Source organism: Ahaetulla prasina, chromosome 1 (genome assembly GCF_028640845.1).
Source record: "Ahaetulla prasina isolate Xishuangbanna chromosome 1, ASM2864084v1, whole genome shotgun sequence".
NCBI lineage: Eukaryota > Metazoa > Chordata > Lepidosauria > Squamata > Colubridae > Ahaetulla > Ahaetulla prasina.
In genome coordinates this window covers 377,440,548-377,505,956 of record NC_080539.1, presented here as the reverse complement: position 1 = coordinate 377,505,956, position 65,409 = coordinate 377,440,548, and the positions used below count along the sequence as shown (strand labels likewise).

The 65,409-nt window shown below is 51.0% G+C and overlaps 3 protein-coding genes across 7 annotated transcripts; 2 read left to right on the top strand and 1 right to left on the bottom strand.

Moving 5' to 3' along the window:
• The first annotated feature begins 21,552 nt into the window (after positions 1-21,552).
• Positions 21,553-31,944, top strand: TMPRSS9 (transmembrane serine protease 9). Its single transcript, XM_058163760.1, has 19 exons — positions 21,553-22,453; positions 23,237-23,364; positions 23,792-23,859; positions 23,955-24,121; positions 24,246-24,290; positions 24,658-24,771; positions 25,423-25,594; positions 26,058-26,332; positions 26,827-26,966; positions 27,049-27,367; positions 27,449-27,620; positions 27,955-28,226; positions 28,442-28,578; positions 29,518-29,836; positions 30,117-30,233; positions 30,526-30,697; positions 30,909-31,174; positions 31,345-31,481; positions 31,643-31,944. Exons 1-19 carry the CDS (start codon positions 22,309-22,311, stop codon positions 31,802-31,804), a joined length of 3,327 nt encoding a protein of 1,108 aa, XP_058019743.1. The 5' UTR covers positions 21,553-22,308; the 3' UTR covers positions 31,805-31,944.
• A 1,028-nt stretch (positions 31,945-32,972) lies between these two features.
• TIMM13 (translocase of inner mitochondrial membrane 13) lies at positions 32,973-33,699 on the bottom strand. The gene is made up of 3 exons (XM_058163759.1): positions 33,540-33,699; positions 33,244-33,312; positions 32,973-33,155 (listed from the first exon to the last, which is right to left on the bottom strand). Exons 1-3 carry the CDS (start codon positions 33,654-33,656, stop codon positions 33,057-33,059), a joined length of 285 nt encoding a protein of 94 aa, XP_058019742.1. The 5' UTR covers positions 33,657-33,699; the 3' UTR covers positions 32,973-33,056.
• A 242-nt stretch (positions 33,700-33,941) lies between these two features.
• On the top strand, positions 33,942-65,193 carry LINGO3 (leucine rich repeat and Ig domain containing 3). 5 transcript variants are annotated; one of them, XM_058163758.1, is made up of 2 exons: positions 33,942-34,157; positions 62,998-65,193. In XM_058163758.1, exon 2 carries the CDS (start codon positions 63,032-63,034, stop codon positions 64,847-64,849), a length of 1,818 nt encoding a protein of 605 aa, XP_058019741.1. In that variant the 5' UTR covers positions 33,942-34,157; positions 62,998-63,031; the 3' UTR covers positions 64,850-65,193. The 5 variants fall into 5 exon arrangements, with proteins under 5 accessions (XP_058019741.1, XP_058019739.1, XP_058019737.1 ...); XM_058163756.1 differs by having other exon boundaries at positions 34,121-34,613; XM_058163754.1 differs by lacking the exon at positions 33,942-34,157 and adding an exon at positions 45,026-45,154.
• Positions 65,194-65,409: the final 216 nt, after the last annotated feature.

The window sequence follows — 65,409 nt, the reverse complement described above, 5'->3', positions numbered from 1 at the left end:
TATACAAATTCTCTTTATACACAGTTGACATTGTCATTTTATAATATTGCGACCACAGTTTTTGCCATACCTCTAAATCAATCCCATGTCCAAAGTTTTTCCCCCAAGCAATCATTGTTTCTTTAACTTGTTCTTCTTCCAATTTGACCTCTAATAAATATTCATATAATTTTCTAATTAAATTATCATCTGTACCTGTTAAAATTTTATCTAAATTGGTCAGATTATTATATAAATCTTCTGTCTTGGAATCTTTATCATATCTGGAGTGTTTTTGCAAATAGGAAAACCAATTCATTTTTACACCTTGTGTTTCTAATTCTTGCATATTTTTAAGTTCACCCTTTTCATTCAACAATTCGCTATAACAATTTGTTTCTTTCTAAATGTTATTGAATATGAGAATGCCTCGATAGTTGATAACCAGACTGGAATTTTTAAGTAGTGGTTTTTCTTAATCCTTTCCCAATTTAATAACAAGGCCATTCTTATAAAATGTCTTCTAAAATACCTCTATGTTTCGGCTTCCCTATACCATAAAAAGGCATGACCTCAAATAACAAGTCATGTCCTTCTAAAGTCAGTATTCTAGTATTTCTTAATGTTAACCATTCCTTAATCCACATCAAATTTGTTGCTTGATAATATAGTTCCCAATTAGGCGATCCAAACCCTCTTCGTATTCTAGCATCTTGCAATAATTTTAATTTTATCCTTGCTTTTTTACCCTGCCAATTATATTTCAACATTATTTTATTCAATTTTTCAAAATATCCTTTCTCCAGTCTAATTGGGATTGTCTAGAACAAATATAAGATTCTAGGCAGTATATTCATCTTAATTGTTGATATTCTCCCTATCAATGATAGTTGTAGATTTTCCCATTTTGCCAAATCTGTCACAATCTGTTGTTTGAGTTTACTATAATTGTTCTCTTTGAGTGTACTACATCATGCTGTCAAATATATTCCCAAATATTTAACCTTGTTTGTGACCTGCATCTCGGATCATTCCTCCAATTCTACTTTTTGTTTTATTAACATATTTTTTGTCAAAATCTTCATTTTGTCTTTATTTATTTAATAATAATAATAATAATAATAATAATAATAATAATAATAATAATAATAATAATAATAATAATAATTTAATTTTTATACCGCCCTTCTCCCGAAGGACTCAGGGCGGTGAACAGGCAGATAAAATAATACAATATATTACAATAAAAACACTATTTAAAAAACTTATTCAATATAGCCTAAATTTAAAATACAATACAAAATATAAAATAAACCCCAATAAAATCAATGTTTAAAAACCCTATTTAAGCCAGTCCTGCTCGGAAGAATAGATATGTCTTCAGCTCGCGGCGAAAGGTCCGGAGGTCAGGAAGTTGTCGAAGTCCTGGGGGAAGCTCATTCCAGAGAGTAGGTGCCCCCACCAAGAAGGTTCTCCCCCTGGGGGTCGCCAGTCTACACTGTTTGGCTGACGGCACCCTGAGAAGACCCTCTCTATGGGAGCATACCGGCCGGTGGGAGGCATGTGGTAACAGAAGGCGGTCCCAAAGATATCCCGGTCCTATGCCATGGAGCGCTTTAAAGGTGGTAACCAGCACCTTGAAGTGCACTCTGAAAACCACAGGTAGCCATTGCAGCCTGCGCAGGATCGGTGTTATATGGGAACCACGAGTGGCTCCCTCTATCACCTGCGTGGCTGCATTCTGAACCAACTAAAGTCTCCGGGTGCACCTCAAGGGGAGCCCCATGTAGAGAGCGTTGCAGTAGTCCAGGCGAGAAGTGACGAGGGCGTGAGTGACCATGCATAAGGCATCCCGGTCTAGAAAGGGGCGCAACTGGCGGACCAGGCGAACCTGGTAAAAAGCTCTCCTGGAGACGGTCGCCAAGTGATCTTCAAAAGACAACCGTCCATCCAGGAGAACATCCAGATTGCGCACCCTCTCCATTGGGGCCAATGATTCGTCCCCAACAGTCAGCCGCGGTTGCAGCTGACTGTACCGGGATGCCAGCATCCACAGCCACTCAGTCTTGGAGGGGTTGAGCTTGAGCCTGTTTCTCCCCATCCAGACCCGTACGGCCTCCAAACACCGAGACAACACTTCAACAGCTACATTGGGGTGGTCAGGGGTGGAAATGTACAGCTGGGTGTCATCCGCGTACAGTTGATAACTCACCCCAAAACCACTGATCACCCAGCGGCTTCATGTAGATGTTGAACAGGAGAGGCGAGAGAACCGACCCCTGTGGCACCAACTTCTTCCAATTCTCCATTTCCTTCTGTACCTTCTGCCACAACACCTCATAATTATTTTTATATAATTTCACATTTGAGGCTGTAATGTATACTCCTAAGTATTTAACTTTTTTAACAATTTCATATCCTGTAACTCTTTCTAATTTTTCTTTTTGATGTATATTCATATTTTTAGTTATCATCTTTGTCTTCTGTTGATTAACTTTAAAACCAGATACCTTACCATATCGATCAATTATATCCTTTAAATATATAGCTGACTGAATAGGTTGAGATAAAGTAACAACCAAGTCATCCGCAAACGCTCTTAATCTATCATCCTGCTGTCTAATTTTTATTCCTATTATTTGATTTGAACCATGTATTTTATTTAATAAAATTTCTAAAGTTAAAATAAACAATAATGGAGACAAGGACATCCTTGCCTTGTACCTTTTTCAATTCTAAAAGATTCTGTTAAACTACTATTAATTATTATTTGTGCAGTTTGTTTCTGATATATTGCTTTAATTGCTTGTATAAAATAGTCTCCAAACTGCATCCTTTCTATATCTTTAAATAAAAATTGCCAGTTCAACCTATCAAAGGCTTTCTCAGCATCCAAAAAGAAGAACGCTGTGGGGACTTGGCTATTCCTTTCTAAGTATTCCAATAGATCTACAATCTGTCTCATATTATGTCTCATTTGTCTCCCTTTGATAAACCCTGATTGATCACTATGAATCGTTTGGCTCAAAACTGATATTAATCTGTTGGCTAGTATCTTAGCAAAAATCTTATAATCAGTATTTAAAAGCGATATTGGCCTATAATTTTCTGGTTTAGTACAATCTTGTTCTTCCTTCGGAATCAGCGAAATAAAGGCCGTTCTCCATGATGGAGGCACTCCTCCTCCAGATTGGATTCTGTTAAATAACTCCTTAAGCAGCTCTACCATTTCCTCTTGTAAATTTTTATAATAAACAGCTGTTAGGCCATCTGTACCTGAAGCTTTACCCATTTTCAACTGTTTAATTGCTAAAATTATTTCCTCTATTGTTATAAGCTGATTCAATTCCTCCCTTTGTTCTAATATAATTTCATGAATGCTTCCTCTTGTAAGTATCTATCTATGTCTATTTCTTTAATAAAATCTCTATGGTATAACTTTGTATAAAATTCCAAAAAGGCTTTTTGAATCAAATTCTGTTGATATATTTCTTTACCTCTATATTCTACTTTACCAATAGTACGTAACCACATCTCTTGGCAGCTATTTTTGTCTAGCAATCCACGAATTAACACAGTAAATTTTATCAATTTGAATTACCAAATCTTCTGGTTGCTCCCCCAAAATCTCAGCAAAAGCTTCTGAAAATATTACCATTAAATTTTCTTGTTTATTTTCTCTGACTCCTCTCATCCTTAAAGCAAATTCCATTGCCCTGTATTGTATCAAAACAATTTCATCGTCTGTCTTCTCCATCTTAGTTTGAATTTCCTCCATTTTATTTTCCAACTTTAAATTAACTTGCTTAATTTCCTCCACACTTTCCTCTAACTGTATCATGTTTGATACCAAACTTTGGATTGCTATATTAATTCCTTCTCTTATTTCCTTATTTCCTTCCTTAATTTCTGAAACCTCCTCTTTAATTTCAGAAATTTCCCCCACCATCTCTTTAAATTTCTCCTCAATAAGGGAGGCTTGTAATCCTAAAGATTCTTTCACAAAATCCTTTAGATTATCTTGTAATGTCTCTAAATTTAATACTTTGGTTTCAGATGTGTGAGCTGAGGATGCCCCAGCTCCTTTAGTAGAACTTGCTTTTATTTGTTTAGCTGCCATCTCTAAACTTATATTTTAATCAAAGTCAGTAAAAGTCATTAAAACTTCTTCAATCTTCCACTACTTTCAAAGTCTCTCCTTTTTCCTTTCTTTTTATTTTTTAAAAAGCACTCCAACAGTCTCTGGTGACTCAACACTTTGAACAATAAAAACTTTCCCACTTTCACTTTCAGCCTATTACTTCAATGGCTGCATTTCCGTTCTTGTCTTTAACGAAATGCAAAGTATCTGGGAAGGTAAGGATTTGTTACTTGCCACAGCTCGTCCTCCTGCTTCTGCTCCGCTGGTACAGATTCAATTTATAATCCAATAATGGTCCCAGGAGTGGACATGGTGATTTGTTCTGCTAACCAGCAGAAAAGCCTTGGATCTGGAGTTTTCCTGGGGTTTCCTAGGGAGCCCTCCCCTCCGAACCCCTGGAATCGTTCCAGGGATTCTTGGGGCGCTCTACCTCTACCCCTTAACTCACCTTCCCCTCTTCTCCCGAGGGGAAGGTTTTCCAAATTGCTAGACAGCTGATCGACATTGTCTTAGCGATTCTACAAGATCCCAAGGCTGGCGGTCTAAAAGACCGTCACCATCACGAACCGAGCCACCCGGAAGTCTGTTTGGCACTAGATTTTGACAACGCAGTCAAGGTCTGAGGCAGGGGAACCACTGCCATGTCTTGAGGGTGGAATGCTAAGCCTCCAGGGTTGGCCGGCAGCTATCTTCCTTCCACGTTCTGGGTTAGGCAGTGGTCAGAGAAGCTGCCCATTGGGGAATGGGCGGCTGCTTTCTTGCCTAACAGTAGTGTTAGTGACCTTGCCTAACAGTAGTGTTTAATTAGCTGTGGGCTGCAGAGCACATACCATGCACCCTGCCAACCCCTCTTGCCCTATCTGGCCTTGTGCCTGCAGAATCCTGAATTCCCCTGGAAGGAAGCTCCTTGTCCCCCCACAACAGGGAATGGCACCAAGCAGGGAGTGATTCAACCCTGGCAAAGGACAGTTATTTGTGCTACCCTGGGATGAAAACCAGGTCTAGCGGGTGGCTGAGTTTGTGAGTCAGGCCCAATGTCGAGCTCAGCTCCGGCTCAACACATGACGCTAAAGGGATACAGATCATGGGAGCAGCCCCTAATCAAAGATAATCAAGGGCAGGGGGTTGGACTAGAAGACCTCCAAGGTCCCTTCCAACTCTGTTATTATGTTATGTTAAAGATCCAAAGTGATGACATATCAAGGACTTGTTTGAGGGCTGCAGGGATCTGCGTTTGGCAAGCATGAGAAAAGAATCAGCACACTGGTGGCCGGGATAGAGAGAGATGAGGGTTGGGTGTTAGGATGAGCTCTTTAGTTCTGGGATTTAGCAGATGATGTGGCAGCTGAGGCTGTCAGATGAGGAGGGAGAGAGCGGCCGGGCGTCCAATCAACAGATCAGTTCAGCCATGGGATGGGGCATGAGCAGCGCAGGAAGTTTAAAAGGGGCTGAGAGCCAGAAGCTCTCAGCGGTGACTTTATACAGAGAGACCTTGACTTTTACTGAGACCCAGTTTGTACCAGACCCAATAAATGAAGTCACTATCAGAAAGAAAACCAAGTTGGCTTGTTTCTTCTCATGGCATCTGACACAACTGTGGCTGAGATAGCCGAGAGGAAGTCAGCGCTCACCTCTTTCCAAAGAAGTTGTCTGCTCCAGTCGGAGTGAGTACCATGGCTAAAGGCATTTCTAAACCTGAGGCTGAACCCGAGGTGTGTGGAGGGGAGGAGGAGGTGGTTGAGACAGTGGCCATGGAAGACAGTGAAGCCAGGGTCTTACGTCCAAAAGAAAAGAAAGTGGAAACCAGAAAAGTGGGGGAGTCACGACCCACACAATCCTCCTCTGGCCATTGGTGGCACAGTTCAGCTCTGAATGTCCCTGAAGTTGCTAGAGGCAAAACCCCTCCTCCAGTTGGAGCCTCTTCATTCCAAAAATGGCGGGAAAGGAAATGGATGGAAGAAGACGACTAGGACTGGAATTATTCTACTGGAATTGGGACTAGTTCTATGGAAGCGCTCAGGGAACAGTTTGGGAAGGCCAGTTTTCATGATGCCCTATCCTGGCAACCAGGGGCGATGGGGATGGACTCTTCAGATACATGGAGCCACTTGAGGGCGCAAGAACTGATTCAAGATTCCACCTGGCCAGCCCTAAATTTAAACTGGAACAGGTCTAGGTCTTTGGAACAACATCCTGTTGGCCAGGTGGGAATAGGACCACGATATACCTCCAGCACTGGGGGGGGAAGGTACAGCCACCATGTCCCTACCTACCACCACATTCCTACCTACAAGGAGACCAATGGGGGCTTCCGGTGGCACCGTAGGCGTTGAAGACGGTCCTTTGGATCGTCAACCCTGTGATCGCGTTAAAAGCCGTCTAGACAGCGTAAATCAGCTGCCTGGTGGTTTGAAAACCTTTCCCTCGGGAGAAGAGGGAAAGGCGAGCAGTCGGGTGTAGGTAGAGCTCCCTGAAAGCCCCAGGAATAATTCTAGGGGCTTGAAGGGTAAGAGCTCCCTGGAAAACTCGACAGAGCTCTGGATCCGGGACGTTTCTGCTTTTAAGCAAACCAAAACGCCGTGACCACCTCTGCAACCACATTAAACTTTAACTTGATACCAAAGCAGATGGAGCAAAGACAGGAGTGCTGATAATTGCAAGTATTAAAACTTAACTCTGTTTCCTACTGAGACAACTTAAGAAAAGCAAAGGAAATGGTGCCTGTGCTTTAGGAGGGTTTGAAAGAGAAAATAAAGAAAGTCCTTGTTAACATCGTTAGCGCCCTTAGCGCTGTTTTTAGATTTTATACTTAAGTGAAGAGACTTAAAAAGAGAAAAAGGATTATAGAATTGATTTATTTAAGTTAACTATGGTGTTTACGAAAAGACTTAAGGAGAACTGAACTTACTAAATTTAATGTTGTGAAGTATAAACTTAAAGTAAGAAATGGCCTCCAAGCAAATAAAGCCTGGTGTTTCCAAGAGTGCGGGAGGTTCGCCAGCTCAAACACACCAGTTACAACTCCTGGCTGAACCACAAGTACTGAATTTGGAAACTTTACAAGAATCTTTGAAGGAATCTTTAAAGGAAGCCTTAAAGCTGCAAACTACTGTTATGGAGGAAAAATTTAGGGAACTTGCAGAGGAGATATTGGAAATTAAAGATGTTGCTGAGGCTCGGAACAAGGATATAAGAGAAGATATACTGTTAGCATTTCAAGGTTTGGCAAAAAATATGATCCAACTGGATGAAAGGATGGAAGAAATTAAGCAATCTAATTTGAATTTGGAAAATAAAATGGAGGAGGTCCAGACTAAGGTGGAGAGGGCAGACAAAAAAATGGTCATGTTACAATATAGATCGATGGAGTTTGCCCTGAGAGTGAGAGGATTGAAGGAAAATAATCAAGAGAATTTAAAAGAGATGTTTGTAGAGGTTTTTGCACAGATGATGGGAGAGCAACCAGCAGATCTTGCAATTCAAATCGATAAAATCTATTGTGTTAACTCCTGGGTTGCCAAACAGAGACAATTGCCAAGAGATGTTGTGATTTATTTTACAGCCAGGAGGATCAGAAATGAAATTCTACAAGCATCTTATAAAAACAAAACCCAAATAGCAGGACAAGCGGTATTAGTGTTGAAAGAAATTCCTCCCCAAATGTTAAGAAATAGAAAGGATTTTGCTTTCTTAGAAATCGACAGATACAGTTTAGATGGGATCTTCCAGCTGGACTAATAGTAAATTACATAGGAGAAAGATATCGTCTTACCACAGTTTGGAGGGCAAGAGATTTTTACACCAAGGTATTAATGGTTGGAAGTCCACCATCACCAGAAGCCAGGAGGAGAAGAGAAGTGGAGATGGCAAGAAAGCGGGAGAATGAAGGAAAGCAGGCACAAGCTCAAGCTGGGGCTGTAATTACTGAAGAAGGTTTTATTGCAGTCTCTGGTTACTTCCCAAGTCTTAGAATCATTGAGGAAAAAAACAGGAGATGCAAAGGAGCAAAGATTGACCCGAGCAGCCACTAAACGTATAGAACAAGAAGCAAAGATGCAACAATCTCAAGCGACAATTCAAGAAATTACTAAAATAGAAGTTGGGGGGGGGGGGGCTAGGTCGAAGAGGAAGATTCAGGAAGATCTCCAGTTGATGTCCAAAAGCTTCAATGTGCCAAGAATGGCAACTAGATTCTTAACTTGGAATGTTAACAACTTAAACTTACCACAAAAGAGAAAGAAGATATTTCACTATCTGAAACAATTCAAAAACGATATAATTTGTTTGCAGGAAACATATATTAGAATATCAGACTAAAACTATCTGATAAATTCAAGATAGGTACACACTTTGTTGCATCAGCCCCAGAGAAAAAGAATGGTATAGTTATATACCTAAAGAAAGAATTAATAGCTAAACTAATTGAGGCGGATGTTCAAGGAAGATATATTACAATTGAGCTTCTAATAGAAGGGAAGAAAATACTTCTAATTGGAGTATATGCACCTAATCAACAGCAAGAAATTTTTTTTAAACTTTTGCATACTAAAGTAATACAGTGGAATTATAAATCGTCTATATTAATGGGTGACTGGAATGGAGTATTGGATACTCAAAAAGACAAAAAAGGCCCTTCTCAAAATATTCCAAGCCATGTGAAATTGCCTAAAGCTTTTTTTTTTTTTTAGTAAAAAAGTTTTATTTTTACAATCATGTCAAACAATTCATTCAATGTACAGTTATATACATTTAGTCGGGCCTGCCCAGTCACCACCACCCTTTTTAACATTCCCCTCTTCTACCTTCTTTTACTATCCAAACCTTCCTCTCCTTCTCTTATCTACATCCTCTCCTCCCTCCACCCTACACCTTCCTTCTCCCTCTTCTACCCCTCTTCCTTCCTCTTCTCCTCTTTCCTACCTCCTACTCTCTCTTTTCTCCCTCCCCACCGTTCTAAAATGATAACTGGGCAGACCCGACCCTACATTAATTATACTTATACATCTTCAATAATCCCTGTACATTCACCATCACTCCATCTCTAGCCTCAACCCCCCAATTCCCCTCCCCCATACCCCCACCCCCACCCCGACTTCCCAGAACAAAATGCAGGGTATCAAAACTAACAATCATAATCTAAAATAATTCCTAAATTATAATCTCTAGTCTCTCCACACTTAATCACACTCTCAATTCCCCTCTCCTTCAGAAATATATCTAATACAAAATATTTCCTAAATTTACTCATATGCTATTCGATATTTTTTTATCTGATACTTATTCTGAATATAATCAATCCACATTTTCCATTCTAAAATATATTTTTCTTGTGTATAGTCTTTCAAATAAGCAGAGATTTTGCCATTTCTGCCAGATTTGATACTTTAAGTGTCCATTCTTCAATTGTAGGTAATTCTTCTTTCTTCCAATATTGAGCAATCAAAAGTCTTGCGGCTGTTATTAAGTTCAAAATCAATTTAGTCTCTATAACTGTACAGTCCATAATTATTCCTAGTAAAAAGAACTGCGGAGTAAACTTAATCTTTTTCAAAATATTCTGCATAATCCACCATACTTTAATCCAAAATGCTTTAACTTTTTTACAAGTCCACCATATATGGTAATAAGTGGCATCTTCACAATCGCATCTCCAACATTTAGCCTGTACATTAGGATACATACATGACAATTTTTTGGGTCTATATGCCATCTATAAAACATCTTATAAAAATTTTCTCTCATATTTTGCGCTTGTGTAAATTTAACATTCCTCACCCAAATTCTTTCCCAAGTTTCCAACATTATTGGTTGCTGAAAATTTTGTGCCCACTTAATCATACAATCCTTAACCAATTCAGTCTCTGAGTCTATTTCTACTAATACATTATACAACCTCTTAATATGCTGTTGGCCTTGATCTCTCATTTGTTTTAACAAATTATCCTCAATTTGCCTAACACCTATTTTTTGATCTAATTTCCATCTAGCTTGTAATTGTCCATATTGGAACCATGTATAATTTTTCCCTTCTTCCCCCATCTTTTCTCTAGATTTTAATTGTAATTCCCCCTTTTCCATACAAAGAAGTTCTTTATAGGTAACTACCTCCATCTTTTGATATATCTCAGGGGCTGCCACAGAGAAGTGGGAGTTGGGCTGTTCTCCAGAGCACCTGAGGGTAGAACAAGAAGCAATGGGTGGAAACTGATCAAGGAAAGAAGCAACTTAGAACTAAGGAGAAATTTCCTGACAGTTAGAACAATTAATCAGTGGAACGACTTGCCTGCAGAAGTTGTGAATGCTCCAACACTGGAAATTTTTAAGAAAATGTTGGATAACCATCTGACTGAGATGGTGTAGGGTTTCCTGCCTGGGCAGGGGGTTGGACTAGAAGGCCTCCAAGGTCCCTTCCAACTCTGATGTTACGTTATGTTATGTTATATATATTTATATTTTCTATCATGTGTCTCGGGATTGCCCATATTGGAATCTTTCCATCTAATTTATATTGATATTTCCTCCAAACCCTCAATAATGCATTTCTAATTATATTATTTTTAAATATTTTATCTACTTTCTTATCATATAATAAATAGGCATACCACCCATATAACAAACCTAACCTTCTATATTCAAAACTCTTTCCTCAGTTAAATTAATCCAATCAGTAATTAATGATAAGACAACTGCTTCATAATACAATTTTAAGTTAGGCATTTTAAGACCCCCCCTTTCCCTTGTATCCTGCATTATTTTTAATTTTATTCTTGTTTTTTTGCCCATCCATACAAATTTATTAATCCCCTTTTGCCATTCCTGTAATTTAATATCATTCTTAAGCACCGGTATCATTTGAAACAAAAATAAAAACCTGGGCAAAACATTCATTTTTATAGCCGCTATTCTTCCCAGCAAAGATAGTTGTAACTTCTTCCAACTCTCCATTTCTTTCCATACCTTCTGCCTGCCTAAAGCTTTTTTTGATATGATGGAAGACTTGGAGTTGAGAGACATTTGGCGAGGACGGAATGCTGAAGAAAAAGATTTTACCTTTTTTTCTGATAGACATCAATCTTTCTCTATGATTGATTTTATATTAATTACTAATGATTTTCTTTCCAGGGTAAAGAAGACGAAGATATGCTCTAGAACCTTGACTGATCATAGTCTGGTATGGGTGGAACTTGACCAGGAAAAGGGAGCTAGGAGATCTTGGAGGTTAAATGAAAATCTGTTTAGATATGAAGAAGATGTAAAGGAATGTAAAAGACAAGTGAAATAATTTTTTGCTATGAATATGCATAGGGGTACATCCATGGAAATGGTTTGGGATGCAAGTAAAGCATATATGAGGTGGCTAAGGCCACCTCAGCCCAGTCGTCTGGGAAATCCTCCGGCTGCATAGCCATGTAGAGCTGGTACTGTCCCAGGAAGGTCGGGAACATCTCAGGCTGCCCAGAAAACTTATCCGGCATGGTTATCGGGCACTTGCGACGAGGAGGAGGAGTGGGAGGACGGTGGGGGTGGGTGCTGCAGGCATATTCCCGGCAGCAAGTTGGCCTGCCAAGTGAGCCACTTGCTGCTGCTCCATCTTTGGTGGAAAATGGTTTAGTTGGGGTGTTGGGCAAAATGTTCTGTTTCCCTTCCAACACTCCCAACAAAAAGTCAGTCAAAGGCCTTCTGCCAACAGTTTATTTACACTTGGCTGGATTCCTTTTGGCACAGAAATGTTCTGGCCACATCTCCCCACACGCCTGCCAAAATCTCTGAAACGGTCTGTTATCGAGATAACTAGAAAATTACAGATAAAGCAAGAGTTTAACTCACAAATAGATTCTTTCATCCATGAAACAGAATTGCCCGTGCAAATTCGCAGCTTTGTCCAACACAAAAAGCCAAGAAGCTCCTCCTACTGCTTTTATCCCCTATGGGTGTCGCTTCGTGACTCATCATTCCCTGGGCCTGCCCCAATGCTTCCTCTGCTGCACGCGCCGGTCACGTCTGCGCAGTCTCACGTTGCCAAATCAGAAGAAGGCCCGGGGGAAGCAGGCCTTGCCAGCTCCTCCTCCTCACTCTCTGACTCATCCTCCTCCAGGAGTCCGAGTCCGGGGGCCTGGGTCACAACACATTAAGGAATACACTAGGAAGTGTAGGACGTGTGCTACCACTAAACTGCACCCCGGAAAGCCTCTAGATTTACTACAGTCAATAGCTGACCCCAGGAGGCCATGGGATGAAATAGCGATGGATTTCATAGTTGACCTCCCAGACAGTCAGAGCTACACAGTAATCTGGACTGTGGTGGACCTATTTTCTAAGCAGGCACATTTTGTACCTTGCAAAGGGTCACCGTCAGCACGGCAGTTAGCACGGATGTTCATACAACACATTTATTGGTTACATGGCGTACCGAACCGAATAATATCAGATAGGGGAGTGCAGTTTACTGCACACTTTTGGAGGAACTTTATTAAGCTCATCGGTTCATCTCAGGGACTAAGTTCAGCATTCCACCCCAGTACTAACTGGGCCACTGAAAGAGCAAATGCAATGCTACTTACGAAGGGGAGGACGTTCCAGGTTTAGAGGGATGTTCGATCTGTACGGTAAGTGGGAGAGGCAGATATGGCGGGGGGGAGGGGCCGTACCAAGTTGTGGGAGCACGCGTTCGATGTCTCAAAGCGATCGCGTGCTCCGGCCCCTCAGTCCCTACCCGTTCCTCGGGTGGCCATGATCCTCAGAGCTTGGATCTTCGGCTGATGTTATGTAATGCCCGGTCCGTGGCTAATAAAGCTCCCCTGATCTGTGATCTTATTCAGGGGGAGTCCGCGGACCTTTTGGGTATTACGGAGACCTGGTTGGGCCCGGAGGGGGGGGTGCCCCTTGTTGAGTTGTGCCCTCCAGGTTTCCGAGCATTTCATCAGCCGAGGGCCCAAGGTAGGGGTGGGGGGGTGGCGGTTGTTATTAAGGAAGATCTAGAGCCGAGGGAGGCCACTGTTCCTCAGATTGCCGGCTGTGAATCCCTCTATGTGAGGTGGGGCCATAGGAATCAGTTGGGCTTGTTGATCGCGTACCTGGCTCCTTGCTGCGTGACCACAGCCCTGCCCGAGCTGTTGGAGGTACTGGCTGCTGTGGCGGTTGAGACCCCCAGACTTATAGTCATGGGGGATTTCAACTTGCCATCAGTTGGCTTGTCATCGACGGCAGCTCGGGAGTTCAGGCTTCCATGACGGCCTTGGACCTGATTCGAGTAAATGATGGCCCCTCGCACATGGGGAGGCATGCTGGATCTGATTTATATCTCTGGACAGTGGTTAAATGATCTGGTATTAGATGATTTAGTAACAGAACCAATGTCATGGTCGGATCATTTTCTCCTTCGCCTAGACTTCGAACCGCCATTCACCACCGCAGGGAGGCGGAACCTATCGGTGGTTCCGTCCCAGGCGCCTGATGGACCCTGAGAGGTTCCAGACGGAGCTTGGGCCATTCCTGAGGATCTGGCCCACGGCACGACTGAGGAACTGGTCGCGGCCTGGGAGCGGCCGCGCCGGGGCCCTGGACCGTGTCGCGCCTTTGCGGCCTCTGACCCGGCGTAGATCTCGTCCGGCCCTTGGTTCTCCGAGGGGCTGAGGGAGATGAAACGCCGGAGAAGACGCCTAGAGAGCACCTGGAGGTCCAGTCGCTCCAGCTGATCGGACACTAGTTAGGACCTATTCTAGGACCTACCTAGTGGCAATGAGGGAAGCGAGGCGCCCTATGCCTCCACCCTCATTGCGTCGGCAGATAACCGCCCGGCCGCCCTGTTTGGGTGACCCGCTCTCTCCTACATCAGGAGGTGCGGGATGACCCTTGCAGGACGAGCCGAGGAGTTTAGTGGTTATCTATCGATAAAATCGCTCAGCTGAGGGACGGTCTGGACGAATTTGGGATGATCAAGCGAGGAGAGGAGGCACGTCTTGTTGAGCACATTTGGGATGAGTTTGACCCTGTGGCTCCGAGGGCGTGGACAGGTTGTTGGGGAGGCTTCACGGCGACATGTTTACTGGACCGTGTCCTTCCTGGCTGGTACTGGCCACTCAGGAGGTGACACGAGGCTGGCTCAGAGGATTATCAACGCTTCTTTGTTGGATGGGGTTTTCCTGCCGCCTTGAAAGAGGCGGTGGTGAGACCCTCCTTAAGAAGCCCTCTTTGGACCCAGCTATTTTGGGTAATTATCGTCCAGTCTCCAACCTTGGCTTTGTTGCGAAGGTTGTAGAAATGCCATGGCGCCGACAGCTGCCCCAACACCTGGATGAAGATGTCTATCTAGACCCGTTCCAGTCCGGCTTCCGACCCGGATACAGCACGGAGACAGCTTTGGTCGCATTGGTGGATGATCTCTGGAGGGCCAGGGACAGGGGACACTCCTCTGCCCTGGTCCTATTAGACCTCTCAGCGGCGTTCGATACCATCGATCATGGTATCTTGCTGCGCCGGTTGGGGGGATTGGGAGTGGGAGGCACCGTATATCGGTGGTTCTCCTCCTATCTCTCTGACCGGTCGCAGACGGTGTTGACAGGGGGGCAGAGGTCGACCGCGAGGGGCCTCACTTGTGGGGTCCCGCAGGGGTCGATTCTCTCGCCCCTGCTGTTCAACATCTACATGAAGCCGCTGGGTGAGATCATCAGTGGCTTCGGGGTGAGATACCAGCAGTACGCTGATGATACTCAGCTGTACTTTTCCACCCCGGACCACCCCAATGAAGTTGTCGAAGTGCTGTCCCGGTGTTTGGAGGCTGTACGGGTCTGGATGGGGAGAAACAGGCTCAAGCTTAATCCCTCCAAGACGGAGTGGCTGTGGATGCCGGCACCCCGATTCAGTCAGCTGCAGCCGCGGCTGGCTGTTGGAGGCGAGTTATTGGCCCCAAAGGATAGGGTGCGCAACTTGGGTGTCCTCCTGGATGATCGGCTGTCGTTTGAAGACCATTTGACGGCCGTCTCCAGGAGGGCCTTCCACCAGGTTCGCCTGGTTCGGCAGTTGCGCCCCTTCCTTGATCGGGATGCCTTATGCACAGTCACTCATGCGCTCGTTACCTCTCGCTTGGATTACTGTAATGCTCTCTACATGGGGCTCCCCTTGAAGTGCGCTCGGAGGCTTCAGTTAGTCCAGAATGCAGCTGCGCGGGTCATAGAGGGAGCTCCGCGTAGCTCCCATGTAACACCGCTCCTGCGCAGTCTGCACTGGCTGCCTGTGGCCTTCCGCGTGCACTTTAAGGTGTTGGTTATGACCTTTAAATCGCTCCATGGCTTAGGACCTGGGTACTTACGGGACCGCCTGCTGTTACCACATGCCTCCCACCGACCCGTACGCTCCCATAGAGAGGGACTTCTCCGGGTGCCGTCCGCCAAACAATGTCGGCTGGCGGCCCCCAGGGGAAGGGCCTTCTCTGTGGGGGCTCCCACACTCTGGAACGAGCTTCCCCCGGGTTTACGCCAAATACCCGACCTTCGGACATTTCGTCGCGAACTCAAGACTCATCTTTTTATCCGCGCGGGGCTGGCTTAAATTGGGATTTTAATTGTAAATTTATTAATTTTAAACGGGGTTTTTAGCATGGTAAATTTTAATCATGGGGCTAATTTAAAATAAGTTTTTTAAATTGTATTTTAAACTTGTATACTGTATTGTTGGTTTTATTATGCCTGTACACCGCCCTGAGTCCTTCGGGAGAAGGGCGGTATAAAAATCAAATAAAATAAAAATAAATAAATAAATATCAACAATCGGATTGGTCCGATCTCATTCCGCTTGCTGAAGTAGCATATAACAATGCTGTCCATCGTAGTACTGGGTTCACCCCTTTCCAAATAGTGATGGGGAAGGAATTTAATGCTATACCAGAATTAGACCCCCGGGGGTGGGACCAGACATCTGTTAGTGGATGGGCAGAAAAAAACAGATGTCTGGCCTCATATAAAACAAGCATTACAAAAGGCTACTACCGAATACAAAATGCAAGCGGATAAGAGGAGGGAACCCAAGCCTTTCCAAGTAGGAGATCGTGTATATTTGTCCACCGAATATGTCAAACTAAGGCTGCCGTGCAAGAAATTATGATAATCAAAGTTATCAACCCTGTGACTGTTATGCTGAAACTCCCTCCACTGTTAGGGAAAATACATCCAGTGTTCCATAGCAGTTTACTTAAACCTGTAGTAGAGGGGGAACCTACAAAATACCTGGACCTGTTGGGGACCAGTACGAAATAGCTGAGATGTTTGATTCAAAGGCGACAAAGGGAAGATTAAAATATCTTGTCAGGTGGAAGGGGTATCCCTACAAAGACTTGTCTGGTGGAGGAACATAATATTGACGCTCCTAAAATGTTACAGAGGGTCCATAAACAATATCCACATAAACCAGGGCCCACTGAAAATGATTAACATTCTGTTTATGTTTTATAGGTGAGCTCCTGGTAGAGGGGCTGCCTGTCGAGCCCAGCTCTGGCTCGACACATGACACTACAGGGATACGGATCATGGGAACAGCCCCTAATCAAAGATCCAAAGGGATAACATATCAAGGACTTGTTTGAGGGCTGCAGGGATCTGCGTTTGGAAAGCATGAGAAAAGAATCAGCACACTGGTGGCCGGGATAGAGGGAGATGAGAGCTGGGCGTTAGGAAGAGCTGCTTTAGTTCTGGGATTTAGCAGATGATGTGGCAGCTGAGGCTGTCAGATGAGGAGGGAGAGAGCAGTCGGGCATCCAATCAATGGAGCAGTTCAGCTATGGCACAGGGCATGAACAGCGCAGGATGTTTAAAAGGGGCCGAGAGGCAGAAGCTCTCAGCACTGACTTTATATAGAGAGACCTTGACTTTTACTAAGACCTGGTTTGTAGCAGAACCAATAAATGAAGTCACTATTGGAAAGAAAACCAAGTTAGCTTGTTTCTTCTCACAGTGTCTGACACAACTGTGGCTGAGATAGCCGAGACTCAGATGAGCCAGGACAAGCCACTGGTTGCCCAGATGGCTGTTCAGTGGTGGGCTTAGGGCTGCTCCAAAGGAGCATGTGGAGCGCCTGTTTCCAGTCAACCAATCCAGGGAGTCAGGAGAATCTCTCAAAGAGGAAGGGAAATGTGGATTGGAAGTTCGCTGTTGCGTCGTTGTCATCTAGGGTGGGTCTTCTTCGCTGACTCGTAGGGTCCCCGCAGGGATGCTGTTTGCAGATGGATCAGGCCCTCGCAAGGGTGCGTGTTAGGAACACGGGCTACCTTCCCAATAAAGACTCAGACACCATTGTTCTCTGTGGATGGGGTGAGCCCAGATTGCTCTGAGCGCACACCTTTTATTGAGTAGCAAACAGGTAAAAGCATGATTATACAATTATCACGTAGCATGAATTGTTATCCTAAGTATCTGTTTCCCCAACTGCCAAATTAGGTTATGTCTTTCTCTTGATTAGGTTAGGTCTTCCTCTTGATTAGGTTAAGTCTTTCCTCTTGATTAGGTTAAGTCTTCCTCTTAATTAAGTTAAGTCTTTCCCTTAATTAGGTTAAGTCTTTCTCTTAATTAGGTTAAGTCTTTCTCTTGATTAGAATAGAATAGAATTTTATTGGCCAAGTGTGATTGGACACACAAGGAATTTGTCTTGGTGCATATGCTCTCAGTGTACATAAAAGAAAAGATACGTTCATCAAGGATTAGGTTATAACTGTTGACAGTTGACTCAGATTTTGTACCTCGCAATGCACACTGACTCCACAGTTCGCCTTCCTCATCCTGGGTGGTCAAATTTTAGGGACCTCCTAGCCCCATGATAGCGAACCTATGGCATACATGCCAGAGATGGCACGCAGAGCCCTCTCTGTGGACATGTACACCGTTGCCAGCTGCTTTTCTGGCACCCAATCTGAAGTTGCACAAAAGGTCTCTTTGCCACGGCTGCTACCTGCTGGCTTGAGCAGGAATCGTGAGTCCAGAAGAACCGCCAAGTTGCGGGCCAGATCCATCTAGGGGTAATGCCACCCCATTCTGAATTAAAGATGACAAAGTCCAAATCTCAGGGCCCGTGCACCCAAAGTCATTTGCTCTTGCCAGGGTTCAATCAAAGCCTGTTGTCCCCCATCCAGCCCCACACAACCTCTAAGCACTGTGAGAGGGTGGACACAGCATCACTTGAATCATCAGGGGTGGAGATACAAAGATACAGAGTTGGGCATCAATCAGTGTCCTGCAGGTACCTCCACCCAGAGTGGATCTCGTCCAGCACCTTCATGTAAATATTAAAGAGGAGTGGAGAGAGTACTGAGCCCTGTGGCACAGCAGCATGAGATGGTGGCCAAGGGCTGGACCTCTCGATCCCTATTAACACTGATGGGAGAAAGGAGCCGAACCTGTCTGAGATTCTGCCGCCCAGCCCAGCCCCCATAGCTGGTCTTGGTCGAAGGGCCACTGATAGGTTGAGGAGAGTGAGGATAGTCGCACTGCCCCAATCCCGCTCTCACCAGGGATCCTTGACAAGCGCGATCAATGCCATCATCTGGTCTGTTCTATTTGGCATGAGGAAATCTCCAAGACGCCAGTTCTCTGAGAAGAAGCACAGCTGTTTGTGGCTGGGGGAAAGGGCTCATGGAGACCCCCATGCCTGGCCCCTGCTAGCCAGGAATGCTGGCATGTGGGTGCTCGCTGCCCCTCCTCTCCTTCCTCCTCTGCGGTAGAGTCAAGTGGACGCTCGTCCACATTTTGTGAGCAAGTACAAACTCTTCGTGCTGTGTGAAAAGTTGCTTTCTGCACTGTAAATCCCACAGAGTTTTATATTATAATTAGTGAACGGGTTGTAAGGAGTGCCAATTAAACCGAAGAGGAGGTTATGGCCAGCAACATCCTTTCATTCCTCACTGAGAACCGTCCCTGTAGGTCAAAGTCCTGTTTGTCACCAGCCAAATATTTTGGAGCATGGGGCTGACTTACTTGCAGAGCCATCGGTCTCTGATTAATTCAGCCCACCCTCTACAAAACCACATAGGTCCCTTTATGAAGCAGTGCCTCTCTGGTGGGACTCGGGAGATTTTTTTTTCTTTGAAAAGGTTTCGCTTCTCATCCAAGAAGCTTCTCCAACTGAAGAAACTTCTTGGATGAGAAGGAAAACGTTTTCAACGAAAAAAAATCAAGAAAATCCAGCTGCCTTTTGGAAAAAGCACATTTCGGACAACCATGGCCATCTCTATGGACAAGGAAGAAAGCTGGCAGACCAAACTTGCCACCCTTTTTGAACCCCCATCACGTCTCTGACTCAGCTCCACCCTGTCCAGGCAGTTCCAGGTGGCTCCTGTCTCTTTAAGGGATTCCCTCCCCACCCCCACCCCCGCCGCCAACCTGAGAGCCAGAGAGGTGATGGGGATGAGAGCAGACGGGAGTTGTTTCACGTAGGAGTGGCTGCTCAGGAGGTGAGTGCAGCCTGGACGGGAGGGCAGCAGCCCAGCCCAGAGCTAAGGCAGGGCCTGGGCTAAGGGCAACCAAGGGGATTGCACTGCTGAGCAAGTTGAAAGTCACTTGGTGTGTAGCTTGGGAAAACAAGGGAAAACTAGCAAAAAAGATGGGGGGGAGGGAAGGGGTGGTGGTTCTCCAGATCATGCAAATGGGGGAGGGAGACACGTGTGCAGAGAAGGGGTGCTGGCTGGCAGCAATGAGCTCCAGATCTGGCAATGCCCAGAGAAGGGATAACAGAGCCCAACGGGGCCCTTAGCTGCGAGCCCGCAAGGCAGCATAAGCTGTGAATTTCTGACCCATGCCTATTGCATTGACCCCTCCTCATAGATTGGGAGTGGAGAGAGTTCCTGGTCAAAAAGCTGACCAGGAGTAGGATCTTCCCACTTCCCAAAAGGGCAGGTGGAAAGTGGGCTATGTCTGGGGGCCCTTCTCTGCCCTCTCCCCACCCCCCACCCCTCTAGTAAGGTCTCATGGGAGCTGATCAGAAATCAGCCCTGGTCTTTCTGAGCCTGCCACAGGGGGAGTAACAGTCCCAGTCTGTCCCCTCTCCTGGGACCCCTGGCCTGACTGCTCCCTTTCCTGTATTTCCTAGCTGGCAGGGGGACCTGAACCACTTCCCCCAGCTGCTTGTTCCCTTTCCTCCTCTTGAAAGCCTGTGATCTCTTCCAACCCAAGTTTTAAGGTGACAAAAATTGCCAACATAGAAAAACAGAACCAGTTTGCTCTAGTGGTTAAGGCACCAGGCTAAACCAGGAGACAGTGAGTTCTAGTCTCACCTAGGTGTCAGAGCAGCTAAGATACTTTAGGCTAGTCTGGTCCTCTCTGCTAGCAACAAACACAAATGATGGGTCAACACTCAATTGGTTGGGAGGGGGAACAGATCCTGCACTTGTGGGAAAACTGGGAGGGGGGAGTGTAGACATGGAAAATAATACAGAGTGGTTGCATTAACCAAGGTTTGATGCAAACAAACCTGGTTTGGTCCCCCCTCCCACTCTTTTTTGAAATGTGACCCTGCCCAGGATCTGTCTCTGGGCAGGAGAGGAGGAGGCTCCAAATTCCCTCACCTGCTCTGCATTGTCCCTCATTGACATGCAAGCAGGCCAGGGGGATGGAGAGGCCCCCATCAAGCCCGGCATTGTCTGCTGTCTGGACTGCCTCCCTTTCACAGATGGGCAGGGATGCCCATCCAGGCAGCAGCCACCCCCTCCTTCACAGGCACACAAAGGCAGGCCGCCCTTTCTCACTGCCTTGTAGACAAACCCCACCCCCCACTGCCAGTGGGTGGGTGGGGGGCAGAGAGGAGCCACTTGCTGGATCAGATTTCTCTTGGCCTCTCCTCCCCACTCCTGTCTTAGCAACCCTCAAAGGTTGTTTATGTGGCATGAAGAGAAGGTGCCTTTGCCAACTCTTGGCTTGGCTCATGCGCTGCAGGGCTCTCCCATGGAGAGGCTTCTCAGCTCCCCTGGCGGGAGAACAGCTCACAGCATGGGCAGAAAGTGAGCCAGCAACAAGCCAGAAGGAAGCTGAAATTGGCTTATCGGAAGGCACTGGGGTGGGGGAAGCTTTCTCCCCGGCCCAGGGGCACCACCAAATTCTTCAGAGCAACTTACCTGGCAGACAGGCACCTATAATCAACCCCTGTCCTGCCTCTGCTGCCAGCCCAAGGGTCACCAGCTCCCCCTTCCCCAGCCTTTGCTGACAAGTGATGAACACTGCCATTGTAGGGAAGGCCCCACACTGATGCTCCTCAGGGGACAGAGAGCAGGGTAGACAACTGGGATGGGGAACCTGAAATCTTATTTTTAACATTGTTATTGGGCTTTTGTTTCATTAGTGTGTATATGTGAACCTTTTTGACTCCTGGCGACTTCCCGGATAAGTCCCTGCAGTTTTTCTGGCAAGGTTTTTGCCATTGTGTCCTTCCTAGGGCTGAAAGAGAATGATTGGCCCAGGGTCCCTCAGCTGGCTCTGTCTTAAGGCAGGACTAGAACTCACAGTTTCTAGCCTGATGCCGTAACACAACATCGTTGTCACTGGGGCTTTGCAAAGCTGGGAACAGAAGGAATAAATAATGAATCAATAACCAGCCATTCACGCTGTAAACTGGCTCTGGGCCCTGCTTCTCTGTTCAAAGGGTTGCGGAGGCCTTCAGAGCTGTCTCTGCAGGTAACAAGGCATTCAGATGAACACCATGTAATTCCCCCAGGTAATTTTGGCCATGAGGTGTCTCTGTCTCTGTCTTGCAGAGACTTAATAGCTGGGTCAGGGAAGTCGTTACTGGCTGGAGAGCAAGGATAAAATCTACTTACCTTCCCTACCAGTTCGGAAATGCATGCGCCACGTGCGCACGCCAACCCTCTGCACATGCACAAACCCTTCTGCGCATGCACAGAGGGTAAAAAAAGATTACTTCCTGGTAAAACAAGGAAGTAACGAGCGAGCGGAGCCTCAAGCCGCCATCGCTACCAGTTCTCCGAACCACTGGCTGCCATTGCTACCAGCTCGGCTGAACCGGTCTGAACCGGGAGCATTTCACCCCTGCCAGGGAGGCATCCGTAATTCCCCCACCTGAGACATGGACATCCTGTGTCTTACCAGCCATTGTAGGAGGCCGTGCTGGTCCTCAGGGCTCCAGGCCTAGAAAGCAGAGAGTGGATTTCAGTCCTGCTCTCTCTCCATCTCCAGGTCTATCTGCTTTGTGGGGCAGCCATGGGACCATCAGGCATCACCTCAAAGCCGGCACTGGACAGACAGACAGCACAGCCCCTGGCTGGCGGTGGAATCTGCAACCGGGCTGCCTTGGCCACCATCCTCATGAGCACCGCAACAGCCCTGTGTGTGGGCATCCTTGTGTGTGAGTTGCTTTGAAATGGGTTTGGGGGTCAACCTGGGGTCCCCAATGGAGCTTAAATTCCCCTACAAAATGTATGCACCATTGGACTGACAAAGAAAGGGCCCTTTGGTGGTGGGATCTTCTAGTCAGCCCAACAGCGCATTCCCAAGCAGCCCCTCCCATACCTCGGCTGAGCTCCTTTTTCTCTAGACCAGCAGCACTTGGGGGGCAGAACTAGCGAAATGGAGAAGGTGCACCTCCCGGGCCCTGCCAGCTAAACATGTTTAAGGAGAGGGACCTGGAGTAGGCCCACACTACCCGATCTGGTGAGCCTGGCACCCTCCGGGAAAGGAGGCAGTGAGCAACCTCATTGCTTGCCTTGGGGGAAACAGGAGTGGGGTTGGGGGGACTTGCAACATACTGTTTGCAAGAATTGCAAAGATGCCAGGGGTGGGGTGGGAGGAATGTATGTCCTTTGGAGATGGCTGCAATTTTGCAAAGCAAAGGGCAGTTGCAGAGAACTTCTTGGCTAGTCAAGGAGGATCTGAATTCGGTGCTCATCTTGTGCCAGGACCCTTCTGCGGCATCTGTGCCAAGAGGACACTGGCAGCCAGCCTGCCCATCCTTTCAGCAGTAGCCCTCTTATGGCCAAGATCACAGACAGCCCCAAAGCTTGGCAGGGCCCTGGCAGCTAAGCAACCATGTCGGCTGGCAGGGGGAAAGAGTTGGGTGGGCCAGGTTCCTGGCAGTGCTTGGAGGGGCCCTTGTCAACCACCAGAGTATCAAGGCTCTCTCCTGCTGCAGATTTCCTTGGGAAGCAAGAAACCCACTTTGAGCACATGGCAGAGCTGCGAGGGATCCCCTACCGAAGTAGTTTGCAGCAGCCCAGTACTGGCTACTCCCGCCTGCTGACCCCTATTCTGGAACAGCTGGTAAAGACCCCCTGCCCCCTTCTCAAGACCACTGGGAAGGGCCACCGGATGCTGCTCCAGCCCTGAGGCAGGGCTGTCCATTCAGCGCTCCCCAGGAGTGCAGCTCTCAGGGACAGAGAGAAGTCTCTCCCCCACCCTGGGAAGGATCCACAAAACTGGTCAGACCATCCATGGCTGGCTGGGCTGTTCCCAGGTGATGACTGAGGGAATGTATCCTGCCAGCCACTTGGAGTGTGTAATGGCTCCTCTAAGCCCCAGGCTAGGCACCCCTTTGGCTAATTGCTTGAGTGAGCAGTTGGCATGGATCTTTGAGTGAGCAGTGTGGCAAGGCTGCTGTGAAACTGCCCCCCCCCCCGTTTGAGTGTGGCTCTGATGGGCACAGCAACAAGGCCAATGTGCTCTCTTGTTCTTTGGTCTGACTGTTCAGTTCAAAAGCAGCTTTCAGAACTCACCCCTGGATGGCAACTGCTTCAGGTGTACCATCTTGCAATACAGGTGGGCAGGGGCCAGAGAGCTGGCCTGGGGGGAGGCTCTCCTCCACTCTCCTGCCAGAAAGAGAAGGGTAAGGACTTCTTGCTTCTGCTTGGCAGGGAGGGCAATGCCAGCCTCATTGTCCGCTTCCATCTCTGCTTCTCTGCACCGCCGCCCAGCCCTAGCATGGAAGAGGATGTCCTGAGGCGGGGACTAGCAGCAGCTGTGGGCAACGAGGGCATCAGGGTGTCCACCTATGGCACCATCTCGGCTGCTTCCCTCCTGGGTATCCCTGCACTCTTTCTGGCTCTTTGGCCCAGGCTGACTGGGGTGGTGTGTGCCCCTAATTAGCCCAGTTTCTCTTGTGCTGCTCACCTGCAGCCCCCTTCTGATCTCCCCCCTCTTTCCAGCAGGGCCGTGGGACCTCACTTTCTCAGGCACAGAGCTGAAGTCAGGTAGGCTGGTCGACTGTGGAACCGGTCTGGGACCCTGATTTTCAGGGGCCCAGCTCCATCCCTCCCTCTGATGGGAAGCATTGGGGACTGGGGGCCCGTTTGGCATTAGCATGGTACACAAAAGAACAGGGGCATTTGGGGGCAGGAGTGAGAGGTTGGAAAAGAGCAGCCAAACTGCTACTCCAAAGGCCCAGGCTGCTGAGGGCAGAGATTTCCTGCCTCAATTACAGGAGGTGCTGAGCACCATGGCTGGACCCAATGAGGGCTCAACTCCCCCCAATGCATTCCCGCCCCGCCCCCCCAGTATCTGTGCTGAGGGGAAGAACAATCCCGGAGTCAATTCTGCCACTCACTGTTATGTTCACAGGAAGGTGTCCAGAGGAGGCCTTTGCCTGCCACAATGGCCAGTGTGTAGCCCCAGGAAACGTGCAGTGTGACGGCTGGAAAAATTGCTCAGATGGTTCTGACGAGGCAGAGTGTGGTGGGTCTCGCTGCTGGGGCTGCTGGGCTCACTGCCTCTGCAAAGCTGGGGATTCTCTGTGCTCCCTCCTGATCTCACTCAGAGGATGGGCAGAGACTATGGGTGCCTCCCTACATGGAGGGCTGAACCACACAGAGTGCAGGATCCTTTGCAGGGATGATTGACCTCTGCGGGGGGTGGGGCAGGGCCTCCAGACAGACTACCTTTCTAGGAGGGGGGGCATGAAGAGGGGCACCTGGCCTTAGGAAACCAGAAGGTGAAGGGGCTACCTGTGCATGAGAAAAGGTGGACAATGTGCCCACCTTTGGAGCTAATCCTTGCTCAGAGCGTGACCAGTCAGGCCAGAGTGACCACAAGCAGGAGGACAATGAATGGCTGAAACATTACTTTTGCTGTGTCAGAAAAAAACAGGAAACCCTCCCCTCTGACCAATTTCAGACTGCAAACTTGTAAAAAAACTGACCAGGGGTGGGTGGGGCAAATGCATTTGTGGCTATTCTAACTTGCAAGAGGCTCTGAAACCACAAATCAGAGCCAAAGTCTCTATCGTGCATTTCCTCCCTTTGTAGGTTTCCAGGGTTTAATGGGTGGGTGGGTGGGGGGCTCTCCTGGCCTCCCCATTCACCATCAGCCCCTCATGCTCTCTTGCAGACTGTGGGACCCGGCCAGCCATGCAATCTGCCACTCGGATTGTGGGGGGATCAGAGGCACTGCTGGGCGAGTTCCCATGGCAGGTCAGCCTGAGAGAGAGCAATGAACACTTCTGTGGGGCAGCCATCCTGACTGCCAGGTGGCTGGTGTCTGCTGCACACTGCTTCAATGAGTAAGCCTGGGAGCCCGCTGCAGTGGGTTGGCGCCAAGGGGGATTGAGAGGCTGGTGGGGTGTGTGTGTGTGTGTGTGTGTGATGCCAGGAAGGAGCAGCTCAAGGCTGGATGGAAGGAGAAAGGCAGTAGGGACACTGGGGTGGGGGGGAAAGCATGCAGTGGGTGTGGAACTACAGCATGGGGAGGGAGAGGGGGAGGGAAGGAGAGGAAGAGGGAAGCAGGGGCAGAAGAAGCTCCTAGCCCACATAGCTTCTCCAAAACAGCAAGAAGAAAAAGGGATGGATGGCCGAGGTGCCCAGTCAGATCAAAATAGTCAGGAGAGGAACAATGGCATGTGAGGTCACAAATGAAACATGGGCCTTGTCCCAGACGGGCATTCTAGGCAAAGTGTGGTTTGCATTTCCCTGAGACCTCTTGGGCGGGGAGGGGAGCCAGGGGAGACTGAAGCTGTCCCATCTCAGGTTCCAGGACCCCCGCACCTGGATGGCCCAGGCAGGCAGTGTCCGGCTGAGTGGCAGTGAAGGCAGCCAGATACAGGCCAAGGTGCTGCGCATCCTCCAGCACCCCTCCTACAACGTGGAGAGCGCCGATTATGATGCAGCCCTGCTGGAGTTGGCAGAGCCCCTTGCCTTCAGCAAATACATCCAGCCCGTGTGCCTGCCAGCCCCCTCCCATTGGTTCCCCCCAGGCAGGAAGTGCCTCATCTCTGGCTGGGGGTACCTGAAGGAAGACTTCTGTAAGTGGGGTCCCTGGCGGTCAGGTGGAAAACGGGGTGGAGTGGCACAGAAGGAATCCTCTGGCCAGGGCTGGAGTTGACCAGCCTAACTCAAAGGGGTGTTGCTGGGGCCAGGGTTTGTGCGGGGAGATTGAACTTGTCAATTCCGACTCCTCATGTGAGGAGATGCTCAGGGACACCAAGAGGCCACTGTTGTTCCCACAGGCCGAGGAAACTCCTACTGCCACACCAAACCTCAGGTGTGGTAGAGGGAAAACCCCTGAGCAAGGCCAGAGTAACAACCATTGTGTGTGCCCCTGCAAAGCTGCTGGTGTGTTACAGTGAGGAGGGGGAGCAATCTAGCTAGCCCATAGCTGCTGCTGCTGCTGCTGCTGCAGGCACATACTCTGCCCCAATGCAGCATCTCAGGCTCTGACCTCAGCCCCCAACCGTGCTAGGCTGCCCCAAGAGCAAAGCTGGGACCCACTTAGCATTCGTCTCCCCCCCACTCCCAGTAGTGAAGCCGGAACTGCTCCAGAAAGCCACCGTGGAGCTGCTTGACCAGGCTTTGTGCGGCAATCTCTACGGCAGCAGTGTGCTCACCGACCGGATGATGTGTGCTGGCTACCTGGAGGGCAAGGTTGACTCTTGCCAGGTAGGGCCCCCCAACCCTTAGCAGGCTTTGGATGGACCTCCCTGCACAACATCCACCCCATCTTGGCCCTTTCCTTCTGCAGGGGGACTCCGGGGGCCCATTGGTCTGCCAAGAGCCCTCCGGGCGCTTCTTCCTCGCAGGGATAGTCAGCTGGGGGATTGGCTGTGCGGAGGCCAGACGCCCTGGTGTTTACACTCGAGTGATCCGGCTCTGGGACTGGATCCTCAAGACCATGGCCACATCCAGGGGCCCCACCACCTCAGCCATCCCAGGCACTGGGCTCCATCATTCAGCTCCAACCGTGGGCACAAGTGCAGCCAGGCTACAGCACCCCAGCTCCACCCCCAACTCTGCCTCCCTAGTCTCAAGCAGACCGGCAGCCACGAGCCTCCAGTCCTCAGGTAGGGCAGCTGGCAGGGAGTGAGTGGAGGCAGGGTGGCCCCCTCCTGCATCCACCAAAGCTGTACCCTGTTCATGTGCAGAGTGCGGTCGGCGGCCTGGTTTCTCTAAACCCATGAAAATTGTGGGTGGCCTGGAAGCATCCCACGGGGAGGTCCCTTGGCAAGTCACCCTGAAGGAGGGTTTCCAGCATTTCTGTGGGGCCACAATCATTGGGGAGCGGTGGCTGCTTTCAGCTGCACATTGTTTCAACCAGTAAGTGTCTGTCAGGAGTTCTTCGGCAACTGGGCTCTCTTCTGGAAGGCTCATGTTTGGGTTTCTTCACCAAGGGGAAGTAATTAAGCAGCTGCTGTTGTGGAAGGGTCTGTTCTGCAGGAAGCGGCAGCAGAGAACCTGAGGGAGGGGTGACGCATTGGGGCTGAGGCACCCCTAGAAGTTGCCTGCCATTCTGACTCATGTCTGCCTCCCCCAAAGCGGGCCCTGCTCCATCCAGCCTCAACCTGGGGGTGGCCTGGGATGCACAGAAGGTGCATAGGGCATGCTCTGCCTGTGGACAAACGGGGCATCGTTCCTGTTCCTGTATCGGCAGGACCAAGGTGGGACACCTCACTGCCTTCGCAGGCACCACCTCACTCTCAGCCATGGACAGCTCTTCTGTGAAGGTTGGCATCCAACAGGTGGTGCTCCACCCTTCTTACGACCCTGCCCTACTGGACTTCGACGTGGCAGTGCTAGAACTGGCCAGGCCGCTGCGCTTTGGCAGATACATCCAGCCCATCTGCCTCCCATTGGCCATCCACAAGTTCCCCGTGGGCAGAAAGTGCCTGGTTTCAGGCTGGGGCAGCATCCAGGATGGCAACGGTAGGAAGAGTTTCCTCAGAGTAGACAGGGAACCGGGCATCAGGTTGTGTCCTGTGGGTAGAAGAGTATCCCCCTTGTGTACTGAACCCCAATGGGCAAGATCAGTTTGTGCCACACTGGGCAGGATTACCCAGGGTCTGGGGTGGTTTGAAACAGGGCCCAGGATTTTGGGCTAGTCCCTGCGAGGTCTCCTCCTCCTCCTTTTGGGCTTCCAGCTTCTCAGCCCGAGTATCTGCACCGAGCCGCAGTCGGGATCCTTGAGCAGACGACCTGCGAAGGATTGTACAATGTTTCCCTCTCGGACCAAATGATCTGCGCGGGATTCCTCGAGGGGAAGGTGGATGCCTGCCAGGTACCAGGAGCACTTCTTCCCCACCCTGGCCCTTTGAGGACTGAGACTCCCCCCCCCACACACACACACACATATAAACATCACAGGAGGAAAGGGACATAAAGGCTGAAAGTGTGTTTTGGAAAGATATCATTTTCCAACAGTGTTCTTTTCCGCTTTCAGTAGCGGGAGTCTAAAGAATACACAACTGGGGGGCCCTTGGTGCTCTCTGAGCTTGGTGGTTTTCTTGCAGATGTTTTATGACCCAACTAGGCATCATTAACAGTGCCAATGCTAAAAGAGAATAGAGTGTCTAGCACTTGAGATGTTCCCTAGTTGGGTCACAAAACGTCTGCACGGAAGCCACCAAAATCAGAGAGCACCAAAGGGCCCGCAGTGCAACACTCTTCTGCTGTGTTGCATGGACTCTTCCAGCAGTCTCCCGGGCCTGACCCCTCATCCCACCTCTGCTGCTGCTACTCGGAGGCAGGCTGTCTGTTTCTGTTTCCTTTGCAATGCAAATGAAAGGCCCCACAGTGTTGTGTGAAGATAGCAATTGTGGCTTCTCTGTGCTGCTACTGCTGAGGGGAGCCCTTTCTCCACACACCCTCCTCTCTGGGGTCCTGTTCCTGGAATCTTTTGTCTATGCTACCTGCTCCACTTTCCTTCCCAGGGAACACCTCGGGCTTGTGTCCCTTTCCCATGCTGCTCATTTGCCATTTTTTGCCAAGCAGGGAACTTGCTGCCAGCTGTCCAGGTGACTGGAGGGGTGGTGGTTAAGGGCTCTTATGGCCTCTCCACTGAGCATTTAGGGCATTTTCAGGTCCAGTTCCAGCTTGAGAATTCTTTCGGCTTTCTCTGTTTATGGAGGGAGGAATTGCCTTGCTTATAACAGAAGGGGCATCCACCATTAAGCCACTGGCCCTTGCCAAGAGGTGCTTCCTCCTGCCTTCTTTCCAGGGGGACTCAGGGGGACCACTGGCCTGTGAGGAGACCCCAGGAACCTTCTATTTGGCTGGGTTGGTGAGCTGGGGCGCTGGCTGCGGGCAGGCCAAGAAGCCGGGGATCTACGCCCGGATCACCAAGCTCAAGAGTTGGATCCTAGGCATCATTTCGCCTTGTCTCAGCACCACAGAGCCCCTCAGATCCAGGACCACCACTGCCTCGACCGCCTCTGGCCTGGAGCAAAGGCCTACACCGCTCGGCCCAAGTGCCAGCCCTGCCAGCTTGACCACACCCAGGCAGGAAGTCAGCGCCTCCAAGGCCACCCAGCCGCCAGGTACAGGGCAGAAAGAAAAGGCTCAGTGTGTAAGTAGGTGGGGTGTGCAAGCCAGCGTGGCAGAGCGAGCCCAGCAGCAGTCCTTTCCCTTCTGCCACAATCATTTGTGACAGGTGGCCTGCCAGGAAATGCCCTCGTGGCAGTGCTGTCTGTCCCGACTCTACCTTGCCAAGCTCGGCGCCTGCCATGTTTAACCAGCCATGGGTGGGAATTCTTGCTCCCTGTAGGGAGAGGAGCTGGGCCTCTCAGCTGGACTTACCCACTTGCCTCCCTCCCCCAGCTGTACCCTGTACTCCCTCCACATTCAAATGCTCCAGCAAGGTCTGCATTGGGAAAGCAAACCCTGAGTGTGACGGCATCATCGACTGCGGCAACGGCTGGGATGAGACCGGCTGCAGTGCGTACCTCCCTCCCACTCCAGCCCCATCCCCGTTTCACTGGAGGGGGGGCAGCAGCTGGTCCAGTGGGGATGGGAGACTTTTGCAAAACAGAGGAACACAGAGATGTTAAGGGAGGGTGGGATTTCCCAATAGGGTGCTGGGAAGTCTCTCTCTGATGAAAGTGCTTTAGTGACTGGAAATATGGCACGTGATTGGGGCTGCCCCTGGCACCCATTCCAGCAGAATGGGGGAGGAGTTCCTGTGCTGGCCTACCTTCCCTTCAGCCCCTGCTTTGGCCCTTTCCAGCAGACTGTGGCTTGGCAACTGCTGCAGCCTTCAGCAAGATCGTGGGGGGCAGCGGTGCAGCACAGGGCGAGTGGCCATGGCAGGCGAGCCTGTGGCTGCGGCGAAGGCAGCACGCATGTGGAGCTGTTGTGATCGCTGAGCGGTGGCTGCTCTCAGCTGCCCATTGCTTCGACGTGTGAGTGGGGGGGGGACGGGACTGGAGGAGGGCCCAGACCCCTCCAAGCCACCTGTTGTGTTCCCACTCCCTTGCCAGCCCCACAGGTTGGCCTGGCCTCTTGGTCTCAACATCCTCCATGGTTACCCTGGCTAGGCCAGAGTGTGGGTGCGGGGGGGGGGGGGGCTCTCTCCCGAGGCCTCTGAAAGGCTGACAGCCTCTCCTCTTGCAGCTACAGCAACCCCAAGATGTGGGTGGCTGTCATGGGGACACCCTTCCTGAGCGGCCTTGATGGGCGAGCGGAGAAGATTGCCCGAATACACAAGCACCCCTTCTACAATGGCTACATGTTGGACTACGACGTGGCCTTGCTGGAGCTGGCTGCCCCCCTGCGCTATACCAGCTCCGTCCGGCCCATCTGCCTCCCGGACCGCACCCATGTCTTCAGCGAGGGCAGACCCTGCATCATCACTGGCTGGGGCTCCACCAAGGAGGGGGGTACGGATATTCCCACTGAAAAGCCCTGCCCTTGTGGGGCACAGCTCAATCAGGGGCCAACTAACTTCCCATCTGACCAAGCCCAGGGTCTTCCGGGGATGCCCTGGCATGGGATTCTTCGGCTCAGGGTAGAAATGTGACGGGGTGTTGGGGGGCCTTGCTACCCACAGGCCTGGTGAGCACGCGCTTGCAAAAAGCTGTTGTTCAGGTGATCCGAGAGCAGGACTGCCGGAGGTTCTACCCCATCCAGATCAGCAGCCGGATGTTCTGTGCTGGCTTCCCACAGGGGGGCGTCGACAGCTGCTCGGTGAGCTCCATGCAGCAGCAGAGCCCCTATTGCTGCTAGGAATGGCAAAGGGCCTTGGAGTACTGCTCTGCAGGGGAGGGGAGAAGCAATTCCTCAAAGTCACCCTCCCCTATCCTGAGCTCAGGGTTGCAGAGCCCTCATGCTTCCCTCTTGCTCCATAGGGAGATGCGGGGGGGCCCTTGGCCTGCAGAGAGCCGTCTGGCCGCTGGTTCCTGGCAGGCGTCACCAGCTGGGGCTATGGCTGCGCCCGGCCTTCTTTCCCTGGGGTCTATGCCAAGGTGACAGCAGTCAGGGGGTGGATTGCACAGAACCTCAAGGCATAACCCCCCTACCCACTGGGGCCAGCAGGGGGAGCCAAGGCCCACAGAGACTGACCCCTCATGGTCCCAATCCTGCCAAAGCCCTTTCCTGAAAAGAAGGATTCTGCCAGACTGTTCCAGCTGCAGGTACATTAAATGAAAATAACCTACTTGTGAATTTTCAAGCGGTTTCTCTGGGTCTGCTGGGAGGGGGTGGTTTCTAGCACCCCCAGCCTCCACAGCTTGTCAGGAAGAGCCTCTGCAGTGCTCACACAAGCTTTGGGAGCGGGATGGCTTCCCTCCTTTCACCATGTCAAGAAAATGCTGTGTCTTCAGACAACAGGAAATGTGGAAGGAAACTGAGGCCCAAGGAAGGGTGTGTTAACCAGGGCGATCTTCCCTGCATCAGCCCATCTGCCGCTTCCTCTCGCCAACCCCCAAATGGTAGGATACACATAATGTGCTCAAGAAGGATTAGCAAAACACACTCCAGCAGTTCTCACCACCTGTAAGTCTGAACAAATATTCCATGTTCTTTCTCAGCCTCAGGGACAATCAATGCATCACCCACCGGCTATTCTGGCTGAGCTCAGCCTCACCTGCTTCATTTTATCCAAGGACAGATGCTAGCACTCTAGGGATCGAAGTCTCTTCCACTGCTAGTCAATGGAACAAGGCTCAGCAAGCACACCCTACTTAGCCCAAAGCAGCTTCTCTGCACTCCCACAAAGCAGAAGGACAGCTTGCACTTCTTCAAGGACCCCCTCCAAAACCAAGGACCCCGAAGGTCGGCAGCCTAAATCCAAGCTCAGACAGGGTGTTGCCATGCCAAGAAGCCTACTCGCTGCTAAGGGGCCAGGGGAAGGGGGCTTTGGCTGTGAAGGGAGCCCAGCAGCAGAGAAGGGGCGGGGCAGCCCTTGCTTTTGCCAGCCTCAAGGAGGGAGTGAAGGGTCCTCGAACGCAGGCTGTAACAGCACTCTGGGGTCTTCAGTTCCTCTCCAGCCCCAGCGGGAGGCAGCTCCCAGAAAGCAGACCAGCAGCCCCTCCTCCAATTCAGACACAACTCTGAAAGAGGAAATAAGGACTCCCCTTTTCTGAGCAACATCAACCTCTGGAGGCCGGCCAGACTTGCCTCCTGGGGGCTGCAGCTAAGACCTCTGACCGACACAGGCGAGGGGACGACAGAGGGGCGTCTGGGTCAACGTTTTAATGGCTATCAGGCTGAACGCTTAACAGTTTGCCACTCTCTCCAAGGGTCCTTGCCAGAGTCCACTTCTCACATGTTGGCCCGCTCCCTCTGGAGACGGGAATTGTAGGCGCGGGAAACCGTGTTCCAGGCGTCCATGTAGCGGTCCATGCACATGGCGATGCACTTCTGCCGGGAGAAGGAGAGAAGAGGCCGGGTCAGGAGGGGGGGCAGCAGGCAACACGCCCCAAAGGGTCTTTTGGGCCGCAGGGCTCACCTGCTCCGAGTTGTCCAGGGAGCTTCCGGGCTTCCCGATGCATTTCCTGAAACACTTGTCGGTCATCCTCTGAGGGGAAGAAGAGATCGGAGGGGAGAAAGGAAGAGGGTCAGCAGCCTCCCCACAACCGCCGAACGGTTCAGGATCCCAACTGGAAAAGGGGGGAGGGGGCGCCGGCAGCGTCTCTGCCCCCCCCCCCAAAGCTCCCGACCCGCCGCCGCACGAGGGCTCCGGGGCGACACCTCCACGGGACCCGCCGCAGGGCCTGCAAGGCGGCGGCGGCGCCTCCTGTTCACCTGCAGCAGCTCCTGCGCGTTGGCCACGGCGATCTGCACCTTCACCTGCTCCATCAGCGCTCCCGGGTCCAGCCGGCCCGACGACGCCCCGGAGCCGAACTCGCCGCCTGCCGCCATCCTGCGCCGTCCCAGGAGCCTGCACGGCCGCTTCCGCCGGGAACTCCGCCTCTTCCGAAGCCAGGCTTCCGCCCGCGCTGCCCGCCCGCCCGTCACGGCTCGCGGAGGCCTCGGGCGCCCCCAGCGGCGGGGGGCGGGCAGCCGAGCGAACGGTGCCGGCCGAGGCGAAGGGGCGAGCGGGCCGGCAAGCGGGTCCCGGTGTCGCCAGATTCCAGGCGGGGTGCGAGCAGTCAGATGGGCCCAGCCGTCCGTCCGCCCTCCCGCCTCGGGGGTGCTGCTGGTCGGCGGGCCGTCCCTGCGATGGGCGTCAGTACGAGGTTCACGAGTCCCGCGGGGCGATTGCAGGCTCCAATAATAGCAGTAGCAGTAGCACCTAGACTTATATACCGCTTTCCAGCCCTCTCTAAGCGGTTTACAGAGTCAGCCTCTTGTCCCCAACAATCTGGTTCCTCATTTTTACCCACCTTGGAAGGATGGAAGGCCGAGTCAACCTTGAGCCTGGTGAGATTCAAATTGCCAAATTGCAGGCAGCTGCCAGTCAGCAGAAGTCGCCTGCAGTACTGCACTCTAACCAGTGGTGGGATTCAGCCAGTTCGCACCACTTCGGGAGAACCGGTTGTTAACTTTCTGAGCAGTTTGGTGAACTGGTTGTTGGAAGAAATCATTAGGGCAGAGAACCAGTTGTTAAATTATTTGAATCCCACCACTGACTCTAACCACTGTGCCACCGCAGCTCTTATAAAGGGGAACCTTTGCAGCTGGGGGTTGAATTAGAGGGGGGCTCCTTGGCACCGGTAGTGGGTTGCTACCTGTTTGCCCCAGTTCTGGCAAACCGGTAGTAACAGTGGCAGGAGGCTCAGCCCACCAGCTTGGATGTCATTTAATACAATCTGTGCACGTGCAGAAGCAGCGCGTGCACAAACGAAGCAAGTGCGCGCAAGCAAACTGGTAGCAAAGGTAAGTAAAACCCACCCCTGCTTGGCGCCCTCTGGGCTTGGGTGGTTTTTTGCAGTGGTTCCGTGACCCAACTAGGTAACATCATCAGTGCTAATAGGAAGGAAGGGTTTTCTCCCAGTTCATGTCATTGTTGTCTCTCCCTGTCTGTTGGGGCGGGGGTGGGGGGTGGAGGTCTTAAGAGATTCTTTAGTCAGGCTGTCTGCTGTCGGCTTGTTTGGCAGATCCCATATTGGGGTATTGTTTCCTTCTTGATTGTTGCTATTACGTTAATCTTGGAGTTTACTCATAGTTGCAGGCTACATGGAGAAATCCGGTTCCACTCCTTAGACCTTTCTCTTTCAGCTTCCCTGTGGGAGAAAAACACCCTCCACCCCCACCCCCACCCCGCTTGCCTTCTCCAATCCAGGCGTTTCTGGGCCACAATTGTGTTCCGCCCGCAGTTGTGCTTTTCAGAGCCCAAAGCTCTATTGTACCATTCTCCAAACGGGGTAGCCAGAGAGGCCCAGGCGGGACTGCAGATGAAATGCATTACATGTTTGAACAGGATTAATATAGCATGGGTTGTCTTATTTTTAACCCCTTTCCTAATATGCCATCGTATGCTGAATCAGCATAGTTTTTAGATTTTCTTACCCTGCCTTTATTATTTTTATAAATAACTCAAGGCAGTTAACATAACTAATACTCCTTCCTCATATTTCCTCCACATCAGCACTCTGAGGTGGGTTGGGCTGAGAGAGAGAGTGACAGGTCCAAAGTCACCTGGGCGGCTTTCATGCCTAAGGTAGGACTAGAACTCAGAATCTCCTTGTTTTTAGCCTGCAGCATTAAGCACTAAACGGAACTGGCTCTTCTTGAGTTCTCCATTTTAACCCCAAGATCTGTTTGCCAGTCAGTTACAGACCCTCTCAGTGCATATGTGAAGTTGGGGCAGGGAGGGTGCCCAAAGTGCATCGCTTTGCATTTACTTTTATTAAGCTACATGGGCTCTCAGACTAGCTTTTCATCCAGTGTAAAGCAATCCGTGTGTGTGTGTGTGTTTGTGTGTCTGTGTGTGTGTCACAACCCTCCATTTTCATGTCCCTGAAGCAAAATAGGCATTCACAAATAGGGCAGTGTTAATCTATCCCTGGAAGATCACGAAACATCCAGCAAGCCAGAAACGAAGAGCAGAAGGCAGATCTGAGTCGACAAAGGGCTGATGGCCAGAGCTCAGCTGCCCACGTGGCCCAAGGCAAAAGGAAACTGGCATGCTCAAAGATGTGCCTCTGCTTGGCACACACAATCCCAGAACCACCGACACTGAAGCAACCTTGGTGGCATCACAGCAGAAGCAACAAGGCTTGAGCAATGACGTTCTGAGGATCAGTAATGGAAGCCGGCCCCTTCACGTCAGATCTTCTGGTCAGAGAAGAAGTGGAATTGCCATTGTGAGTCACCAACCAGCTGGTTCAGCTGGTGCTCAGCTGCAGCCCCAGGAACTGTGGGGTGCTCTCAGTCCGAAGCCACACCACACCAGTCAATACGATGGAGACCTCCAGCCACTGGTGCAGAAGAAGTTGGACAGTTTGGGGTGATATGCAACACCTGGTGGACATCTTTTACTTCTGAGCAGTAAAAAAATGGCATTTTATTCATTGAAGAGTAAAAAGATAAACACGTATTTTAGCATGTTTTAAACCATTTTAATTATACATTTTGATGATGTAAGCCATGCATTCTTTGAGAGTGGGCAGCCAGAATAAATCTCATTCAGGAAGAGGAGGAGGATGGACTAAAAATAATCTCTGAAATATGGGGGAACTTGTCCTTTGCACATGAAACAAGGCAGGAGACAGACTGTTAATCTTGCCAAGAAAATGTAATCCTTTAACAGTTTACAAGATGACTCTGCTTTACAAGTCCATCACTGGATAGGCAACACTGAAGTCACATGGACTTGTTACTTTGCAAGCAAAGATGGAAATGCTCTGTCAAGTCAACCATCCAGACTCCAGCAGCTTCCAGGCACTGTGATAGGACCTTGATGACCCCTCTTGGTCTCAGTTGGAAATTTATTTATTTATTTATTTATTTATTTATTTCGATTTTTATAACGCCCTTCTCCCGAAGGACTCAGGGCGGTGTACAGCCAAGTAAAAAGAGGGGCCTCTGTGGCTCAGACTGGTAAGACAGTCTGTTATTAACACAGCTGCCTGCAATTACTGCAGGTTCAAGTCCCACCAGGCCCAAGGTTGACTCAGCCTTCCATCCTTTATAAGGTAGGTAAAATGAGGACCCAGATTGTTGGGGGCAATAAGTTGACTTTTTATATAAATATACAAATAGGATGAAGACTATTGCTAACATAGTGTAAGCCGCCCTGAGTCTTCGGAGAAGGGCGGGATATAAATGCAAATAAAAAATAAATAAAAAAATACTATATAAACATTAAAAGAAATTAAAAAAACATAATATGGCCGAAATAATTAAAACAATTTAAAATCTTAAAATATAAATAACCCCAATAAAATTTCAATCCAGTCCCGCTTGAATAAATAGGTGCGTTTTCAGCTCACGGCGAAAAGTCCGAAGATCAGGCACTTGACGTAAACCAGGGGGAAGTTCATTCCAAAGCGTAGGAGCTCCAACAGAGAAGGCCCTTCCCCTGGGGGCCGCCAGCCGACATTGCTTGGCGGACGGCACCCTGAGAAGGCCCTCTCTGTGTGAGCGTACGGGTCGGTGGGAGGCAAAAGGTAACAGCAGGCGGTCCCGTAAGTACCCGGGTCCTAAGCCATGGAGCGCTTTAAAGGTGGTAACCAGAATCTTGAAGCGCACCCGAAAGACCACAGGAAGCCAGTGCAAACTCATAACTCATAACTCATATTTTGCATCTGTCTTTACACAAAAGGAAAAAACAATCCAACCTATCAAAAACAGCACTACAAAAAACAGATTAGAAACACAAGTTAAAATAGGGAAGAAAATGGTAAGTGAACACCTGTCTACCCTAGACGAGTTCAAATCACCAGGACTGGATGGATTACACCCCAAGGTTCTGAAGGAACTGGCAGACGTGATCTCAGAACCACTGAACTATATCTTTCAAAGATCCTGGAGCACAGGGGAGCTGCCAGAGGACTGGAAAAGAGCTGATGTAGTTCCCATCTTCAAAAAAGGAAAAAAAACAGATCCAGGAAACTACAGACCTATCAGTCTGACCTCAATACCGGGGAAGATTCTGGAAAAGATAATCAAGCAACGAATCACCGAACACCTAGAAGCAAACAAAGTAATAACCAAAAGCCAACATGGGTTTGTCAAACACAGATCATGCCAGACTAATCTTATCGCATTCTTTGACAAAATGACAAAATTAGTAGACCAGAGGAATGCTGTTGATATAATTTACTTGGACTTCAGTAAAGCATTTGATAAAGTAGACCATAACCTACTACTAGATAAAGTAGAAAAATGTGGGTTAGACAGCACCACCACCAGATGGATTCATAACTGGCTGACCAACCGCACTCAACGTGTAGTCCTCAACGGAACTACATCCACATGGAGGGAAGTATGCAGTGGAGTACCCCAAGGCTCTGATTTAGGCCCAGTACTCTTCAACTTCTTCATCTATGACTGCTACCGAGGGAAAGATGGGGAACTCATCAAATTTGCAGATGACACCAAGCTGTCAGGAATAGCCAACACTCCAGAAGATAGGCTCAAATTACAGAAAGATCTTGACAAACTTGAATATTGGGCGCTATCTAACAAAATGAAATTCAACAGTGAAAAAGTAAGGTTCTACATTTAGGCCAAAAACAAAATGCACCAGTACCGTATATGTGGTACCTTGCTCAATAGTAGTACCTGTGAGAGGGATCTTGGAGTCCTAGTGGATAACCATCTAGATATGAGCCAGCAGTGTGCAGCAGCTGTTAAAAAGCCAACACAGTTCTGGGCTGCATAAACAGAGGATAGAATCAAGATCACGTGAAGTGCTAGTACCACTTTATAATGCCTTGGTAAGGCCACACTTGGAATATTGCATCCAGTTTTGGTCGCCACGATGTAAAAAAGATGTTGAGACTCTAGAAAGAGTGCAGAGAAGAGCAACAAAGATGATTAGGGGCTTGGAGGATAAAACATATGAAGAACGGTTGCAGGAACTGGGTATGTCTAGTTTAACAAAAGAAGGACTAGGGAGACATGATAGCTGTGTTCCAATATCTCAGGGGCTGCCACAAAGAAGAGGGAGTCGGGCTGTTCTCCAAAGCACCTGAGGGTAGAACAAGAAGCAATGGGTGGAAACTGATCAAAGAAAGAAGCAACTTAGAACTAAGGAGAAATTTCCTGACAGTTAGAACAATTAATAAGTGGAACGACTTGCCTTCAGAAGTTGTGAATGCTCCAACACTGGAAATTTTTAAGAAAATGTTGGATAACCATCTGACTGAGATGGTGTAGGGTTTCCTGCCTGGGCAGGGGGTTGGACTAGAAGGCCTCCAAGGTCCCTTCCAACTCTGATGTTATGTTATGTTATGTTAAACTACGCAGGATTGGTGTTACATGGGAGCAACGAGTTGCTCCCACTATTACCCGCGCAGCTGCATTCTGGACTAACTGCAGCCTCCGGGTGCACTTCAAGGGCAGCCCCATGTAGAGAGCATTGCAATAGTCCAAGCGGAAGTGACAGGGCATGAGTGACCGTGCATAAGGCATCCCGGTCAAGAAAGGCGCAACTGGCGCACCAAGCGTGCTGGTGGAAGGCCCTCTTGGAGACGGCCGCCAAATGATCGTCAAACGACAGTCGCCCATCCAAGAGGACACCCAAGTTGCGCACCCTCTCCGTTGGGGCCAATAACTCACCCCCCACAGCCAGCTGCGGCTGCAGCTGACTGTGCCGGGGTGCCGGCATCCACAGCCACTCCGTCTTGGAGGGATTGAGCTTGAGTCTGTTTCTCCCCATCCAGACCCGTACGGCTTCCAGACACCGGGACAACACTTCGACAGCTTCGTTGGGGTGGTCCGGGGTGGAAAAGTACAGCTGAGTATCATCAGCGTACAGATGATAACTCACCCCGAAACCACTGATGACCTCACCCAGCGGCTTCATGTAGATGTTGAACAGGAGGGGCGAGAGAATCGACCCGAGGCACCCCACAAGTAAGGTGTCTCGCGGTCGACCTCTGCCCCCCTGTCAACACCGTCTGCGACCGGTCGGAGAGATAGGAGGAGAACCACCGATAAATGGTGCCTCCCACTCCCAACCCCTCCAACCGGTGCAGCAGGATACCATGGTCGATGGTATCAAACGCCGCTGAGAGATCTAATAGGACCAGGGCAGAGGAACAACCCCTATCCCTGGCCCTCCAGAGGTCATCCACCAACGCGACCAAAGCTGTCTCCGTACTGTGACCGGACCGGAAGCCGGACTGGAACGGGTCTAGATAGACGGCTTCATCCAGGTACCGGGGAAGCTGCCATGCAACCACACTCTCTACAACCAAATGTACAATTGGGAATTGTCAGTGTACATCACACCCTTGGATGGTCTCCCCCAGCAGCTCCCTATAGAGGTTGAATAGCAGCAGTAACAATGTTAAACCTTGAGGTACCCCTGAAAGTGCTTGTTGTGACTCCAGCCCCCGAACCTGGCCCCATGCCCAAAAGTGATTCAGAGAGTGAGGGGGAAGCTTACCTTGGGAGCACTGATTCCTTTGGCTCGGCTCCAGGAGCCAGAACCAGACCAGTCGGAGGATGTAATGAGGCCGTCATCCCCTGATTCCTCCCTTCCCCAGGCTACGCCTTCAGACCCAGCTGATAATAATAAAGCTTGGCTTGACCCGCGCTTCAGAAGATTAGAGAGGCGGCATCATCAAAAGGAAGGGTGGGGCAGGAGCCCCACTTTGGGACTGCTCTCACTCCATGGGAAGCAAAGTTTAGCTGATCCGTTTCAAAAAGAGCTGAAAGTCTTGCTACGTGAGTCATTTGTTTGAACTTTGGCAGGCAGCTGCGATTTCTCTGCCAGAACTGATAAGAGCTGTGAATCCACTGGCTGAAGGCCATTTCGTGGGTCTGAAGTGGGGAAGGAGACAGAACAGTGCTAACTAATCACAACAAGCAAAAAACACACACAAAAAAGCAAGAAATTAGTAAGCTGTTGCTAGGAGAAATCAAAAAGGTAGATTTGGAAGAAAATAGGTCACTTTTCACATCTAGGAAGGTAGTAAAGAACCAAGGGGGGGGGGGCCTAAAGGACGAGGAGTCACACCCCAAAATTTAAGCAGGGAAATGCATCTAGGACCAAAAGACAGATCAGTCTGTGCCTTGGGCAAAGCAGCCCCTTGGTTTTATTTATTTATTTATTTATTTATTAATCATATTTATATACCGCCCTATCTCCCGAAGGACTCAGGTTTCCCTTGCCCACAGCGGCCCTTCTCCCCCTGATCCTGCCTTGGAAAAATGGTCAAAGTGTTTTGAGGAGATGGGGAGCCTTGAACTCCAGTCTCCCTAGAAGATCTTAGAGATCTCTGCCTACCATCTTTTGTTCTGCCCCATGCTCTCCAATCTCCTGTTCCATTTGTGACCCACAAGGACACCCAGGTTCTTGTCACGTGTACTCCTGGCCTTTCTCTTCCACTCAGTTCTCGGCGTTCCCTTGGAGGACCCTGGCAAACGGAAACATCCAAGGGAATAAACAGCCTGAATAGAAAAATGTGAGAGGAGCCATTGGAGACGGCTCTGGGGTATTCAGAAGAGGAGAGCCCAGAAAGATGAGATTGCTGACTTGCAGAAGATGGGCAGAATTGTCAAGAGTTCTTCTAAAAACACTGATTTAAATTTCAAGGAAGCCGACTTTGCTCATAATAAAAACTAGTGATTCACCAAGATACAGAGAATATGCTGTCCTCAGTTCGGCCTCCCTGTATTCATACATTCGCCCTTGTGATTTCTTTCATCAGAGCTGAAGAATTTTGCATCTGTCCCACTTGAGGAATTTCTCTGCCTGGAGTTTGCCCGTTGTTTCATCTTCTCAAAATCCTGCTCAATCTGCATTTTCTTTTTTCAGGATGTTGCAAAACCCCTATCTTCACATCACTTGCAAATTTAATTGTGGTGGTGTTCTTATTTTCTAACCTTCAACCTCTTCCTGCTTGAAGTAGCGTCATTCATGCAGACTACCGGGTTATAAATTGTCAACCAATCCATAGCCATCTAGGACTATGTATTGTCCGTGTACATTGCCAGCCACACTATTTTCACACAATTGTGTAGTTAACTGAACTGGTCCCTCTGTTGCAAAAGAGGATGTTGGATTGATATGATTTGATAAAACGGCCATCCAGCTGGCCCTGTGGACCAAGCAGGAACCATTTCTGAAACCGCCATTGTGGCCATCCGGAGTTTCCATCTGTCACTCTGCAGCCCAGATTTGGGTTCCAGGCCCAGCAGGCCACCGTTTCTAATGACATGAATTCCATCTTGTCCTTGATTCTTGAAGGACCATCCTGGCTAAGAGAAGATGAAGGTCGCTCCTTCAAGAAAACCTCCCTCCCTCATTTCTAAGACTTCCATTTTGACTGATAGCCCAGAAATTGTCATGATGGATGACAATAGATTGCCAAACCTTCCATCTGCAAATCCTCCTGGCTGCATTAGGATCCCTGGTTCAGCCCTCTTTGTTTCAAGTGGGCAGCCAGGAGCTCAAGGGGACACCAAGCACAAATCCACCATTGTCCAGCCACAATCCGATGGATGATGCCCTGCGGTCAACCTGCCATCCGTCCTTGAGACGTGGTGGTCTTCTGCAAGGCTTTAGGCCTTTCGGCAGCCATTATGAAGGATGGGGGAGACAAGCAGGCCGCCTTCCAGTGATCCCAATCACAACCATTGTCCTGCTCCGGAGCTGGCAATGGAGTCGGACAGCGATGAGGCTGAGGTGAGGCCAGGGCCATTGGGAAGTGAGGTGCAGACTCCAGAGCCTCCAGAGACTGATAGTAGTGAGGCAGAGGAGGAGCCTGTTCCTTATGCACGGATGAGAAGAGCTGCCAGAAGGCAAGAGCAGCTCAAGCAGAGAGGACAACTCGGGAGTAGGGCCAAGAGATGATTGGCCCCTCCCATAAGGCTTAAAACAGACCAGCACTGGCATTTCAGATTTGCCGGAAAACAACGTTGTAGCTGCGTCTTCTGCTTTGTCCTCTGCTTCATGTACATCTTTGTTTTTGTGGCTTCTGGACGTTTGCCATGAAGGGCCTTTGGCAGTTTGCCCTATTGGACTAAGATTTGTGAGATAACTGAGGAATTTGTGTTGGGAGGCATTTGTTTTACTTTGCATTGAATGACACTAGGAATGAAGTAATTCCCAGCTGTTCGAATAAAGTTTGTTTTTCCACGGACTGTTTATTACTATCTACTTGGGCTTGGGTCACAACAAAGACTACCCTAGGGCCCAACAATAGCCCACTCACAACTCCTGGGTCTCCCTGACAGGCAGTGGTTGGTCTTCCTCCAACTGGGGAGAAGCTAATCCAACTGGGGAGAAGCTACCCACTCCCTGGGTAGATTGGCTGAGATTCCATGGGAACTATAGGCTCATCTCGTTGGACCTCAGGCCTAGGTCATCCCTCAGACCAACTCAGAGCAACCGGCATGTGATTGGAAGACAGAGGAAGCTGCGATTGCTCCTTTGCTGTGGTCCGCATGGAAATTCTCGGCCCTTTGCGCCTCTGCAGAGCTGGTGAATTGGGTAGGATGTAAAATTCGAACATAGGGGATTGGGCAGGCTGCACAGAGGTACCGTGCCCCAATACAGGTTCCACAAATTCCATTCTTGAGGTGCAACATCTAAAGGAAACTCTTTCCTCATGAGCACCAGTCCTGGGGAGTCCCTTGGCAGCAACCTGTCAAGTGTAGCGCAGGCTGAGCAGAAGGAACAGCATGTTCACAATGAGGAGTAAATATTCTGTTCTGGGAGCTGTTTGGCACCCACTGTGTGTATTTGACAAGTAGATTCCACTGTTTTGTCATTCTGCCTTTGAAAGGAGGAAAGCACAACTCAAAAGGCGGGGGGGGGGGGAGGGGGATGATGAAGCCCAAAATGTCCCTAAAATATAGTTAATGCAGATGACATAAAATGGGAGGGGCTGCGTAATATCCTAGAACAGAGGAAGATCCAAGCAGTGAGGGGGGAGGGGGAGGCACCTTGCCTGGTCAGCTTGGAAGGATCTTTCCCTGCCCAGTGAAGGTTGAAGAGGCTGCAGGAAGGGCCAAGGTGACATCCACAAAGCGGTCCTTTCTGATCACTCCAAGGGGAGCGCCGCCTTTGTCCCATCCTGAGAAAGGCCCATGCTCTCTTTCCCCTCCCCCTCTGGGAAATTAATCCAGAGAAGGACCATTAGAGGTTAAAAGAGGGGGAAAGCGCCAGACAAGCCTCAAGCCAGGGGCTGCAGTCCTCCGCTTTCTCTCTCCTCACATACATGTGGCCACTCTAAGCTCCCGAGTCCGGCCGAGGGGTGGCTGGTCTTTCGCGCGGTTCTTCATGGGTCTGGCCCAAAGCTTCTAAAAAGCACGGAGGAAGCCTGGCCAGGGCTGTTTCTGGGCTCCCCTACGGCAGGGAAGGGAGCATTGGTGATGGGCAGGAGGCGGAAGGTGAGGGCCTACCTTCTCCAAACGGGGAATCCTCTTCCGCCGTCCGGAGCGCGAGAGGTCAGCACCCCCCGGGCTCCGGCCTCGCTGCGCTCCGTTTGTTCGGGTTCGGGCGTTGGAAGGGGTGGGTTGGGCTGAGGCGGGCGGCGGACGAGACTCCTTTCTCAGCCACGCAGGGCTCCTCGCGGGCCCTAACCCCGCGTGACTGCAGCCCCCTTGGACCTTTGAGGACGAGAGTGGCGCTTTGTCCCTGGCAGGGGTCCTTCGTTTCTTCCCGAGAGCCGTCGGCTGGGCTGGGCGCCTTCGGCTTGACGCCAGCGAGAGGGAACCGGGTGCCCCAGCGGAGGGCGGGCGGGCTCTGGGCTCCCGGTCCCTGCATCAGTTTGCCTCCGTCGGCGCGGCTCCAGGGCCGCTGCCAGTCAAGCGGGACATTGGGCTGCGCGCCGCCCCTTTTGCTCCAAGTCGCGGAGTCCTATTCCACCGAGGCTCGTTTGCCGAGGCAGCGCTCGAAACCTGCCACCGGCCCCGGGACGGACCGCGAAGCGCGAAACGTTTCCCCCGCAGCCCCGGCTGTCCAGGAGGGCGCCCTGTCGGACGCAGCGCGGGCCCACGCACCGCGCAGCAGCGGGAGCGAGCAGGCGGGCGGCGGGTCTCCAGCCCCAGAGGTGCTCGCGGGGCAGAGCAGCATCCCAGGCGCGCCGCACGCCCCGCCCGAGCCACAAGGAAGCTGAGCAGCGTGGACGAGAGAGCCAGCGGGGCGAGCAGGCAGGGATCGTCGCCCCCGATGCGCCACGGAGCCCCGCCGACGAAGAGGACGGCTGGCACTGGCCATCCTGCCGCTCATCGAGCCGAGAGCTGCTCGCGTCTGTTCCCTCTCTCCGCCGAAGCCTAGTTCCTCGCCTTGCCCGGTAGGTGCCCGGTGCCTCCCGCTTGGCTTCGGAGCGGAGTCCTGGCGGGAAAGAGCGACTGGCGGGTGGGGGCAGGAACCGCGACGTTCTGCGGGCGACGGTGCAAATGACCCACTCGCTGAGCACTGCAACCGGCCGGGGGTGGGCGAGCAGGCGGGCGGCGGCAGCTTCGTTTGTCCGCCGCCGGCCTGCCTCAAGCTTGTCTCCTGCCGCAGCTGCCTGGAACTTTGGGCTCGGAGGGGCGGCTTCTCCGTCGCGGGGCGGGGGCGGCGCGCCGCGGAGGCGTTTCTGCTCGGCCGCCTCCTGCGATTCCGCGGGGCAAGGAAGAGGTCGGCGGCTGCTCCCTGGGAAGGCGCTTTCGGAGCGAGCGAGTCAGACCCCCCGCCTGGGCCGTGGATTCAAGGGCCGCCGGAGCGGGAGGTCGCCGTGGAGTTGGCGAGGGCAGAGGTGGTCTCGGCCAGGCCTTTAGGAATGGGGGCTGCCGGTCGGGGGTGATCCTGTAGGGGTGAGGACCCAGCGGCCTGCGGTGCCAAATCCCTGGGCGAGCAGCTGGGTGGACCAGGGGCTGCTTCAGATCCTAAGCCTTCAGGCACCGGTGCGCGTTTCCTGTCCCCCCTCCTCCCGCCTTGTTGCTTCCCAGGCCAGGGGCAGCTTGTTGAGGGGGGAATTCTTTGGCCAGAGGCCGGTTTGTCTCCGGCTCCCCCGAGAAGAGGTTTCTGGGCCGGTGTTTTTCAGAAATCTGGCCTCTTCTTCTCTGGCGGGTGCCTTTCTGGCTGCTCCGAGGTGTTGGATCCCCTGCCTTCCTGGGTGTTTAGGGTCCTTTTCTCTTCCAAAATGCCCCCAGTCAGTGAGGCTTGTTTCCCTGTAAACCACTAGGTGCTCTTAGCTGTGCAGCCTTTCCTCCCATTCTCCCTTCCCCTTTAAACTTCGCCTCTCACACACACACACCACTTGTCCTCTCTGAGCCCTTTCTGCAGGTGGAACCTCTGGGCTCCATTGCCCAGAGAGGGAGGCAATGCCAAGCCACGTGGATTTCAGGCCTTGAAAGCCCTTCTGCCTCCCCCCCCACAAGCACCAGCCCTGGCTCCCCACCCCCGTTTCAGATCGCTCACTGCAGTGGGGAGCTTGGGACTGGTGTGACCCTCTGCAAGTGACAGCTCCCACCCCAACGAATGTAGGCACAGAACCAAATCCCCTGCAAATGGGGTGGGGTGGGGGGTTGCCCTGTCTGTCTGTCTCCTGGTGCTTTTCTCCAATCCTGGGTGCAAATCATTCCAGTGGACTTTCCTGGTGGATTCTCTCTCTTCTGGCAAGCTGCCATCTTTGCAGGTTGATTTGGCAGTGAGGTTTGACACCGAATTGTCTCTGCCCACTTTGTGCCACCTGTGACCCAAGGGCCAGCTGCACCCTTCTGGTGCATGTCCAATTGCCCAGAGCTGTCCTGTACTGGGAAGGGCTGATCTGGCAGCACATTTGCAGAAGGTTCTGTTCTGTGTCCAGCTCCCTCTGGCTCTACTCCTGCCAGATCAGTGGGACCAAGAGAGGCTCTTAGTCCCCCCTCCCCACTTTCCCCAGCTGAGAGCCTGCTCCTGGGTCAGAGCCTGGCTAAGTGCTCCTCCAGGCGGGGGAGGGGGTTGCTTCCCTCCAAGTGGAAATTGTCCAAAACTGCTCCAAAGGGGACAGTGAGTGGGCCGAGGTGATCCAGATTATTATTATTATTATTATTATTATTATTATTATTATTATTATTATTATTATTATTATTATTATTATTATTATTATTTAGATTTTTATACCGCCCTTCTCCCGAAGGACTCAAGGCGGTGTACAGCCAGATTAAAACAATACAATATACAATTTTAAAACAGCAGATTAAAATAACATATTCTATAATGGCCGAAAAAATTTAAAAACCATCAAATTTGACCCAATAAAACAGAATACCCAATTTAAAATTATTAAAATTCAAAACATTCAAAATTTAAAAATTAAGAATTAAGCCAGTCCCGCTTGGATGAACAAGTACGTTTTCAATTCACGGCGAAAGGTCCGAAGGTCAGGTAATTGACGCAAACCAGGGGGAAGTTCGTTCCAGAGGGTAGGTGCTCCTACAGAGAAGGCCCTTCCCCTGGGGGCCGCCAGCCGGCATTGCTTGGCGGACGGTACTCTGAGAAGACCCTCTCTGTGTGAGCGTACGGGTCGGTGGGAGACATAGGGTAACAGCAGGTGGTCCCGTAAGTACCCGGGCCCTAAGCCATGGAGCACTTTAAAGGTGGTAACCAACACCTTGAAGCGCACCCGAAAGACCACAGGTAGCCAGTGCAAACTGCGTAGGAGTGGTGTTACCCGGGAGCAACGTGTGGCTCCCTCAATCACCCGCGCAGCTGCATTCTGGACTAACTGAAGCCTCCGAGTGCACTTCAGGGGTAGCCCCATGTAGAGAGCATTGCAATAATCCAGACGAGACTAGAGCATGAGTGACCGTGCATAAGGCATCCCGGTCAAGGAAGGGGCGCAACTGGCGAACCAGGCGATGCAGAACAGTCAGGCTGCCTCTCTCTGGCCGTGAGAGAACTGGGCCTGTGCCAGGGCATTTCCTTCTGCTTAGCGAGGGCAGAGGAGTGGTCGCCTTGAGGAACCCTCCCGGTCTCCCCGGCTGCTGCTGGGCCCTTTTCCTCTTCCCCGCCCCTCCCCACTCGCCATGACAGGCCTTTTTAATGGGGAAGATGATGGGCAGAGCAACCTTCTGCCAAGATTAAGTGGTGTTCCAAGCAAGGAGGGTTAAAATCAGGGCCTGACCTGTGCACATCTGGTTTGTATTCCTTAAGAGAACATTTGGGGTGCCATTTTTAGAGTGCCCGTCCCCCAGTCTTGTCTTCCATATCCTCTCTCTCTTTCCACCTGACAGGATCTCCTTTCTGGTGGGTCATACAGGTCCTTTAGGCAGCCCTCCCTATCTAAGGTGAGGGGAGGGCCACCATGTGTCCCTAATGTGGCTCAGCCCATGAAGGCAGGTTCCACACGTTGCCTTTGTACCCCTCGGATTCCTGGAGGGGAGCTAAGGGGGGGAGGGGGGGAGGGGAGGCTAGGCTCACCTGCCTGCCTCAGTCAGGCTCAGCTTCCCAATCAACCAGGAGTGACCTTGGGGGTGGTGGCTTCTTCCATGGATGATGAGGACAGGTAACCCCCTCATATCTGAGAAGAGGAAGGAGCCCACCGAGAGGATCAAGCAGTGTTGAGTGTGGGATGTGTGGGTGGCTGTTCCTTGAGCCAAGATGCAGAGCAGAGAGAACCATGCTGGTGTTTTTTGGCTTGAAACTCTTGGGCTTCAAGGAATGCCAGCCTTAAAGATGGCAGTGGTACCACAAGACAATTACTCTCTGGACGCCCCTCCCTATTGCTTTTCCAAAACAGCCAAGCTGCAGCCTTCAAACTGTAGCTCTGCCTTGTATAATGCGCTCTTTTGACGACACTGCCACGAAGAAAGACTGCGGGGGAGGAAATCCCACGTGGCCAGGGAACATTTCTCAAGTGGATCGGAATACTTTTGATTCATTCAGCTTGCTACCTGCCCAGTCCTGGTCAGGGATCGATGGGAGGATGCAGAGATCAAGCAGGCTTGCCCCCAACATTTGGCCTAAAGCTGGACCAAGGAGAGATGGCCCTGAGTGGATCCATTTCCTGGGTGGGCATCCCCACCTGAGCTTTGCAAGAGGCTGCCCTCCCCATGTTACCTGCAGGGAAACACACCTTTGAAGGAGAGAATTTCCCAACAAAGCTCCTTGTTTGTCAATCTGGCTCTTTTTCTGGGTGGGTGGGTGGACTGGGCAGGGCTGTACTGAAAGTGAGGGGTGGGAGGGCTGCAGATGGAAGTGAAGGGCTAGATGGGCAGAGCAGGACACAGCCACCTCTCAGGGGGTGCTGCTGCTCCACTGACCTTCCTAAAAGGCCTTCCCCACCCCCAAGGTCTCCCAAGCATTTACTCTGCTGCCTCTTGCAGAAGCAGGTCTAAGCAGTGGTGCAACTCAATTTTTTCTACTACCGGTTCCATGAGCGTGGCTTGGTGGGCGTGGCAGGGGAAGGATACTGCAAAATCTCCCTTCCCTTCCCATTCCTGGGGGAAGGATACTGCAAAATCTCCATTCCCACCCCACTCTGGGGCCAGCCAGAGGTGGTATTTGCCAGTTCTCCAAACTACTCAAAATTTCTGCTACTGGTTCTCCAGAACTTGTCAGAACCTGCTGAATAGCACCCCTGGGTCTAAGGCTGCTTAAAGGCCAGAGAGCACAGATGAGGAAGGTCAGGGTCTCTTCCTCCAATCCGTTAGCCCTGAGGAGTGGATGGCGGTGTCAGCGGCTCCCCTCCCAAACACGGGCAGCTTTTAAGGCGAGAAAGGCAAATTTAGGGCACATGGAGAAAACATCATGCCAAACCTCCAGTATCAGAGCCAGTCTACCTCTCGTCTGTGGATTTGTGTGCTTTCAACTTCCATTTCTATTGTCCCAGCCTCTGATTGCCTGGGGGAGTGTGTGTCTCTGTTTCCACCTCCTGTAACTTTCCCCACAATGAGGGGCAAGAGTGCTTGCCTGTTTCCTCCCCCCATACGCACATACCCCAAGCCTTGCTGGGTTCTGTTGGATCACTTGGAAGGGAGGGGCGTCCCTTGGATCATCTCCCCCCTCTGCAACTCTTCCTTTCTCCTGTCCTGGGAGGCCCACCCAGATTCTCCGGCTGGAGGGGTCCAGCAACCCAAGAGCCTCTGGTGGCTCAACGGACTAAGTCTGTCTGTTATTAACACAGCTGCTTGCAATTACTGCAAGTTCAGGTCCCACCAGGCCCAAGGTTGACTCAGCCTTCCATCCTTTATAAGGTAGGTAAAATGACGACCCAGACTGTTGGGGGCAATTAAGTTGACTTTGTATATAATATACAAATGGATGAAGACTATTGCTTAACACATTGTAAGCCGCCCTGAGTCTTCGGAGAAGGGCGGGATATAAATTCAAATTTTAAAAAAAAAGGAAGGCCTTTTTTTACATGCCTTACATGTAAAGAGTTTGGGGGGAGGGTCAACTATCTGAGGTGGCTGCAGGTTGTGGGAGTCAGGTGGGTTAGGTGGGACCACAGATGGGTCTGAGAAATGGGGGCCCTGGACTCTCTGCTTATAGCTTCCCACTTTCAGAAAGCCACCTGAGGCTCACATGCCTTCCCCCTCCCTCCTCTGCCTGAGGCAGACAGTGTGGCTGAGGCTTCACAAAAGCCTTGGGTGGGTGGGGATTCATTGGAAAGTATGTCTTCACTGGATGGAGAGAGAGTTCTGGATCTGTAAAAAAACAACCAGGTTCAGGGAGCACCAAGGTCCCCAGTTTTCAACCCTGATTACAATATTCTCCTTTATTGGAATTTTAGAAGGATCTTGGCTCAGGCTGTCCCGCAGAAAGGGCTGCTGGCCTCTGCTTGGGAGCCTCCAGTGATGGAGCACTCCCAACTTCTGCAGGCAGGTTGATCCACGTAGCTCTCAGGGACAGGAAATCTGTCCCTCGTGGCACCTTGCCCAAATGGGAGTCTACTGATGCCCTCCTACGCCACCTCGGCTGCCCTTTTGTTGACTGGTTAGGTCATAGTCCAGTTTGGCATGCTCTCTGACCTCTCTGGCTGCTCTCTCAGCCTCTGGCTGGGTTTCAGAGCTGACTTTGCTACCCCTTCAGCTGTTTTGCCCCTGCATGTTTTCTGGGGTCAACTCTGGTCATTCCAGGTCTCCCAACCTTCTTGCTTCCTGTAATAGGCACAAAAGTTTCCCAGGGAACTTCAGGCATTGGGAGAAGAGAGGGAGGCTGCCTACGCAGTGGCTCTGATCCCCATTACCTCATGAGGAAGTCACCCCGTCACAGAGAGGGAGGCTAGCAAAAGAGGCTCCCCCCAATTCCTGAATGGAGGCTCCAGATTCCATTCACTCCCTCCCCCTGGTGCTCTCCTGGCTGGGAGACCTTTCATCCCCAGACAATGCGGTGGGGGAGGAGCTGTGAGTGAAGATGGGAGCCATCATTTGACTGGAGAAGGCTGCCATGTACCCATACCAGATTGGGAGCTGGGGGGCAAAGCAGAGGATGGGCCGTTGGGGATGACCATTCAGATGCTTGTGGCACCCTCCCCTCCCCACGTTCCGCCTTGAATGCGGGTGGCTTTGTGAACCTTTGCAGCTGGCAGAGGAGACCCAGCCTAACTGTGGTCAGCCATGGGTACGCAGCCTCAGGCAAGTCCTTATGCTGAGATGACCCCCCAAAAGATACCAGCCCAGTCCAGGTAGGAGATGGTGGTGAGGGGTGCTGAAACCCAGGCCTCCTCCCCCACAGATCTATGGGTGCCAGCAGCGAGGAGAAGCCCTCTGTTCAGACGGCGCCAGAACTGGGAGGGAGCCCCTGCTTTGGGCTGGCCACCCCAGGTCTCTGCATCCGCTAAATGAAGGCCAGACTCTAATCGTGTTTCCAGCCTCTCCTTGCAATACCCAGCTGCCTTTTCTGCACACATACACCCCAGCCTTGCTCCCCCTCTGGCCTGCTGAGCATCCCCCTCCCCAGCAGGCAGGCAGGCAGGCAGGCAGGCAGGCAGGCAGGCAGGCAGATGGCTGTTGAGCCTCCAAGACAGCAAGACCCAGGGGTCCTTGCAGGGCTCAGAGACCCCCCTCCTCCATCAGCACCTGTTCCTGGGAGGATGGGGCCAAGAATGACAGGGTGGCAATCCCTCATTCCAGCCACCTCCCAAGAACCTCCCTTACAGCCTGTCAGAAAGAGAGAAGCCATCAGCTGCTCCCTCCCTCGCCCTGTTCCCTTTCAGGAGCTGCCTGGATATCCCTCCATGCTCCCGGCTGGCTGGGGAGGGCTTCACTGCAACTAGGATTTTTTAAAAATAGCTCTGGCCTTGGTGACACAAACAAAGCAGTTCCCCTTCAAGGCTGGCAGCTGTTTTATCCACTGGAAGAATTTCAGGAAGAATGAAGCCACGCTCCAGGAGCTGTGCGTTCCAGATGTCTCTGTAGGTAGACTTTTCAGGTACGGAAAAAGAGAATATTTGCAGCTCAGGGTTGAATTGAGGGGGTCTTTGGTGCTCTCTGAGCTAGGTTGTTTTCTTGCAGAGGTTTCATTACCCAAACTAGATAATACCATCAGAGTTAGAAGGGAGCGGGGTTTGCTCTCAGTTGAGATTCTAGTGTCTCTGCCCGTTGGTGGGGATGGTTTTAAGAGATTTTTTGGTTGGGCAGTTTCCTGTTGGCTTGTTTGGCAGTTTCTTGACAGGGGTATTGTTTACTATTGCTGGTCTGATGTTAATTCTGCAGTTAATCTATGGTCATCTGGGTCTTGATTGTTGGTGGAGAAGTATTTGGGACTTTTTTGTTCCCTTTTTGGCCTTGCTGAGTGTCTCTTTTGCACAGGATGTAAGTCTCATTTATGTGTCCCATTGAGGGCCAATTTGTCAGAATGCCGGGCTTCCGGAAATCCCCTGGTGTTTTTGGACTTGGCTTGGTCTAGGATGGTCACAGTTTCCTAGTTGAAACTACGGTTACGTCTGTCCATATCAGTGGTGGGTTGCTCACGGTTCGGACCGGTTCTATCGAACTGGTAGTGAAACTGGTGGGAGGCTCCATCCATTGACCTAAACGTCATCAAAACTCTTCTGTGCATGTTTAGTTGGTATGTGTGCTGGGCTGATTCCATGTGGTTGTAATTGTCTGTTGGTGGTTTCTGAGATGTTTTTGATGTAGGTCAGTGTGGTTCTTTTTACAGCTTGTGTTGGTTGTGCTATATACCAAGCAACCCAATATAGCAGAATCAACACAAGCTATAAAGCCCTGCTAAATGAACTCCAAGATTAACATCAAACCAACAATCAAAAGTAAACAACACCCCAATCCAGGAATGGTCAAATGACCCAACCAAGTACCTCGAAGACCAGCCCCACCAACACTGACTGCGAGACAAGAAGAATATAAACTGAGAGCAAACCCCACTCCCTTCTAAGACTGATGATGTTACCTAGTTGGGTAATGCAAGGAAACAACCCACCTCTGAAAGCCCTAAGGACCCTTCAGGTTCTCTCTGCACTGTCTGCTGTGTCAAGCCTGCTCCAAATGGTGCTTTCTGTGCATCCAAAAGGCTTTCTGCAAACACCTTTCCACCCTCCCCCCCATGGAAGCTGGAAAGCTCCACCCCACTCAGCAGCTGGAAACAAGAACTTGGTCCTTTTGCCCAGCCTCTGCCCACCCCCCCTCACCACAGTGACTAATGTCCATTATTTTTGAGAAGGGGGCAGCAGTAGGAAGGAGGGGCCCATCTTGCTTTCCACAGTGATGACAACCCCTTGAAGCTTTTCTCCCAATGGGCAGACAGGAAGGCGAATCTATGCTGAAAACGCAGAGAGGCCCTGGGTTCCACACAAGGGTTCCTCTCTGCCTGCCTGAAAACCTTTGAAAACCCAGAGCATCAATGTAGCAACCGTTCATTGACCACCATGTTTGTGCCACTCAGCCCAGCCAACTTGTGAATGGCTTAAAGGCTGGCAGACTGTCCGGCCTCAGCATGAAATCCTCCGGAGAGCAGCCAATCATTAACTGGAGAGAACAAGGCTGCCTAGAGGTTTGTCAGCCTGAGTGAATAAATCCAGCGGCTTCCACCTGGGCTGGAGGGGGCTGCCAGCCCAGAGCCATTCCTGCTCGGGTGGAAAACACCCTCCATGCCCCCTCAAGCACCCCTGTGGTGTTGCCAGCCTTCCCCAGGCAGTCAGGCTCTGCCGCCATGGATGCAACTGGAGCCGAAAATTCCTGCTGTGGCCAGGTCACCAGCCACTGTCTGCCAGCTGGGCAGCTTGCCTTTCTTCTCCCAAGTGGGTTCTGCCTGTGATTTCCCTGCCACCGATGCGCCTTTCCTCCAAGCCCAGCAGACAGAAAGGAGACGCCAGGCATTTGCGCCTGCACAGGGCCCCTCCTGCCTGGCTCTGAAGCAGGAGAGTCTGGGGTGGAGGGTGGGACCTGGCTTCTCAGATGCTTACCAGGCAGCTGCACAGAGACCAGCTCCAGAATACGCCTTGCTCTTCAGCACCCCTCCATGGGGTGGGGAGGGGAAGGCAGGTCCCAGGAGGCAGGCAGGGGGAAAGGGGTCCTTGCACCCTCAAAGCTGCGTTTGCTGCATGTTTTCCTGAACATCAGAAGAGAAGCTGTGCAGGGCCGGATGGGAGATGGCCTGTCTAGTCCAGCTGCCTGTTCTCCCCATGGCCCACCAACTGCCCAGGGAAGTGCCTGCCAAGGGATGGCCTTCAAGGTGCCATAAGCCCTCGATCCCGCACCACGTCTGTCCATGAATCTGAAGCCAGCCAAGCCAGGATCCTGGTTGCCTCTCGCTGTAGGTTGAGAGAGAACCAAGCAAGGACCAGTTGCCCCTCTACAATTGGAAGACCAGCTGCCCCGAAACAATCCCTCCAAACTTCTCTCCACCAAATCTGCTGTTTTTAGTGACATTTTAGTTGTTGTATGTTCTGTTTCTCACCCCCCCCCAGCAGTTGTGAATTTGGATCACTGCCAGAAAGAGTGGGGATTCCTTGCTTTGTGGTTTCTGCTATGGAAACACTGGGCTGACCCAGTTCTTGTTCTTATCTGACCAGGAGGGAGCTGGACCTCCTCTGACCATCCAAAGGCAAGGCTGAAAGCCTCAATGAGACTCAAACCTTGGCCAGTGTGGGAGGGGGGAGGCAGGAACACAAGCAGTGTTTGGATTGTGTCTGGACTGAACGGGTGCCTCTCAGGGGTGAAAGGTAAAGATTTCTTACTACGTGGGCGTGGCTTGGGGGGAAATGTGACTGGGTGGGCATGGCCAACTTTTTTTTTTTTACTTTTAAAAGCATTTTTTCTACAACCTCTTCAGCCAAAAAAGAGGAAAAAATGCTTTTAAAAGCCTCTGATGATCAGGCAACTCAGCTGGGATCGCCAGAGGAGCCTTTTAAAAGCATTTTTTACAGCATCTTCCTCCAAAGAGGTTGTAGAAAAAATGCTTTTAAAGAGTTCAGAAGATCCCAGCTGAGCTGTGTGATCATCAGAGGCTTTTTTTTTTTAACTTTTAAAAGCATTTTTTCCGGCCAAGAAAAAATGCTTTAAAAAAAAAAGCCTCTGATGATCGCGCGGTTCAGCTGGGCATGCGGGGGGAGGGAGGGCAGGGATTTTTGCTACCGGTTCTCCGAACCACCCACCACCATCGCTACCAGATCGCGTGATCCGGTCCGAACCAGGAGCATTTCACCCTTGGTGCCTCTACATCTGACCACAGCAGCACTGGGCTTAAGCCAGCCCCCCTTCTGATGTGATCCTAGCCCGTTTCCACCTGCGGAGCCAGCAGCGGCCTTTTCCCAAACAGACAATCCACCTAGGGCTCTCTCACCTGCAAGGTGCTGGCCCGTTGCTAGGCAACCATGGCCAAGGTAATTTGATGCCTCCTCTTCTCTTCCTTGAAAGGCAGGTGGGGAGGGGATGTGCCTCTGCATCACTGCAACTATTCTGGTCTCTTTGATCTGGTTTAGGGTTAGCCCAGTCCCTCCCCACCAGGCAGCCACTGCTATAGGCCTACATTAGGGCCAAAGGGCAGCCTGGGCAGAGGGGGGGGAACCCTGCTTTCCAGCTGTTTCAGGGAAGTTCAGTGCAAGTGGGGGGGAATCCTCAATCCCAGGCAGGGGGCCTTGGGTCATACCTGGAGGCTTCTGAAAGGGGGAGGTCTCGTTTTGGGCAGTTCGGGGCTGCACTTAGTTACTGGCTGTCACAGAACCGCCAGGACGGGATAGGGAAAGGGGTCCTTGTGTGAAGCCCCCTCAGCTGGGCTGCTCCCGGGCGCAGGGTGAAGAGCAGGCACACCTTCATAGGGAACTAAATCGCTGCGACCTCGGCGCCTTCCTCGCGGCAGAGACAAGAGTCCCGGGGGAGCGCCTGTGCCAGATCTCGGCGCTGCTATTCGGAACAAAAGGCTCCCGGGGCCTCGCCTCTATTGCGGAAGTCAGGCCGGGACAGAGAGACCCATTTAGCGGCGCCCCCGCTATCGTCCTTGGCCCGGGAATCGAGAGCACCGCCCGGGGAGAGGGCTGAAGACGGCGGCCATCCGCGGCAGTTCCTCGGCCCTGTCTCCACCAGGGACGGACCGGCAGCGGCCGAGGACGATCGGGTGGGGCCCGCCAGGCTCCCTGCTGGTTTTCGGACGGTGAGGCAGGCTGGAGCTTTTTCCTTCCAGCCTGCACCGGACTGCTTGCGGCGGCGGCGGGGGGGGTGGGTAGCAGCAGCGAGGCGCTGGCCAGCCCACGCGGGACCCTGCCACGGTCCTTCTGGCGGAAGAAGGCGCCCCCTCGGCCTCCGTTGCCTGAGCGGGACAAGCGGCTGCAATGGCCAGGGCTCCAAGGGAAACACGGAAGGGGTCTGATATCCACAAACCGGGACTCGGGAGGGACTTTTCCCGGTTGGCCAAGATTCCTTCTGAGCTAGGCCGCTTGGATGGTGAGGCCATCTTTATTTATTTATTTTGTTTATTTATTTGTCAAACAACAGTATATATAAGTATAAGCATGAAATAACCAAACGAATTGGATACAATCAAAGGGAACATTAGGACAGGAACGGTAGGCACGCTGGTGCTCTTATGCACGCCCCTTCTCCCCCTCCAGCCTTCTCCGAGGAAGCCCTACCCCCTGCACAAGGATCTCTCTGACAAATTGAAAGACAAAAAGGACAAAAAATGGAAAGAGGGACACATAACTAAGTAAGGATATCAGCAGATAGCCAGAATCTGCAAAAAAGTCAGGAAAGCAAAGGCTCAGAATGAACAGACTTGCAACAAAAGTCAAAAATAACAAAAAAACTTTCTTCCAACATATAAATAAGAAGGAAGAAATCAGTCCACTAAGGAGAGAAGAGGGCAAGGAAGTAACAGGCAACAGAAAGAAAGCAGAGCTGCTTAATTCATTCTTTGTATCGGTCTTCACGCAAAAAGAAAATATAGCCCAACCTATCAGAAACATAATTGTAAAAAACAGACTGGAAATAAAAGTTAAAATGAGCAAAAAAATAGTAAGAGAAATCCTGTCTGATCTTGATGAATACAAATCACGGGACCGGACGGATTACATCCCAGAGTTCTAGAGGAGCTGGCAGATGTCATCTCAGAACCATTTGCACCACATCTTTCCAAAATACTGGAACACTGGGGAACTGCCAGAGGACTGGAAAAGAACAGATGTGGTACCCATCTTCAAAAAAGGGAAAAAAACAGACCCAGAAAACTACAGACCAATTAGCCTAACATCAATACCCAGGAAGATATTGGAAAAGATAATTAAAAAACAGATCTGCCAACACCTAGAAACCAGTAAAGTAATAACTAGCAGCCAGTATGGGTTTGTTAAAAACAGATCATGCCAAACCAATCTTATTTCATTCTTCAACATAGTGACTAAATTAGTAGACCAGCAAAATACCATGGACATAATATACTTAGACTTCAGCAAGACAAAGTAGACCGCAACCTAATTCTTCGTAAGCTACAAACAAGTGAGATAGCTAGCTTCACCACCAGATTTGCAGCTGTCTGAAACCGTACTAAATGAGTAGTCCTTAATGGGTCTAAGTCTACATGGAGAGAAGTAAGCAGTGGGGTGCCACAAGGTTCCGTCTTTGGCCCAGTACTTTTCAATATCTTCACAAACAGATGAGGGAATAGAAGGGGAATTTACCAAATCTGCAGATGATACTAAGCTGGCAGGAATAGCTGACACCCAAGAAGATAGGCTCAAGATCCAGATGGATCTTGACAGACTTGAACACTGAGTCCTATCTAACAAGATAAAATCCAATGTAGAGAAAAGTAAAGTCCTACACTTAGGTAAGAAAAACCAAAAGTACACACATAAACTGGGTGAAACCAGCTAAATATGAGCCAGCAGTGTGCAACGGCAGCCAAAAAAGTACTGGGCCAAAGACGGAACCTTGTGGCACCCCATTACTTACTTCTCTCCATGTAGACTTAGACCCATTAAGGACTACTCATTTAGTACGGTTTCAGACAGCTGCAAATCTGTCTTCCTGTATTGCTGCTGCCCAAGGAGGTGCCTGCTGGCTTAAATTGGCAGCTGAGATGACCATCATCCCAGCTGGGATCAGCCACTTAATTTGGCAAAGGCTTGATTTGGCTTCTAGTAATCCACACCCTGCTTTCCAAATTCTCACAGGCTGATTTCACTACAGTCTGTCCAGAGACAACCTGTCTTTTTTGTACTTTGTAGGACACCTACTTTTTTGAAGAAAGGAACAACCAGGGGTCCCATTGTCTAGTACTTCATCCTTTTGGCAGGGCAAAGAGCATTGCAGGCCACTAGCTTCTTCATCCAGTGCACTGGGCTGTGAATCACCCACTCCTGTAGAGGGGCTGCCCTCCCTCTTGGCAAGGTCTTCAGGGCTGCATCATCCATTCCCACATGGATCAGGAGAAAGGAAGGGTCAGTGGTCATTAAGAGTCTGGGGCAGGCAGGATGGGAGCCCATCTTTAAGCATAGACTGTCCAGCTGATGGATGGTTTCAGATGTCTCTGGGGGAGTCTCCAGTCAACACACACACACACACACACACTGCCTGCTTGTCCTTCCTTTTCTTCAGGGCAGTGAAGCCTCCCCTCTCCATCATTCAGATTCAGGGCAGCTGCTCTTCACCAGGGAGCCCAGAAACATCAGGAGGTAGGTGGTGCAGGTCTGCTCTGGACCTGTTCAGAGAAGAGCTGGACCCTTACATCGTAGCCTTCTTTGTTCCCCATCCCTGCCAGGAGGGCTTCTTAGTGCTGCTGGCCCTTCAAGAACATTTCCTAAAGCTGTTCAGGAAATCTTTTCTGTTTATCTTCCCGGAGGGCCATCAGCCTGCACTGACAGTTTATGTAATTCTTCTTGTCTCCAGGAATAATAATTAAAAATAAACATAGACTTTAAAAAGTAGTTGAAAATGAGGAGGTTCAAATACTGTAGGATTTCCAAATACAGACTGACAAGAGTCTTGGCTCATAACACACCAGATTTAATTGTGATTAAAAGGAAGTGTGGATAACTGATGTGGGGATGGTAGAAGACAAATAATTGGAGGTCACAGATATCAAGATATGGAAATCAAACTGAAATATGATGGCATAAACCAGCTCTGGTGGTCCCAGTGGTTATCAGCACAATGGGTGCCATACCAAAAAGCCTTGGACTACACAATCTGTGTGTTTACAAAATCTCCATCTGTTAGTTGCAGAAGGCTACCCTGCTTGCGTCTGCAAAGATACAGCGCTAGTACATTACAACATCTTTGGGAAGAACTTGGTGCGCATGAAGGCCAAAACTCAGGAACTGGCAGCTGTGATCTCATAGTCGTGCACATTAGAATAATAATAAGCTTATGTCCTGCCATGATACCGTTAATATTGGAAAATAATGTCATCTGGTTATCCCAGGTCCCTTTCTAGAAGAAAATCACAAAATATGAAGACCTGCAAATAGAACAATTGTGGCAAACAGCGAACTGTAATAACAGACCAAAATTAATAGGAGCCTTAGGTGCAGACATCTGGACACTGGAACACCTTCAGAGTTGACCGACTCACCATCAGTCAATTGCCAAAGTAGAAAGGGATGTGTGAGAGGCTTTGGGGAACGAGGGGAAGTGATGCTTCTGACCAGAGGGGCAGGAGCCCCCAGTCACTGATCAACCATGGAAAGAGACTGAGGGAGGACCTTCCCTAATGGATCAAGCAGTTAAAAGTGGCCAAGGAAAGTTTTGCACCTCCAGACCTGCAAGATTCTGTTAATGCAGCTTTACAATAGGGCGGTATAAAAGTATGAATAAATAAATAAATAAATAAATAAATAAATAATACAATAAAAGGAAGATTTAGATAAACCAGTTCAGTTTCCTTGGTTTATCTGGGCCCCGCCCCTACTCTGAAGTGCTTGATCATTTGAGGGAGGGTCTCTGTCTCTCCCTTCTCCCTCCCCAATGGCATGGCTGAAGAGCCAGCTCTTCACAGCTGCGGTGGGGGGGAGGTATCCAGATTTCAGGGGGAGCCTCATTCCAGAGAGGGAGCAGGCCCTGCACCTGGGGAAGGCGCTTGTCAGGGTCCTGAGAGATGGCATCATTTAATCAAAGGAAACTGGAGCTTGCCAACCCTGCAGGGACTATTCAGTCGGACAGATACTGAGGGAGAGGCTGGTCCTGATAGCAATCAGGCTCTGTGCTGGGTGGGGCTTTATGGGTAGCAACCAGCACCTGTGGCATATCACAAGTTCCCAAGAGCTCTTCTGCCATCATCATTTTCTGCGGGTGAGCCACGGGTGAGAGCAAAAGCAGTCCTCCCTTCCGGCTCTCATTCATTGCCGGCTCAGTGAGCTGAGTCCCCGGGGGGGGGGAGCGGCTTTCTCAGCCTTAGATTTCCCCTGAAGCTGCCTCAACTAGGTCAGCAGCAAGCCTGGGCCTGATTGGAGCGCTGCTGTGGCAGGCAGTCATTTTCCAAGGCTTCTAACGAGCTCCAGCCTCGCCCTCCATGGGAAGGGGAGGCCCCGGGACTTACGGAACCAGCACAAGAACACTAAGCAGGGCACTGGAACGGGGATTTTTCTTTCTTTTTTCTAAGTCACGCGGTTCATAGCTGCAGAGTTAGGAAGGTGACCTTGATGGAGGTCCTCAGGAACCCTTCCCTAGGCAAAAGCATCTTTGAGCCCAGAGCAGGGAGATAACATTTCGGAAGAGACTCAGGCAGGCGCCTCCCTAATTCACTGCAGCAGAGGAGGTTTGGCACAAGCAGATTTGCAAGATTCTGTCCTTAAAGCCGACTGCCCAGCAAGGGAGGGGGGTAGGCATTGGCTCCTGATGTTGCAAGGAGCAAAGGGAAGAAACGGCCTGCAACAGCTCTTGGTGGTCTCTTTGGGCTGCAGGGGGAAGAGTCCCCTGCAAGCAAGGAGGCCCTTTTTCCCCAGCCAAAAGAAATGGCTGCAGAGCTCCTTCCATCTCCTCACCTAGTCCCTCCCATGAAGCCCCCTCCCCCTAAATGCTCTGCCTGGGGAATTACCCCAGAAAGTCCGTTTCACTGAGGAAGACCTGGCAGCCAAAGACTGGGGGAAGCACAACTTTGGAGGCCTTCCCACCTTCTGGGAAACCTACCAGCAACCAGGGGGTTTCCCAGGCTCCAAGTTGCCCTCGGGAGATAACAAGGAATCCCCACCCCACTGTTTATTTTATTTATTTATTTATTTTCTCAACCATATATAACAGGTAAAAGTATAAAAGAAATTTGGATACATGAAAAGAATAAGTAAAAAGGAATATTAGGACAGGGATGGTAGGCATGCACCTGCATAAGTTTCTGAGCTTCTGCCCTCTCTCCCTCAGATACAAACGGGTGGGTCACCTTTGCTACCAGTTCGCTCATGCACATGCTCCATCTGCACATATGCAGATCATATTTGATGACGTCTGGGTGGGTGGGCGGAGCCTCCCACCACCACTCCTACCGGTTTGCCCCCTTTGAACTGGGGCAAACCGGTAGCAATCCACCACCGGATACAAAGTCCCCACTGCCACCTTCGAGTCATTCTGAAGTAGTAAAAACAGAAGGCGACATGGAATAATTCAGTATCTTCACAAAGAAGAAATCTAAATTATGGCTATTTCTGCCAGCTTGGCATTATTTTGTGATTGTAGCTATTTATGTATTAAACCAGTGGTCACCAACTGGTGGTCCGCGAGAAAATTTTGGTTGTCCGCTGAAAAATTATTTGCATTTTTTATCTTGCACTAAATCAAGGGTCCTCAAACTACGGTCCCTGGGCTGGATACGTGTAATGAACGTTTGTGTTGCTGCAGAGAGTCTCCCTCTTCAGGGTCTTTTTGTTTGGGTCAGAGGGGGGCAGACATTCCAACTTGGGGTCTGTTTCAGCCTCCTGGTGTGGGGAGAAGGCTGGTGGCAAAGAGCTGGAGGGCCTTGTTCCAGTGGGACTGCATCGTGGCCTGGAATTGGCTGACCATCTCAGCCTGCTGAGCCTCCAGGTGCCTTGCACCTGGCCTTGCACTTCCGCAGGTCTTCCCTCTGCTTGGAAAGCCTATGCTCAGTGAGGTGCTTGTGCTGAGCCTCCTCCTTGGTCAGATCCAATTTGAACTGATCTGTTTTGCCAACTCTTTCTCATGGTGGCTGCTTAGCTCCAACAACTGCTTCCTGTTGGGGCCCTGAGGAGCCCGAGTGAGCAGGCAAGGAATGGCTGGGAGGGGAGGGTCGGGTAGAGGCCAGCGAAGCACTCTTTGATGTGAGTGACATTGAATTGGCCACACCCACCCAGTCACATGACCACTTAGCCATGCCCACTCAGGCAGTCATTAGGCAGATCATATTAGTGGTCCGCGGGATTTAAAATTATGAATTTAGTGGTCCCTGAGGTCTGAAAGGTTGGTGACCCCTGGATTAAACTACAAAGAATGGATCCTGGAACATCGCCTCCGATGTTTATGATCTGCAAAGACGAGAAAAGCCACTTGGGGCTGTGCACCAGGACCGGGGCTTGGGGAGAGGGAGTGCTCAAAAAAGGTGCACATGCACATGCGCGCGCACACACAGATGAGTTCTGCGAGGCTTCGGTTTTGGCTAGACACTTTGGAGGTGGCCCAGACCAGCCAAGTCTTGGGCCAAGCAGGGAGAGATGCTCAGAGGGCGAGCCAATTCAAGGCTCCTGAGTGAGGCCTGAGGGAACAGCACAAGCCTTGCCAGGGTCTGAGTAACCCCCCCCTTCTCTCTCTCTCTCTCTCTCTTTCCCAGGTACGTGGGAAGATGGTAAGGGGTCTGTAGGACCATGACCCACACAATGCAATGTGGCTTTCTCCTCCTAGCCTCCTGCTGCTCCCTCCTGAGTTTTGCCCCGGGGTGGGCCTGCCCGGCACGTTGCGAGTGCATCCCTCAGCTCAAATCCGTCACCTGCCATCGGAAACGCCTCACGTCTGTCCCGGAGGGGATCCCAACCGAGACCAGGATCCTGGAGCTGAACAAGAACCGCATCCGCTGCTTGAACGCAGGCGAGCTCTCCTCCTTCGCCATGCTGGAAGAGCTGGACTTCAGCGAAAATGTCATCTCCAGCGTGGAGCCCGGGGCCTTTGGCAACCTCTTCAACCTGCAAGTCTTGCGGCTTCGGCGCAACCAGCTCAAGCTGATCCCTGCGGGCGTCTTCCACAAACTGGCCAACCTCAGCCTCCTGGACATCAGTGAGAACAAAATTGTCATCCTTCTGGACTACGCTTTTCAAGACCTGAGAAGCCTGAAGCACCTTGAAGTCGGGGACAACGACCTGGTCTACATCTCCCGAAAGGCCTTCTCTGGCCTGCTCAGCCTCCGGGAGCTGACCATCGAGAAGTGCAACCTGACGGACCTCTCTGCTGAGTCCCTCTCTCGCCTGCAAAACCTGGAGGTCCTCCGGCTCAGGCACCTCGGTGTCGGCCTGCTGGAAGACCAGAACTTCCGGAGGCTCGGCCGCCTGTGGCTTCTGGAAATCGACAACTGGCCGTTGCTGGAGGACATTTCGCCCAATGCCTTCCAGGGCCTCAACCTCACCTCACTCTTCGTCACCTTCACCAACATTACAGCTGTGCCGATCGCAGCCCTGAGGAGCCTGGGGCACCTTACGTACCTCAACCTCTCCTACAACCCCATCAGCACCGTGCCAAGGGGCTCCTTCCGGGACCTCACCCGGCTGAGGGAGCTGCACATGGTGGGCGCCCTGCTGATCTCCGTGGAGCCCCAGGCGCTCTCTGGACTGAGGCAGATCCGCCTCCTGAACCTCTCCAACAATCTCTTGTCCACCCTGGAAGAGAGCACCTTCCACTCCGTCAACACCCTGGAGACCCTCCGGGTGGACCAAAACCCCCTCGTCTGTGACTGCCGCCTGCTCTGGATCCTCCAGCGCCGGAAGACGCTGAACTTCGATGGGCAGCCACCCATGTGCTCCTCGCCCGTTGAGATCCAGGGCGATGCCCTGCATGACTTTCCGGACTCTGTTCTCTTCGAGTACTTCACCTGCCAAAAGCCCAAAATCCGGAACCGTCAACTCCAGCGTGTGACGGCTCACGAGGGCCAGGTGGTATCCTTCCAGTGCCAGGCAGAGGGGGAGCCCATGCCCTCCATCAGCTGGATTTCTCCTCAGCATCGGATGATCACCTCCAAGAGTTTGGGCCGGGTCATCGTCTTGCCCGGCGGAACACTGGAGATCCGCTATGCCCAGGCCCAGGACAGCGGCACCTACATTTGCATCGCCAGCAACACTGCTGGCAACGACACCTACTTTGCCACCCTGACCGTCAAAGGGCCCTCTGTTGACAACATCCTGGATGCCAACCGGACATCGTTGCTGGGTGAGTTCAACGACACATTCCACAACGACACCCGGGTCTTCATCAAGTTCACCCTGGACCTCAAGACCATCCTGGTGTCCACAGCCATGGGCTGCATCACCTTCCTGGGGGTGGTGCTCTTCTGCTTCCTGCTCCTCTTTGTCTGGAGTCGGGGCCGGGGGCAGCACAAGAACAACTTTGCTGGGGAGTACTCCTTCCGCAAGGTGGACGGCCCCACCTCCGCTTCCGGGCAGGGTGGAGCCAGGAAATTCAATATGAAGATGATCTGAAGGCCCGTTGCCAAAGGGGGCTCTGTGGGGCAAGGGCCACTCCCTGTGAACAGCGGCACCCTGCAGGAAGGCTGCCAGTGCCCTGCTCCACATCAGCTGAGCTGCAAGGCTAGAGGGTGGGGACACGGCAGTGTCAAGATCAAGGGCTTGCGACTCACTCCTCAGTCATGTTCTGCGTGAGCCCTTGTAAGGCGGGGCAGTGCCTCAGCCCTTCCTCACGCTTCTCCCCCCTGGGGAGAGAGGGGTTGGGCTGCTGCTGATCCAGATGCTCAGCCTGCAGACTTGCCAGCGCTCCTTTGGCAAGCATGGCCAGCCCCCTCCCACTGCCTGGGGCAGATGAGCAGCTTCGGCTGGGTGGGTGGGTGGGCCTTTGTCCCCCTCAGGACATCAGCTGCCTTCGCCCTCTACAGTCCGCCTCACTGTGCTTCCATCTCCCCCTACCCCTTGTCTCTTGGCCAGGTGGGGAATACAAGGGGGGGTGTTCAATCCCCCCTTGGAGCTGAGTCAGCGTTTTCTATTTCAACTATGCATTTTTCAACCACTGAGAACATTCCGTTCGG

Coding starts and splice junctions, on each gene's coding strand:
- TMPRSS9 (XM_058163760.1), top strand. CDS start 22,309: ATGGGACCATCAGGCATCACCTCAAAGCCGGCACTGGACAGACAGACA. Junction 25,595..26,057: donor GCTGCACACTGCTTCAATGA/GTAAGCCTGGGA, acceptor GTCCCATCTCAG/GTTCCAGGACCCCCGCACCT. Junction 31,482..31,642: donor GGGGCGTCGACAGCTGCTCG/GTGAGCTCCATG, acceptor CTTGCTCCATAG/GGAGATGCGGGGGGGCCCTT.
- TIMM13 (XM_058163759.1), bottom strand. CDS start 33,656: ATGGCGGCAGGCGGCGAGTTCGGCTCCGGGGCGTCGTCGGGCCGGCTG. Junction 33,313..33,539: donor ACGCGCAGGAGCTGCTGCAG/GTGAACAGGAGG, acceptor TCTTCCCCTCAG/AGGATGACCGACAAGTGTTT. Junction 33,156..33,243: donor CCCTGGACAACTCGGAGCAG/GTGAGCCCTGCG, acceptor TTCTCCCGGCAG/AAGTGCATCGCCATGTGCAT.
- LINGO3 (XM_058163758.1), top strand. CDS start 63,032: ATGACCCACACAATGCAATGTGGCTTTCTCCTCCTAGCCTCCTGCTGC.